The sequence below is a fragment of the Petromyzon marinus genome, chromosome 9 (genome assembly GCF_048934315.1).
Source record: "Petromyzon marinus isolate PM22_M1 ecotype Great Lakes invasive population chromosome 9, UKy_Petmar_22M1.pri1.0, whole genome shotgun sequence".
NCBI classification, from domain to species: domain Eukaryota; kingdom Metazoa; phylum Chordata; class Hyperoartia; order Petromyzontiformes; family Petromyzontidae; genus Petromyzon; species Petromyzon marinus.
The window spans coordinates 4,876,422-4,948,510 of NC_133675.1; the positions used below are offsets into that span (position 1 = coordinate 4,876,422).

Here is a 72,089-nt window from a genome sequence, read left to right on the forward strand (position 1 = left end):
CAAAGTCGCACTGCACCCGCCTCGCTGGAACGCTGAGGTTGTAAGGGGGTTCCGTGAAAAGCTGGATTGTGTGTACGTCGGTAGTACATCACAGAAAGACGAAGCCGCGCTGGCCACGTGTTAACTACTTCGCCTGGTATGAAGGAGATCGTGGGTTCAATCGCGTCCCTGAAGCCTGCATATTTGGAATTTGAATGTTTTCCCCGTGGCCGCGCGGATTTTTCCCCTGGGTCCTCGGGTTTCCCCCTCCACATTTAGAATCGCTCGTGAGTTTGGAGCATTTGGCTGCTGTACATTTCCACGTGAAAGCTGCTTCCCTGACCTATCATTTGTGGCCAGGTCGCTTCTGAAAAAGAGCTATACAGCTCAGTGGGCCTTACCTGGTAACATTAAAATGTGGAAAAATGGACGATAGAGGTGAGATTAGCAATACCATTTCCCAATGTGGGAAGGTCAGATTTGTGAACATTCGTAGAAAATGATAGTCACGCCATCGTATACAAATACTGCACTGGGTGTGGGCGGTTAATTGGTCAAGGCTGATATGTGACGGTTGGATCTGCAATGCCGTACTAGGGGTTCGTGTCATGAACATTATTTGAAGAATTCACCAACCCTTTTCTCTCGTGATTACAACATACAAGTAGCTTTACCAACACCGCCCAATGTCTACTGTACATGGATTTTCGAAATGCTGTATCCCTACTCGGTCGTTCTAAGTTCATAGTTTTTTTTAACCATACTTCACCACTCTTGGTCAGAAGTGAGACCTTTGTCCAGCGGTGGATTCATAAAGGGCTGTCACCATCATCAACACCAATCAGTCGTAGTGTGTCCCGTGCCCGTTTAAGGCTTCCCCACATCTGCAACTTATTATTTTCATGTTTAAGTAAAAAGTTCTTCGGTGCAGAACGGCCGGCGCAGCAAACAAGACTGCCACATATTGCAAAACTAGACACGCTTTGCCTTGATATTAAAACGTGGCTTCATATGCTGTGCAGTGGCGTACCTATATGCTGCAAACTCCTACGCAATTAATATATTTTTTTCTAAATTGAATAACCTAAGGGCACGTACGAATATTGTTTATTTGAGGTTAATAGTTGTTGCTCGTATAAAGGCTTTTCTCTTACAAGTTGCGGTATTTGTTTTGGGTTGTCGTTCCTAGGAAACATTTCTTTGGAAGAGATTTCAAAGTCGCGCACGGCAATCTCTCGTGCCGGTGACATTTGCAACAAAAACATTAAAAAAACCATTATATATTTGTGCAACATTTTTCGGCCTCCGCGATTATTTCCCGTTACTGCCGCTTGTAATGCATCTTTCCGTGAAATTACGCGTCGACCTGGCAGGTCAAAACGGCGACGTTCAGACGGCTCGGTGCCACGCTTGGCCCTCTCCAAGTGCTCGCAGTTTTCCCTCTAAGGAGCTTTGATGCCTCGTCGCACACCGTGATTTGTTTTAATTTAAAACTTTTATTAAAATGTTTGTTTTTACCAGGCAATGCTCACTGAGAGCTATGTCACTGTTTTTTTTTTAATTATATCAGAAGCCACCTGGCCACAAGTGATAGCTCGACAAAGTGGCTCATCATGTTAACATTTATAGCAGCCAAATACTCTCAAGGCGTGTTTCTAAAATGCGGAGGGGAAACCCGAAAGATCCAGAGACAATTCTACGCAACCACGGCGAGAGAGACATGCAAACTCCAAATATACAGGCGTCAGGGTCGGGTTCCACCACCTCCTTTATACCGAGAGGCCGAACTTTTATAGGAATGGAGTTTTAGCCACGTCGCCTCGCATCTTATGCCTGGCGGTCGCCCATCAAAAACACAATCCAGCCTCGGCACTACTTAGTTTCCCGAGACCTGACGAGAATGGACGCCTTTCAAGCGATGTGCTCGTAGGCCGCATGATGAATGTAGCTTAATTTCTTTAACGCCATATGTCGCCAGTCGTGCTAATCGCGGGTGCTCGTGATAACGCGACGGACACCTCACATCCGCCAACGGTGAGCCCACGCATACAATTGTTCTAAACCTGTTCATACGCGTAAACGAATATAAATTGCAATAATATAACGTAGGCTTATTTAGGTTAGGCGTGCCTTGCACTGTAGGTGGCGGTGCCTCACGCCGATAATCCCTCACTCCAAGCCAGCCTAGCAGCGTTTCTGGAAAACACCGAGCGAGAAAATTAATCTCCGGGATGGAATAAAAAACACCGCAGTGTAGTGAAGAGCAAAGAGTTGGCGCCCACTTAACGTTGTGTATCGTGCGGATGGGGGTGGGGTGGGGGGAGAAGGACGCCACTTGATTTTGCTGGTTGTATTGACGTGCGAGCTTTAAAGGACGCACAGTTATTTGGCGATGTTGACGCATGTGTTGAATTTTGTGTGAAAGGAGGAAGCAGGTTCCGTCTTTCAGGATGTCACAAAGAGATCTTTGCTCGAGAGTATCCAAGTTGCATTCGACCAGACGAATTTCCAGAACTCTGCGATATCCAAGCGTCAGTGTGAAATGTGCTATGCAAAAGGGCCACCGATTGTATACGTACATTTGTTGCATGTGAGGCCACGTTGTTATGACATGATAATGCGTTTGCTCAGCAGACACTGAAATAAATGCTTCTTGCATCAGGTTCTAGAAAACCAGTGACAGAGTAAGGCAGTGGCATGAGCAGGCGAACGTCGGGATATACCGATATCGGCTAACCTTGGATCTTTTCAACTGGGACCCAAATCTGATGGCCCACGCTTCTTTCTATCCATCGAGCACAGCCCAGCAGCAAGGGTTGGTGGATCATCGCACAAATGTTGTAGATGTATGTATGCACGTTGAACTTTTTTCGTGCAGTACGTAGCCAACCGTGCCAATCGAAGGTGCAACCTCCTTCCCGTGTCTTCCGAGGTGCCATAATATGGTCGAGCAAAAAAATGTGGTTCTCTCACCTGTTCCATCTGTACGGGATAAAAGGGTCGCCCTCTCCTCGCACGCTGTGAGTCTTCTTCCAGGCGCTCCGGTTTCCCTCCCACACGTGAACACCCCCATCAATTGGCGGATGGCACCTTTAGATGTAGAGGACCGCAGAACTTGGGTAATTTTTGGCGATGGCTCACCGTCTGGCTGCCGCCGCCTTCCCGCCTGTGTGTGGGGGCACCGTGGTGCCGAGATGTTAACTATCTCGCCTGGCATACAGGAGGTCCTGGGTTCGATCCCAACCCTCACGCCTGCTGTATATTTAGAGTTTGCATCTCTCTCTCCCCGTGGTCGCATGGATTTTTCTCTGGGTCCTCCGGGTTTTCCCTCCAAATTTAGAATCAACATCACGCGTTTAGAGTGTTTGGCTGCGATGCATTTCCACGTGATAAGCCACTTCGTTGAGCTATCATTTGTGGTCAGGTCTCTTCTGAAAAAGAGCAATATAGCTCAGTGGGATTTACCTGGTGAAATAAAAAAAAATAGTTTAGTTTCGTGTGCTTCTTCCCCATGCCTCTGAGCCGTTCTCTCTTTCTCTTTGAGTACCGTGCGGCGGCGACGGCGGTGGTGGTGGCGTGGGGTTAGAGGTCGAGATGATTATTACCCTTGTCGTTGTTATTATTCAAAGCGTTGTGGTGGTTTTTGTCGGCAAATGTCAGAGGGGTGAGTTTGTGACCTGCGTGCTGAAGGCGGAGTGCGTGACTCACCTCCTGACATCACCGGCAATGGAAAAAATGTAGGGGGGGGGGGGATGAAGATCAAAATTTATTTTAAAGTATGATAAATACACACGGAGCATGTGTATAGAAGAAAAAAAAGAGAATATATACACATACACAGAAATAAAATATTCCAAGCCGTGCAATTAAATGCCAATGTGCCGCATGCGATAGCCGTACGTGGAGCATTTGCAATATGAAACGAGACAAACAGCTCTTTATATCATCTTCCATCAGGGACTAAGAGCTGTTATTTGACCATCACCATGGCGATTGTGAGCGACAATGCACGCAGGGAGGGGGGTTGGCTCCGGCACGGTCCATCGTTTACAAGCGCAGATTCCGCATCAACAAAATTATTGACGGTTATTTTTTTGTGGCAGGGCCAAATTTTTTTCTTCCCCGAATGCAATTTTCATTTTAAACAGATTACTGTACTTCACTCCACCCGCAACTCTGCGCCCCCCCCCACCCTCCCCGGCAAGATAATTGACAAATGCATCATGTGCATGAGGACCCATGATTTATTGGGGGGGGGGGGGGGAATTAAAAACCAATAACCATGTCGTCGTTCAACCTGGGCTTATGCCCATCGGCGTCAAGAGCTGTGCTCTTCACCGCACACTCTTCAATCCCCAGTCTGTCGCAGACAACGACGGCTCTGTGACCAGCTATGGTGCCGGCGGACTTGGTCTGCCCACGTGAAATCACGTGGATGCGGCAGAGGTCACGTGAATTGCAGGACCCGCAGACGCAACGACAGCCACAGCTGCCGAACCCCCCACGAAGTGACTGTGACGTCGCCACAGCGGTTATGCCAGGCTCGGCGCGCCGTGAGGCCACGTGTCGTGGGCGTCGTAAGCCTCGCTGGCAGGAGGTCACTGGACAGACCCAGGTGTGATGTGTTAACTGACTGATGTGACTGGTAGCTTGCACCACCTGTGCCGCCCCCCCCCCCCAACTGTGCCAACTGTCAATGCACAGGCACATACATGCACACACACAAAAGATTGCCTGTTTAGCCTTATAGACTATGGGATGCAATTGGCCAGCATCATGTCTAGCTGCCGTTGTCTATCCCAGGGATCGGAAACCTACGGATCCGGAGCCACATGTGGATCTTTAAGGACTGCTTCGTGACATTATTTATTAAGGTCCGCCGTCTCGTATTCACGTGCATTGCAGCTCTTGGAATATTGAGGGTTTTTTTTTACCGATTTCGAAAAACAATTCTCTTTTTGATTTAAAGCTTTCGTGACTGCAGGGATTCATATTCTTGGTTCTTTCGGTAAAGTCACGATATTGTTTTATATTTGTATTATTTTATTGTTTCCCTTCTACGTGAGTTTACCGAAAGAACCAGGAATATAATGCTCTTTTTGTTATTTTGGTTGCCGAATTCTGACCATGGAAGTCCAGTTCACCATGGGAATTCAGTTCATGATGAAAGTGCAGTTTACCGTGGAAGTCCAGTTCACAATGGAAGTCCAGTTGACGATGGAAGTTATGTTTACCATAGAAATCCAAGTTTTTACAGATTCAAATACAACTTGCCATGGCCAGAGATCGGTCAGGTCATCGGGTCTGCAGTGCAGTTGCTAAAACAAAGTTGCCACCACTCCTCACGACCACGCTTACACATTAACAATGATGCCCGTGTCGCCTCTACTCGGCTCTTAAGGAAAGTGTTTTTAGCGAGCAACTATTCAGGACAGCATGGCACCACGAGAGGGTGTTGGGGCCAGCAACACGCCTGTCCACCTTTGTCTCCCGAGAGGCGATGATTACACACCGCACCAGGTACTCATTCGAGGCTGAGTCGACCTAGGGAGAGGCCCTGGACCGTTTCAGATAATCGTCACTGGGGTTGGCCGTGAGCGGGAATCAAACTCGAGTCGCCGGGTTCGTAGCACAGCGCGCTAACCGCTACACTGCCACCCATACGACCACGTGACCACACACGCACACACTTGCACATATGGATGGTATACCTACCAAGCCAACCCACGTTCAATCAGGTGCGTCACACGAGCAGAGAACACAGTCGCCCATGAACACACCGGCTGAGCTCTGGAAAAATACTTTCCTGGAGTTCGGGGGTTGCGTTACTCCTGGGGAAATATTCCACGAGGAATTAAGCCCTGATTGTGATTACTTACATGTCCACTACTTGTCTTTAAGACAATCAATTAGCGGCTTATTAACAATACGTATCATGGCGGAGACGTTGGCTTCTCTATCGCATCGCTCCGTAATTCGTGCAGTTGTCCGTCATCGCATTTCTCCTCCGTTCGCTTCAAGTCCCAGCTCCGGTCTATGAGCAGAATTACGTTTGCGTTTGTTCACGTATCGATTTGATGTGCTTTGAACCCGGCTTGATTCACAATGCACGCTACGACATTTTGCGTTTTAATCCTGATGATTAATTTCAACGTTTGCATTGCCCGCTCTGTCACTTGCTCTGTGTTACTGCCGCGTTTAAACCGTGGCCACCGCTTGCAATAGAGACGGGATTGGTTCAATCAAGCACCTATTGTGGACAACCAAAACGGTCCGTTGTGTTTAGCCAACTTTTGTCAGTGTTGATGTCGTGTGTATATATATTAACCAACTTCGTGACTGTTTGTTTGTTTTCAGTCGGAACAGTCCAGAACGCCACTCCGGGGAATTATTTTGGCAACCAGCCAAATCTTTCGCGCCGTATTTTTCCTTCGAATATTTTACTAACCTGATCACATTAGTATAGGAATATAGAGTACAATCATATTGGATTATTCTGGATAGGTCTACCTTGTGATGCTAGTGGTAGTGCCTTACTCCGATAAACGCTCCTCTCAGCCAGCCAGCCTGCCAGCCAATCAGTGTTCCAGAAAATGCCAAGTGAGAAATTGAGCCCTGATTGTAGCTGTTTATCTTTCTCTCCGTAACGCTCTTACATAAATGCACAAGAGAGCACTGGCAATTTTTTTTACATTTCTTTAAAATAGGCCCTAATTTCAATGGGTTTTCAGTTGGTAAAATAAAGTCTATATGACGACAATTATATGATTTAATTTCCTTCACTGCATGCACCACACGAAGTATAAATGTAATAATGACCTAATTGTCGTATTATCTTACGTAGCGTGTAAACTAGCGCAGGTGCGATCGTCCATTCGTAACAAAACGAAAACGTAATCGTGGGTATTTTTTTGTAAAATCACGACCAGTTTCGAGAAGTTTTTGGTCGCGTCTCACACACACTCTTATTAACCCGGTCGAGGAAAACATTTAAACATCATCCCGCAGGCACACGCCTGATGGCAAAAACACGAAACATTATAGGAATATAGCGTACAATAATATAGAATTCTTCTGGATAGGTCTACCTTGTATCTGAGTGGTAGTGCCTTACGCCGATAAATGCTCCTCTCAGCCAGCCAGCCAGCCACACAAACAAATTAGACGACGACAATCCTAGGGTGCGATCATTCCGTAAACACACAAAAAAACCCAAAGGGGCGACTTCTGGCAACCGTCAGGAGCAAGTCACGGCGGTCATGAAGCATCTCGCTCAAGAGCGGCTAGTGGAATGGAGAAGGGGGGGGGGGGGGTAAGGGAGCTGCCTTTCTCCTCCTGTTCGGAACTCGGATCACCGGTTCCGCAGCACAACGCGATAACCGTTGCACTACCGCACTACAAGCGCGCGCGCACACACAAGACAAAGATCCCCCCGTGTAGCCTGTAACAGTTCTGTTGGGGGCAAGTGCTGTTAGAGAGCACTTAAACACACACACACAAGACAAAGATCCCCCCGTGTAGCCTGTAACAGACTGTTGGGGGCAAGTGCTGTTAGAGAGCATCTAAACACACACACACACACACAAGATAAAGGTCCCCCCGTGTAGCCTGTAACAGTTCTGTTGGGGGCAAGTGCTGTTAGAGAGCACCTAAACACACACAAGATAAAGGTCCCCCCGTGTAGCCTTTAACAGACTGTTGGGGGCAAGTGCTGTTAGAGAGCACCTAAACACACACAAGATAAAGGTCCCCCCGTGTAGCCTTTAACAGACTGTTGGGGGCAAGTGCTGTTAGAGAGCATCTAAACACACACACACAAGATAAAGGTCCACCCGTGTAGCCTGTAACAGACTGTTGGGGGCAAGTGCTGTTAGAGAGCACTTAAACACACACACACAAGACAAAGATCCCCCCGTGTAGCCTGTAACAGACTGTTGGGGGCAAGTGCTGTTAGAGTGCATCTAAACACACACACACAAGATGAAGGTCCCCCCGTGTAGCCTGTAACAGTTCTGTTGGGGGCAAGTGCTGTTAGAGAGCACCTAAACACACACAAGATAAAGGTCCCCCCGTGTAGCCTTTAACAGACTGTTTGGGGCAAGTGCTGTTAGAGAGCACTTTAACACACACACGACAAAGATCCCCCCGTGTAGCCTGTAACAGACTGTTGGGGGCAAGTGCTGTTAGAGAGCATCTAAACACACACACACACACAAGATAAAGGTCCCCCCGTGTAGCCTGTAACAGTTCTGTTGGGGGCAAGTGCTGTTAGAGAGCACCTAAACACACACAAGATAAAGGTCCCCCCGTGTAGCCTTTAACAGACTGTTGGGGGCAAGTGCTGTTAGAGAGCACCTAAACACACACAAGATAAAGGTCCCCCCGTGTAGCCTTTAACAGACTGTTGGGGGCAAGTGCTGTTAGAGAGCATCTAAACACACACACACAAGATAAAGGTCCACCCGTGTAGCCTGTAACAGACTGTTGGGGGCAAGTGCTGTTAGAGAGCATCTAAACACACACACACACAAGATAAAGGTCCCCCCGTGTAGCCTGTAACAGACTGTTGGGGGCAAGTGCTGTTAGAGAGCATCTAAACACACACACAAGATAAAGGTCCCCCCGTGTAGCCTGTAACAGACTGTTGGGGGCAAGTGCTGTTAGAGAGCATCTAAACACACACACAAGATAAATGTCCCCCCGTGTAGCCTGTAACAGACTGTTGGGGGCAAGTGCTGTTAGAGAGCATCTAAACACACACACACAAGATAAAGGTCCCCCCCGTGTAGCCTGTAACAGACTGTTGGGGGCAAGTGCTGTTAGAGAGCATCTAAACACACACACAAGATAAAGGTCCCCCCCGTGTAGCCTGTAACAGACTGTTGGAGGCAAGTGCTGTTAGAGAGCATCTAAACACACACACAAGATAAATGTCCCCCCGTGTAGCCTGTAACAGACTGTTGGGGGCAAGTGCTGTTAGAGAGCATCTAAACACACACACAAGATAAAGGTCCCCCCGTGTAGCCTGTAACAGACTGTTGGGGGCAAGTGCTGTTAGAGAGCATCTAAACACACACACAAGATAAAGGTCCCCCCGTGTAGCCTGTAACAGACTGTTGGGGGCAAGTGCTGCTTCGCGGCTCTTGATCCGACCCGCCTCGCCTCTCGGGCCTCGATCGACCCAAAAGCCGAGTGCGTCGTACAATGTGACACTCGTGCTCCACTCGCGCGTGCCAGGTGTGTGTGTGTGTACATATATATGCACAAAGATACAAAGATCCCCCGTGTAGCCTTAACAGGCTGTCGGGGTAGAGTTGTCCTGAGCGAGCACCTATGAAGACCGGCACGGTACACGAGGGTGTTGGGTGGCCAGCACCACGCTCGACCGCCTTTGTCTCCCCAGTGGCGATGTTTCTACACACCGCACCAGGTACTCATTTGAGGCTGATTCGACCTCTGGGCGGCCTAGGACTGGTTCAGATAATTGTCACTGGTGTTGGCCGTGAGCGGGAATCAAACTCGGGCCGCCAGATTCGTAGCGCAGTGTAGCGCTAACCGCTACACTCCCGTTCCCCACTACACAAACACGCAGACACACGTACAGACAAGCAGGCACATATTACAGGATGTATGTCACCAGAATATGTTGATTTCATTGATCTAGAATCTTCCCAAGGCACATTCTGCTCACAAAGCCCCTTGTTGGTAAATTATTTATGAATACAGTAATGCCACAGTTCAGAAATTGGGCTGTGCGATCCCTTCGATGGGAACAGAAAAAAAAATGCACAATGTACGGTCTGTAATGCTCGTTTCATTAACAGATTCCGGTGTTTAAGGAAGGAAAACATTTAATATTTTGCTTTGCGGGAGAGTCGGGGGTTGGTGGTGGATGGAGGTGGGGGTTGGAGCAGCAACGTTAGAAAAATAACGAAAGGGGTCGGCGTTTTGTTGTCATTGAAAACCAAATGCAATTAATCAACGGATGAGGTTAACTGTGGAGGGGGGTTGGAGAGGGGGGGGATAATTAAAATCCAACTTCCAAAACCATTTGTCTTGTGGCAACGTGGAATGATGTAACTCCTGGAAACGCCACGTAAATCTCCGTCTCGTCGAGTGATCCGGTCGGATTTTTGAAGCCACTTAGGCTGCGGTGCATCCACGGTGGCTAGGAGATGTTAACTACCTCGCCTGGTATACAGGAGGTCGTGGGTTCGATCCCAAACCCTGACGCCTGCTGCTGTATATTTGGAGTTTGCGTGTCTCTCTCTCCCCGTGGTGGCGTGGACATTTAGAAGCGTGCTTTGAGAGTATTTGGCTCCTGTAAAATTCCACACGATAAGCCACTTCGTTAATTTATCATTCGTGGTCAGGTCAGTTGTAAAAAAAGAGCTGAATAGCTCCCTTTCTAGGGTGCTATGTATAAATCCCATTTCCAGGGCGATAAATAAGACAAAAGTCTTCATTCACAGACACGCCACAATTCAAAGCACGGGCTTTGTTGATTTCATTTAATGTATCGCCAACACGGAGCGGGGCTGATCCACATTTGTTTTGTTGAGTTCGGCCACGTCTTTCACCACCCGACAAAATTTTGACATTTACAACGACGTTGTTGCTGATATTATTCATTTGTGAAATTGTGACCAAGAAAGCTCCCTTCTCAGTAGTGTGGCTCAAGACTTCTCAGCACTGAAGCTCGCGTTCGACACACCGCGACGTTTCGCTCCAACTCGTCTGAGCATCTCACGGGAAGTGCAAAACCGGAAACCTGAGTGTGGCTGCACCAGCTGACTGCGGGAATTAGAGCAGCGTGCCCGTGTGTGATGCACGTTGAGAGAGAGAGAGTGACGAGGTTCAAACTCAGCTGCACGAGTTTTCTTCATTTGTCCTGCTCTTAGCTCACCGAGGTGTTCTAGGGTCGTTCAGTGAGTTTCTTTGGCACGATGTCCGACGTTTTTGGGCCACGTGCTTGTGGGGGCCTCGTCAGGAAAATTCCAGTTAGCTCCCATCGCGTGGAGCTGAAACGTCAGACATCGTGCCGGAGCAACGCGCCCGGTACAAGCCGCCTGGAAAACGAATCTGAGAGCTAAATAAATCAATAACCCCCCTCTGGAAAGCCGCGATGCCACTGTGGTCCATTGGATCGAGCCCAGAATTAAACGGGAGTATCCGATCACTCCCCCACCCCCCGTGCCGGATTCTCCCAGCAGCACAAGCAGCTACATATGTAGTAGCTACTACATATACATATGTAGTGGCTACTACATATACATATATAGTAGCTACGGGCCCCGCACTTTCAAGGGCCCCGCGCTAAGTGCTTTCAAGCTATCAATTCCGGTTCAGTGACTCTGCACTTGCTCTATTACTATAGTACTATACCGCCTTCAACTTTTACGAACGACTGGGCGTTTAAGGTTAGCGATTTGTCGTATTATCTGGCTGTATAGCAAGCGCAAAAAAAAACAAAGAACAATTATTATGCGAGTTTAAAATTAGTGTTTTAATATGTATGTTTTTTTTTAATTTAGGGCCGCTTTATAACATATGCTACATCCCCCGCACTCGCTACATCCGGCACTGCCCCCTCCCTCTCAACATTGCGAATTCGCCGGCGCGCGGCCTCTTCGTAGGAGGTTGACGTTCGTGTTCCGCTCCTTGTTGTTGCAGCTTGTTTCTATATTTCAGCACCTACGTCGCGTTAATTAAGCTCCCCCTTTTACGCCCAACCCACACACTCACTCACCCATCCACAAACTCGTGCGCCCGGCCACCCGTCCAACTGGTAGTTGACCGAGCGAGCCCACCACGCGTACCGCTCGGCGTTGCAGGGGCTCGCCGTGACAAAGCCCTTCTTAGCGTCGGGTTGGTCTAAGTTGTCAACAGAACCCGCTAGTGGGGGGGGGGGGGGCAGGGGGGGGGGTCGTGATCGACACAATTCTAATGGCGCGCTATAAACAAAAATGTTGTGCAGAGCGACGGATTTTCTTCGCTTTTTTTGTGCGTTATGCGGAGTGGGTGGCGTGCGCGTGAACATCCTAGCGACTTCCCACCCCCCCTGCTCTCTCAGCCCAGCCCACGTGGTACCACCACTTGCAATAACATTCCGTGTTAATGTGTGTTTGAGCCTGGCCTCGATTTGCCAAAATGTCAGCGGGGGGGGGGGGGGAGGAGGTTTCAATATGGGCTTTGCCCGTGGCGCTCGGACGTGTAATGGTACACAGATTTTGTGTAAGTACGAGGTCCTGCCTCCGCCGCGCCCCGGATTAAAAACAAAAGGAGAGCAGAGCATTGTGGTGGTGTTCGTGCTCGCGGTGGCTGCGATGCAGCAACGCCGTGGACGTGGTGTTAGGGCTCTTCGCTGCGAGCTCCGGATTGTAGGACCCACTTGACTCCCACGCCTCCCTCCGTATGTTAAAGCAAACGCTAAGGGGTGCATTGCAATACGGTTAGGTGTGTGTGTGTGAGAGAGATAGAGAGAAGAGTTGTGTAAACTATAGACATCGGGCATACGTTTGAGGGTACATCTTCCTTTCCGGAGTGTCTCGTCATCTCAAGCATTCGGTACATTAGACAATGGCTGCATACGTGCGCGTGTGCTTGTGTATTCGAACCGGGCCCGTGCCTCCGCTAAGTAGACTCAGCCTTAAATGAATACCTGGTGCGATGTGTAAACATCACCACTGGGGAAACAAAGGCGGGCGGGCGGGCGGGCGGGCGTGGTGCTGGCCACCCAAACTCCTCGTGTGCCGTGCAGGCCGTCATAGATGTTTACCAAGGGCACGTGCCCCAACAGTCTGTTGAAGGCAATTACGGGGGATCTTTGCGTTGGCGGATATGCACGGATTTCTGTGGCTTCTACGGTGGTGGGAGTTTGTGAATCGCGACGATGCTATGTTTACGAGACACCAACTTTTTAAAGGACGGTGTCTGTGGGAGGAAGTGGGGCAAGTAGGTTGCTTGCTCAGCTGTCTGCTTGGCGAGGCTGTCTCGTCTGCGTGGGTTCTCAGCGCAATCTGGTTTCCTCCAACACGCCGAGTGACGCAATGAAAATAATTGGCAACAAAAACAAATTTATCAAGCCAAGACCCTCCTGAAAGGAAAAATCTTTGGACTCAGCGAGGCTTTGACGGGTAAAATAATTAGAACACTGTTTCGCTACGAAAGCCGATGACCGAATCACGGGAAATGCATCAGATCTCGATAGCGAAGCAGGATTTTAAACCTGGACATCACTTTGATACGTGACCGCCGTACCCAAAAGGATTGTTGGGATATGCTTTTTTTTTTGGGGGGGGGGGGGGTGGGGATCAGAGAGTAGTGCAGCAATATCCATTGTTGTACTGTACTTCTACGCTCTCACGTCTATGCGTCCCTGCCATTACCCACCCCACACTGGCCAGCAGAGTGAAGCGAATGGTCCAATAACCCCCACGACCTGCGTGGGATGGAAATGACCTCGTCCATCGGTTAACCTACACGGGAGCTTTGATAAACATAGGGCTCCCATCAAAGCCGGGTGGCTGTGGTGGCTAAGCTGCACGTGACCTGTACTCCGGCACCGTGGGGTGCTTGTACACTGGCTCGCCGGGAGAAGGCAGTGCTGCATGTGGACTCATCGCCATCTGTTTCTATCTGTGTGGGGATAGAGCGTTGCCCCCTTGCGCGAGGCGTCGGTTTTCTCCAGGTGCTCCGGTTTCCTCCCCACGGTGTACAAAAAGAAGACTTATTACTCAAATTAGCACGGTGAACTATGTAAGGTGCTAAAGAAGTTCAACATACATTAACAAAACTCAGTGTGGCAGGACCCTCCTGAAATGAGTCATCTAACTCAGTGTTGCTCCCCTTGACAATTAATTAATTAATTGAACAATAATAAACAATTTAACGTTTAAAAAATATTCACAGACACGTGTCAATCCACTGCTGGATGAATGCCTCCCCAAGCCAAACGGGCGGTGATGGTTATTTGACCATACTTCCGCCACAATGGGCAGTGTATTGTGGCTAAATTGGGGGTGGCGATGGGGGGTGGGAGCACCAAGGCTGGTTTAGATTCCACTCGCAATGGCGGACGAGAATCGAACTTGGGCTCATAGCGCCACACGACAATCACTGCGCTACGGCTCTCCCTGGGAAACACTTTGCGAACGCAGTGCTACATTTAAATGTGGCGATACTGAGGCCCCGACCTCCCCACCCCACCCCACCCACCCACAAAGGCAGCGGCTCACAACACGCGGCTGGGTTTTTAAGAAGAGTCCCCATGTGCACACGTGCAGGGAGGTGCGGACAGAATGACATCGTACAGAGCCCTCCTTATTAAATGGGGTGTTTGTAGGAATTTTACCGTCCAGGACTTCTGGGAGTGAGCAAAACTCGAACAAGAGCCTCCCTTCATTTGTACACGCGCGCACACACACACACACGCGCGCGCACACACACACGCGCACACATACACTCACAGCAGATTGAGAGAGTTTGACTGTGCGTCAGATTCATAGGATGTTGGGGACAGTGCGAAGAGCCGTAAGAGCGCGTGTTGTGCCAGATGAACGTGCGTGCGCGCTCTCACTCGCGCGCGCGTGTGTGTCCGTGTGAAGGCTGTACAGGGGGATCTGTGTCATTGTCTGTATGTGTGCGGGAGTGCAGCGGTTAGCGCCCTGCGTCCGAACCCGGTCACCCGAGTTCGATTCCCGCACACGGCCAACATCGGTGTCGATGATCTGAACCGGCCCTGAGCCTCCCTTCGGTCGACTTAGCCTCAAATGAGCACCCTGGTGCGGTGTGTAAACATCGCCACTGGGGAGACAAAGGCGGCCGGGCGTGGTGCTGGTCACCCGCTCCCTCGTGTGCCGTGTCGGCCTTCGCAGTTGCTACTCGCTAACAGCACTTGCCCCAACAGTCTGTCAAGGCTACACGGGGGGACCTTTTCCAGCAACGTAACCCCGCGGTCGATAACACCTCTTATGCATTAGGGGGTCACCCGTACAAGCACCAGCCAGGCTCAAACATGCTGGGCTTGGCTTCTGAAATCTGGAAAGATCGGGCGAATTGTGGGCCACTTGGGTCATGGGCAGAGTCTGCAGTCGGCTCGGTTATACGCCTCTGTACGGGAAGATTTAATCTCCGCAAACATGTTCCTACTGCCAGTTTGACTCAGCGTTAGCCCCGTCGTAATCGTCTTTGTGTTACACGCATGCACCATAATCTGAGCCATGGAATTTTAACCTCCTGTTGCAGGATTCCACTCAGAATTAAGAGGAAATTACATGAATGCACGTGGTAGCTGGTAATTCGTACATACACACACACTCGGTTCCAGCCAACCCGGCCAGCACACGCGGTGTTGGGTTTGTGCGCCACGTGTTTGTGTACACGTGGCCACAACTTCTCTAGGTCTGTCTTTGTGTCTCTTAAGTGTGTGTGTAGCTGCGCCATGAACCCGGCAACCCGAGTTCGATTTCCGCTCACGGCCAATACCAGTGGCGATTATCTGAATCGGTCCTGGGTCTCCCCTAGGTCGACTCAGCCTCAAATGAGTATCTGATGCGGTGTGTAAACATCACCACTGGGAAGACAAAGGCGGCCGGGCGTGGTTCTGGCCACCCACCCCCCTCGTGTGCCGGCCGTTACTGGCTTTCATAGGTGCTCGCTAACAGCACTTGCTCCAACAGTCTGTGAAGGCTATACGGGGGATCTTTTTCTTTGTTTCTGTATCTCCCTCTGTGTCTCGGTGCGTCTCTTTACGTGTCTCTCTCGATGTGTCTGGGTCTGGTGACTGCCTCTCCATGTCTCCCTCTTTCTGTGTGTCTCGATATATCTGAATCTCTTTTTATCGGCGTGTCTCCTCGTCTTACTCCGTGACATCGCAGTCTCTTTCCGTACTCCTCTGTATCTCTCCTGGTGTCTCACCTTGTTGCCCTGTGTGTCTCTGTGTCTGTCTCCGTGTGTCTGTTTTATGTCCGTGTATCTCTGGGGTTTTCCCGATGTCTATCTCTAGGGACCTTTTCTCCCCCGTCGAAAAGGGGTTCGGCATGCAGAGTCTTGGTGTTCACTCGAGACGCACGCATGTCCAAGCGCATGCAGCAAAAATTTAAATGCGGCCACACATGATGACAAAGACCCCCCCGTATAGCCTTAACAGACTGTTGGGGCAAGTGCTGTCAGTGAGTACCTATGAAGGCGGGCACGGGACACGAGGCAGTGGGTGACCAGCACCACGCCCGGCCGCCTTTGTCTTCCCAGTGGTGATGTTTACACACCGTACCAGGTTACTCATTTGAGGCTTAGTCGACCTAGGGGAGGCCCAGGACCGGTCCAGGTGATCGATCCCAAGTCGGAGCGCAGTGCGCTAACCGCTACACCACCACTCCCCACAAATACACGCACACAGTACACACAGCACACACACTCACACAGCACACACACAGCACACACACTCACATCACACACACTCACACAGCACACACACAGCACACACACAGCACATACACACAGCACACACACAGTACACACACAGCACACACACAGCACACACTCACACAGCACACACACAGCACACACTCACACAGCACACACACAGCACACACACTCACACAGCACACACACTCACACAGCACACACACAGCACTCACACATACTCACACAGCACACACACACACTTCACACACACTCACACAGCACACACACTCACACAGCACACACACTCACACAGCACACACACTCACACACACTCATACATCACACACACACAGCACACACACAGCACACACACTCACACAGTACACACAGAGCACACACACTCACACAGCACACACACAGCACACAGACTCACACAGCACACACACAGCACACATACACAGCACACACACTCACACAGCACTCACACATCACATACACTCACACAGCACACACACAGCACACACTCACACAGCACACACTATGCACACACACACACAGCACACACACTCACACAGCACGCACACACACTGACACAGCACACACACTGACACAGCACACACACAGCACACACACAACACATACACACAGCACACACACAGTATACACACACAGCACACACACAGCACACACTCACACAGCACACACACATCACACACACTCACACAGCACACACACAGCACACACACTCACACAGCACACAAACAGCACATACATACACAGCACACACACAGCACCCACACTCACACAGCACACACACACATACAGCACACACACAGCACACACTCACACAGCACACACACAGCACACACACTCACACAGCACACACTCAGACAGCACACACACAGCACACACACTCATACAGCACGCACACAGCACACACACTCACACAGCACACACACTCACACAACACTCATACTCACACAGCACACACACAGCACACACACTCACACAGCACACACACACATACAGCACACACACAGCACACACACACTCACACAGCACACACACACACAGCACACACAGCACACACACAGCACACAGCACACACACTCACACAGCACACACACAGCACACACTCTCACAGCACACACACTCACACAGCACACACACTCACACAGCACACTCACTCGCGCAGCACACTCACACAGCACACACACTCACACAGCACACACACACTCACACAGCACACACACACAGCAAACACACTCACACAGCACACAAGACAGCTGGGAGCCATTCTTTATTGGTGCTCTGCCAAGTTGGCACGGATTCTCGCGAGCAGTAACAACAACAACAACGATCATCATCATCATCAGCCGCTGCTGCTGCTGCATGGGCGGCCACAGAGTAGGACCCTCGCTGCTGCACGCGAGTTGGGTACAGGCGACGGGTCAAACCCACCATAACGGAGAGCTCTTTATTGCTCGTATTGTTACTACTCAACAACAACAACACACCACAGGGCATTGCAGGAATGGTGAAGGCACGCAATGATAACGGGGGCTAAGTGGAAGGAGAAAAAAATGCCTGCGCTGCACTGCACTTTAATTGCAAACAAATATGTATTTATCAAGGCCGTGCGTCTGGCCCCTCCTGTAATTGTGTTATAGTGTATATATTTCGTTTTGTAAACAACGTTTGAACCTCCCCTACCACCCCCGCTGTAATTACTGGGCTATTTATAACGAGGAACGCAGGTCGTGTGTTTTTTTTTCTTGTCCCTGCCCTCTCCGTCCGTTTGGAAGTAAAAGTTTGGAACTCTGTTCTCCAAGTCTCGTGTTGTGTTCGAACCCACCACCAAAGACAAAGATCCCGCCGCCCCCGTATAGCCTGTGACAGACTGTAGGGGCAAGTGCTGTTAGCGAGTAGCACCTCTATGAAGGCCGGCACGGCGCACGAGGGGGTGGGTGGCCAGCACCACGCTCGGCCGCCTTTGTCTCCCCAGTGCTAGCGATGTTTACACACCGCACCAGCTGCTCATTTGAAGCTGAGTCGACCTAAGGCAGACCCGGGACCCTTGCAGATAATCGTCACTGCGTGTTGGCCGTGAGTGGGGAATCGAACTCAGGTGGCCAGACAGCGACCACCACCACCACGAGACAATTGAGTTATGGCTACAGATGTCCTCCCTGGCCCCCCCCCCCTCTCTCTTACCTATACAGCCTCTTGATACAGCACCTCTGTTGCCCACTTCAGCAATTGTTTCTTGCTGTGCTTGTCCTACCTGATGACGGACGCTTGTGTTGCGCCCGAAACGTCGTGATTTAATTAATTTTCTACCTACTACGTGACTTTACCGAAAGAACCAAAGAGTACGGATCCCTGCAGTCACGAAAACTTCAAATCGATATTGTTGTACAACTTTTTAGGTTCGTCGCGGTTGTGCTGCTGCTGCTGTGTGTGTGCCCTTCGACGTGATTCGGGGTCGTGACCGCGTGTTTGCTCGGCTCGACGTTCCGAGGTTCCGCACCTCCTGCAGGTGGACTTCTTCAGAAAGCCGAAGGGGAAAATCTCCCAGCTCGTGGAGCCAAACGTCGGACGTGCAGCCAAGACAACACACATTCCAACCAGAGAGCATATGCTTCTATACAGTGCTTACATTATGGAGCCGAAGGAACTTGATAGAAGAAGCTCCCGGCATGCGGAGCGAAACGTCGGACACGAGGGCCCGACAAACGCGCGGTAGCGCTGAACCCGACAGCACGTACATTTTCGGAGACATCGCTGCAGTGCAACGATCCGTGCAAGACGACGCCACGAAAGTCGTCGACACAGAGAGTGCGCGCGCGCGCGCGCCCTCTCTGTGTTGTGTTGAGCGCCGAGCTTTTATTTCAGCGGGGCGCAGGCCGCGAGGAGACCCCGCCCGCCCGCCCTCGCCACGGTCCGTGCAAACCTCCCCCCCTCCCCCCCCCCCCATGTGGCACGTGCGCTGGAACAGCTTGAAAGAGAAAGGCTCGTGGGCAGCTCACACGAGCCCTGGGGGTCTCTCCCCACCCTCACCTCTACCACCCCCCCCCCTCCCTCCCCCTTCCTCCTGTTGGCCAAGAAGCGAACCCCTGGGCAAGAGAGATGAGCCCCGTCTTCACTGCCCTGCCCAACCACTTCTCCCAAGCTTGGCGCGGGTTTTAAGGGCAATGGTCGTTCTCGGAAATGTGAAGGGTCTTTACCTGCTGGCTTGAGTCAATCTGCATGGAATTAACACTTTCATTCTGTGTTATCCCCCCGCGGCATTTCCCGCTGTATACACGACCGCCATCCCTTGTTTTCCAGTGGAGGCTATGGTGGTGGTGGTGTGTGCTGCTCTTAGTGTCTTCCAGATGTTCTGATTTTATATATTATTTTGGCGTGTGTGGGGTGTGTTATGGGAGGTGGGGGGGGGGTCTACATATCTTAGTGGTTGCATACAGCTTGTTGTTTTACAAGACTGAGGGCCAATCTTGAAATCTCTAAGTGGCGAGAAAACCCCCAAATCAGAACCGAATAATAGTGATGGCAGTATTTTACAAGGCTGCTAAAGGCTTAAATCCCGCCCATATTTAATATATATTTGAAGCCCCATCTTACAAATATTGTTTACGGGAAGTTAAGTAACTGGACACAATATAGAATATGTATGTTTTACTGGAGGAATCCGATGAGCTATAAAGCTCTTTTTCACAGATGTCCAGTAGGTCGAAAGGTCAAAGTAGTCACAATTAATTTATGTTGGTCGCCCCTGAGCCCGTGGTGCTAAATCCGAGCCACGCAGACACGCCGTACAAAATCCACACGGCCGAGTTGCGTATGCAAAAACTACGACCAGCAAATATTCAGGGAATGCGGATGGTAACTTGGCCTCGTCTTCCACGTTTCTTCTTGCTGATTGGCAATGTTTTTATTTAAAGCTTTCGTGACTGCAGGGATTCATATTCTTGGTTATTTCGGTAAAGTCACGTAGAAGGAAAACAATCAAATCATAAAAATATAAAACAATAACATTCTCACGACGTTTCGACTGCAACACAAGCAATCATCAGGTGTGAAACCCACAGTAAGAATTTTTTCTTTGCACGAAAATTTTCTTGATGTGGTTTTCACACCTGATGATGATTGCTTGTGTTGCAGTCGAAACGTCGTGAGAATTGTATTGTTTTTTGATATTTTTATTATTTTATTGTTTCCCTTCTTCGTGACTTTACCGAAAGAACCAAGAATATGATTGGCAATGTGTTCCGGAGCAAAATGCCCACCTCGTTCCCAGGTCTGCTGGCCACGAAAGGGCTTCCAAAGCAGAGAGTCCGTGTCGTTGTCGCTCCTCCTCCGTTGAAGTGACGCAGACTACGGCGCTTTGCTCTGTGGTCCATCGTTCGAGTTGTTGCATGGCCACGGTCTTCTTCCACACTGCCCAAATGTCTTGAAAGAGGTCGCGAGCACGTACGTGTATGTGTGTATATGTATGCTGGATTTCTTTCGCGCCGTACGTGGCCCACCGTGCTAATCGGCGGTTTCGGGGGAAGGACAACAAACTAAGCACAGAAAGCAGCTCTGAACAAATTAGTTTTCAATCTAGATGATTTAAACGTGCGTAGCTCCCGTGGTTTCGTAATGTCGGAAGGAAGAGCGCTCCCAACGGCCGCAGAAGCGCATTTGATAGCGCGCGGTGCAGTGGCCGTTTACGTTCGATGGCAGCAGCCAACAGCCGCTGCCGCTGCGAGGATGACGACCCCTCGGAGTTCGCGTGATGGTTCATGCTCCTTGACGAGATCAACAAGAGGGTATTGTGCTTCATTTGTGGCAAGCACTTTGTGTGTAATGAGCGTGACCTTATCATGTTTTCGTTCAGCATCCCCCAGACACGTAATTCCACCGCGCACATCCATCAGTACCGCTTCGGGGGGAGCTGCTGATGGAGTTTTTGGCATAGCGCACAATGGCCGTCTGCTTTTCTAGACCGTGTTTGTGTCTAGTTTGAAACTTAAGGCTGAGGACAACAAAAACAACAAAATACACTTTTGTTGGGGTGGGAGGGGGTGGTGTAAGCAAGGCGCACGCGCTTGCGTGTGAGTCTACAATGGAGCACGCGAAGAAAGGAAACGGCAGAGCGTCATCACACCACGGTGGCTCTCCGCTCGCCAGCGTCCGTGGCCACGATAAACAATTGTTCCGTGAAACAATTGTCTGTGAGTGCGCCCGTTTAAAATGAGAGTGCCAGACGACGACGCATATTCAATGAGGTCCCAGAGGTGCGAACACTGACATCGCTTGCTCAGGCCACTGCTGGCATTGGCACCTCCTCTGGAATGTATTTGGCCTACTCTTCCACGCTGGCCAGGTGTCCCCACATTGTACCCCACCCACCACACGCAGGTGGACAGAGAGAGTGGGGTGGATTGCAACTGCCGCACCGGGAGATCGAATCGCACCGGCGACCCGTGCGCTACAAGTTCCGTGGGCTGATCATTTCACCAGTGTCCTGACTGAAAGTGTATAGGTTTTAGTGAGTGCGCCAGTACAACTGTGCATTAACCGTGCTGCCAACGCTCACACTTTACCTGGGGTAACGTTAAGCAGACCCATTTTACTTTAGGTTTGTCCCAACAGCTGCCAAATTCAAATCCGCGGGAGTCACGGTCGGTAGCTTTTTTGGACGATTTGTCTTCTTTCTTTCTTTCTCCCTCCCCCCCCCCTCTCTCTCCCTCGTGCAAATGGAGCAAAATTGCTAAGTTCAATAAATCACAGGACCACCCCCCCCCCCCCCGCCTACAATTACAACAGACGAACGGAATGGCAATAGGAGGCAGATCAAATGTCAACGAGCAATGCCTGCATGCGCCATCCACAGCGAGCCTTTAGTAACACATCAAGGCAAGAGAATGTATTTATTGAAGTTGTACACTTGACTACTGGATAGCTCGGCGGTGTAGCGGTGCGTTCGTCTTGAGTCACGGGGGAGCGGTTGGTGGGGTGGGGGGAGCGGTTCGTGGGGAGTGGAAGGGGGGGGGGGGTGCTGGAGGATAATTCCTCGTCAGGTCGTCGAATCTCCCACGACGCCGCACGTAACACAATGGGCCTCCTTCTTGGCAGGGCAGCCGTGACCTCACATCGTCCGCGGGCAGATGGTTTCGGCGTCGGCTCAAGACGTCCCACGTGGAAGGTCGAGACGGACATTCTTCTTCACGCTTGCGGTCGCAAAGCGTCGGAGGCAAGGCGCCGAGGGCGGGTTCATGAATCAGTGTCGAAGGCGCTGAGCGCGAATTGCGCTCAGCGCCCACCGGGACGACGGACTCCTCTTTGATCCTTTCTACAGAACGCAAAATGAAACAATTTAATTTTGGGTTGGGGTTTTTTTTTTGTGGTGTCCGTTCCACTTGGTAGGGCGGGGCTATACGGACCAGGGAGGTGGGGGGGGTGTGCAGTGGGAGGAGCGGAGCCATAGAGGGGTGGGGGGCTAGGAGTTGGGGGAAGTTTTGTGTTGAAGTGCCAGTCACCGGCTACCCTTAGCGCACGACTATGCCGTGTTGTATCGCACAGGGGTGGGCAAACCTCAGGCGTCGGAGCCGCATGCGGCTCATTGAGGACTGCTTCGTGACGTCTTGTAATAAGGACTCACCGTCTCGTGTTCACTACCAGGGTGCATTGCGCCTCTTGAAATATTGAAGGGGATTTTTTTTCTTCCGAATTCGAATTTTTTTAAAAGAATATTCTCGTTCTTTTTATTTGCAGGCCCCTGGTACAGTAAAATCATCTCACACGTAGACATGAAGCCCAAAAGTTACTCTTATTTTGTCACTTTCATACCAAGGCCACGGGTCCTGCTCTGTCTTGACACACATTAGCAGCTTCCCGTATTGATCACGTTTGCTGCGACAGGGTGTTCGAGTTAAATCATCGAGCGGTGGCGCAGTGGTTAGCACAATGCACTCCGATCGCTGGGCATGGCTAACATCAGTTGCGGGTGACACACAGTATGAACCGATTCTGAGTCTCTTCTTCACCAAATCGCATTGACTAGTGTGGCGAAGTATGGCCAAAGAACACCCCGTAACTGCCAAGGCTCATAACATATCCCTGCAGCAGCCAAGGTCATGCATGGTCAGGGGTCGGCAACCAAAGTAATAAGAATTCGGTAAAACAAAAACAAAAAACCCTTCAATATATCAAGGGCCGCAATGTACTGTTGTGGTGAATACGAAACGGCGAGTCAATAGGGGCCATCCATTTAGTAGGTACGCAAACATCTATCAAAACTTGACCCCTCCCCCCCCACCTGCGTACGTACGTACGTTTGACGCACCCCCCCCCCGAATCCTATAGTACGGCCGATATTTAATCCACGCAGAAACGATCAAGGAATAATAATATTAACGGACTATCTAACTCATTTGAAGGCCAATGTAGACAAATTACTATCGAGGCTTCACCACCCCCCCCCCCAGTTTCCTATGCGTACGCACATTGTCAGTAGACCCCACCCCCATTCGCAAGCGTACGCGTTTGGGTTAACCCCCCACCTCCTCCCTCCATGCGTACGTACTAAGTGGATGGCCCCTTAACGAATAGCGGTCACGAAGCAGTCCCTTGAAGAGTCGCGTGCGGCTCCGCAGACACGCACGATCCAGGCTTCGTCCGGCTAAGCTGTCGAGAAGCGAGCAGTTCGGCACGAATTTGTGATCGCGACGCGCTACCCGCGTTAGCTTCACGTCTATAGCCGTTCGTCCACCGACCGCGCCAAATGGATGTTCACACCGATGAATGAGCACAGAGGCTCTTCACATTCACGTCCGGTGACCTCCCCGGTCACGGCAACGACACGCACGTATATATGTGTATATATTATGCTGACCTTCTGTCGCACCGTACGCAGCCATCGGTGCTAATTGGAGGTGCGGGGGGGGGAAGGACAACAGCAAACTAACACACACTAAAGCAATTCAAAGCTTTCGTGACTGCAGGGATTCATATTCTTGGTTCTTTCACTTTTTTCAAATTTTCTTGTTGTGGTTTTCACACCTGATGATGATTGCTTGTGTTGCAGTCGAAACGTCGTGAGAATTGTATTGTTTTATATATTTTTTATTTTATTGTTTTCTTTCTACGTGACTTTACCGAAAGAACCAAGAATATATATACACGCTAAAGCGGTTTTAAATAAATTAATTTTCAATCCAGATCATTTAAAAGTGCACAGCTCCAGTGGCTGCCGAGTATCGGAAGGAAGAGCGTTCCAGACGGCCGCAGAAGCGCATCCCAAAATGCGCGCGACGCAAGGGCCGTCTTTGTTGTGCAGTGACGAGCCTCGCAACCTGTGCACCGCACCACGACCCCGTGAGCTCGGCTCGTGTTGGGTGCCCTGTCAGTGGAGCCTCAACCGTGCCACGCAGCAAGCGAGCACCTCCGCGCAGGATACACCTGCGCGGCACCTGCCGCTCGATGACCTCGCGGGAGCAGCAGACTCGGGGCATTTATTTGCGTGAAATTGACATCACCTGCTTTCTCGCCTCGGAACGCTTCCCAACGGATCGAGAAGGCGGCCGCGGCGTTTTTTTCTTCATCTTCCTCTACTGGCACGGGTAACGGCGCGTCGATTCAGAGACCACGCTCGAATGGTGACACTAGTCATCGTTCTCATCGTGACCGTCGGAAGCCACGGTCAAGCACCTGCCGGCGGATTAAGGCTTCTCCAAGCCGTCGCCACCTCTCACATAATCCTGCGATGTAATAATGAATCGAGCACAGGAAAAGTGTGTATTACGGAGGCCGCGGTCGTGAGATGTTAGCTGCCTCGCGGCGTGGTATACGCGAGGTGGTGGGTTCGATCCCCGACCCTGGAGCCTGCATATAATGGAATTTGCATGTTCTCCCTGTGGTCGTGTGGATTTTTCTCTGGGATCTTCGGTTTCCCCCTCCACATTTCGAAACATGCGTTGAGATGATCTGGCTGCCATAAATGTCCACATGATAAGCCACTTAGACGAGTTATCATTTGTGGCCAGGTCGCTTCTGAAAAGGAGCAATGCAGCTCAGTGGGACTTATCTGGTAAAATTATTTATTTTCGTTTTAGTTTAGAGCCCTCTATGTTGTAAGACGGGGGGGGGGGGGGGGTGGCACAGTTGTTAGCGCACTGCACGATGAGCATGGCGAGTTGAGATTGATAATTACCAGCCCTGGCGGACATTCATGGCGAGTGATATCTGGACCGATCTCAGCAATCCCCTTCATCAAACCGGTGCGGTGCGGCGTGGCCAAACAACCACCACTGGCATGGCATGGGAGGCCTCCATCAAGCCATAGATAAAGCGGCGAATTGTTAGTCATTGTTTACTTGATGTACGTAATGGGTTCACGTGACCCTCGGAGCCGCTGGAGGCATTGCATTCGCCACGATACGACGAGAAGAAAAACAGACCCTCGGATCGAGTCGCGACAACGAATCGTAACGACCCACGGGATCGTCGCACCAGTCGGTGCTCTTCGTCAGCCCATGCATGATGTTGGGAGGAAGCAGTGCCGGATTAAGCTACACATTTGTTTTACTTGCACAGTAAAGTAATTGTATTTTTTCATTTGCTATGAAGCCTTAAACACCCAGTCGTTCGTAAAAGTTGAAGGCAGTATAGTACTATAGTAATAGAGCAAGTGCAGAATCACTGAACCGGAATCGATAGCTTGAAAGCGTTTAGCGCGGAGCCCTTGAAAGTGCGAGGCCCGTAGCATGTGTAGCTACTACATGTGCTACTTGGATAATCCGGCACTGGGAGGGAGGCGATGGCTCAGTGGCCCGGGCCATCGGTTCAGTGACATCAATCCCCGCCGCCCCCCTCCGCCCCCCGCCTTTAAACCCAGCAGCATCATCATCATCAACGTCGCGGCGTTAATGGCTCTTAACGAGTGAGAGCGCGGGCGTCAGGAGTAGAACGCGCACAATTCTCACAATTCTCACCAATCAGCAATTGTTTCTTGCTGTGGTTGTCCCGCCTGATGATGGACGCTTGTGTTGCGCCCGAAACGTCGTGATTTATTTTACTTTATGCCAACGTGACTTTACCGAAAGAACCAAAGAGTATAATTCTCACCAATTGCCGTAAATTGCCGCTCCAAAAGGCCTGCTGGAGGTTGTGAGCCTGCGCCCACCGGCAGAGGGGACGGTCGTTGGTTGTGAAGCACAAGGGCACGCAGTGTGATCGCGGCCCGAATTGGGCCCATTTCCGTTGCACGCGGCTCTCGCCTTCATTACACACAGGGCCGTGAACCTGAACGTAGCCCTAATCCTGGCCCTTAATATGCAACAAAAATGCGAAAGAGCGGCTAAAGCTTGGCAGTCGCATTGCATCGCGCTTTGAGAGAGGGGGAGAGAGAGGGAGAGAGAAAGAGAGAGAAAGAGAGGGAAAGAGAGAGAAAGAGAGAGAAAGAGAGAGAGAGAGAGACTCGCGTCTCCAAAACCACCACGCACCCAGGGCCCTCCATGCTCAACTCTTGCAAGAGGGAAGGAGGAAGTTTTAATTTGGCAGCAAAAAAAATGTTTTCCCACCAACTCAAGGCCGGCCGGCCGGCCTCTGCTTGCCGGGTATCTAAAAAGGAATCTAAAGAAATGTTACCCCCCTTCTGCGAATGTGAATTTGCAGCACATGCCGCGCGGGTGCGTGCGCGCGTGTGTTTATTTGGTGCTCGCCAACAGCACTTGCCCCAACAGTCTGTTAAGGCTATATGGGGGATCTTTGTTTTTGTGGTGGTCGCTAATAGCCCTTGCCCCAACAGTCTGTTAAGGCTAAACGGGGGATCTTTGCCTTTGTGGTGCTCGCTAATAGCCCATGCCCCAGCAGTATGTTAAGGCTATACGGGGGATCTTTGCCTTTGGGCTCCTTGTTCGAGCCACACATTTCGCTGGCTTTATTTTCTCTCTTGTTTAACAACAACAATCTATGTCGTTTCACACACCTCTCGGTCACGCACGCACGAACAGTTTCTGGGGTGAAGATGTGAAGCCAGTGAGGAGGTGGGGGAGGGTGGTGGTGGTGAGGAGGAGTGGAGGAAGAGACTGAAGAGAGAGTCTAGGGAGGGGTAGGGGGGTGTGTGTGGAGGTGGTTGAAGGGGGAAGGGGGGGCAGGGGGTGAGGGGGTAGTCACAGCAGTAGTAGTGGTGGGGGTGGTGGAGACAGGGGGTGGACAGGGATAAGCCGCAGGGGACCCAGAACCTTCGCACGGCTCGCTCCCGCCACAATCAGCGCGTCAGTCACGAGGGGAGCGCGCGGGAGGGAACGGAGGGAGGGGAGATTGCACAGACCTCAGGGACGCAGCGCTGGGAGTTTAAATGTTTGACAAGTGGGAAGCTACAGTTAGAGTGTGGCGGCTGGGGTACGGGGCTGTGCGCGGTGGTGGTGGGGGAGGGGGGGGGGTTAGCGGTACAGGGTGGTGGGGTGGGGTTCAAACAGATTGGATCCAGATGGAGAGGGTGGCTCCAATCACTCTCGCAAAGAATCTCTCCCTCCCGCCTCGCTCACATTCAGCGGCGCACGGCTCATTCCGCGGCGTTCACATCTCCCCCCACACCGCCAGCGGCCGGTGGACGCTCGACCACATTACATCACCCGCCGCCGTGCGTTCGCCATCGCGTTAACCAACGGAGCCCTCGCTCGCTCGTGCCCGGGGCTGATCTCGCCCACCTCCTAATTGATACCTGCCAGGACTCGCCGGAGGCACGCGAAGCCACGCGCTAATACGTTAAAGGCGATGCCTAATTAGGTTAATTAGGTCTGGGGGATTAGTATCACCAGCTATTAATTGCCACGCCAATTTGAACGTCAAGAAGGAAACCCAAGCACATTATTCAGGCGGTTTTTTGTTGTCTTCATCCCCTGCTCTTTGCCGCCACGGATCGACTTACAGAAACGTCCGACTCACACCCCAGCCAGAAAAAAAACAATCGCCGAGTCATAAAGACACGTTGACAGCTTCCTCTATGGGAAGATAATTGCTCGAGTGAAAAATCAAGCCGGAGTAAGTTAATGCAAATAATGTGACTGCTCAGTTATTTGAGAAGCGGCAGTGATACACCACCACCACCACCACACACACAAAAAACGTACAATTCGCGCGGCTCAGCGTATCCAGAGAAACGCCGGCGAGTTTAAAAGGAAAGAAACCACCGCGAGAACTGGAGTCCACGTCGCACCGCGGCTCTCCACCACTTGCATCAACAACCGCGCGAGATAGAAGCGCAGCCAGAACAAACATGGCTTTCCGCTGCTCTGATTTTTGGCCCGTAAAAAAGAAACAGGAGAAAAACATTTGTCAAGGCCCTACGCTGAAATGTGACATGGTCAAGACTTCGCACTAAATTTTTTGTTTTCTGCCCGATCGGAAGCCACCTCTGAAATCAAACTAGAGTTACGCGTTACGTTGCACCTGTGGCAACATTAATTAGATTGCAATTGACACCTGAATTGGAGAAAATTTTGTGTTGCGGGAAGGCTGACCCACGGATGTGATGGCGTGATGAGTGCTTTAACATCGCAGCATTGTCACCCCGATCTTGCAAATGTCCCTTTGCCAAGAGCCTCGCGCCAAAAGCCACGATGGTCGAGAGGCGGAGAGGCGTGGCATGTGCCGGCACAGTGCCAAGGTGGCACAACCAGAGCGCGGACGCGCTGGAAGTATCTGGCACCAGCACCACCGCACACGCATTCACTCGTGCGATCACGCACACACTCACGCACGTACGCACAAGGACCAAGATACCACCGTATAGCCTTCAGAGATTGTTGGGGCAAGTGCTGTTAACGGGCACCTATGAAAGCTGGCGCGGCACACGGCGGGGTGGGTGGCCAGCACCACGCCCGGTCGCCTTTGTCTCCCTAGTGCCAATGTTTTACACACCGCACCAGGTACTAAATTGAGGCTGAGTTTGCCTAGGGGAGGCCCGGGACCGATTCAGATAATCGTCGTGAGCGTGATTCATATTCGGGTCGCCAAGCACGTAGCGCAGCGCGCTCACCACACCTCCGATTGGCGCGGTTGACTACGTACGGTGCGAAAGAAGCTCGGCATACAGTACATACATAACCCCTACGCCACGGCTTCCACGCACATGCACGCACGCACGAGTTCCATTTTACCCAGGGTCCAGAGAGAGAGAGAGTGGCGCCATCGAAGGCGCAATTAGCACGTTTATTTTTCCAGCTGCAGCGGAAAGCTGTTCGGAAATGACAAGGGAACAAACCCCCGGCAACATTTACTTCGCTACAGTGGCGACTCCTGAGTCTGAAAACCTCCGTGCGCCGATTGAACGACCCAGCGCGGCCCCACGACCACCCCCGCCACCACCACCACCACGACACGGGATAATTTGTTGACATTTACGGGGAAGTCGCGGGCGCACGACCACAAACAACAGTCACTTGCTGCACGGAGCCACGAGGAGGACTCCTCTCGTCGAACTTATACTCATCGGGTTTTCAATCCTCTACATTTAAGTGGGGCGCAATTGAACACACAGAGAGAGAGAGAGAGAAAAAAAACGTTATTCGGATGATTTTTCGGGGAGTCGTAGGCTGCGGGACTTGTCATCGGCAGCATAGGGCGGTGCGTACAACATCCACTGTTGCGCTGTGACTGTGGCGAGAGAGCGCGGTAGGTTTGGGCAAATAACGCCAATGACCTGCGGTGTTGTTGGGGAAGGCCTTTATCTCTTAAAGAGATTTTAAAAAAATATCTGAAAGGTATTTATTCATCGATTGATCAAAGGGCCGTGCGTGAACACAGTGGTTGAATAGGACGGATTCAAAGTTATCCTACTCGCGAATCAGATGTCTTCTTCACATGATTTATATCCGGTGGATCAAATGTATTTTCGGACACTTGGGTTCGAATCGAGAATTCGCTGCACGTGGTAGATTCTATCCCATCACAGTTTACAAGAAGTGGTTGTTACTGTAAAATAAATAAATATCGCGTTAAATCACGGCACAAAGGCGATGCCCGTGGCGGCCCTTCGAGAGAGTTCCGTTGTGGAAGGCGGCTAAACCACGCAACACATTTGAATAAAAAGACAGGGCCCATGTTTTATTTGACCAATTTTGGCTATTCCTCCAACGTATTTATGAAAATCCCAGTTCATCGTTGATGTACAGGCCACACAATAGATACTTGTTGCGACAAATGATAACGACATACGATGCATTATGTTGATGTGTTGCTACCTAACCCAAGCGACTTATATCATGAAATAATTTAGTTTATTTATATTTAGTGGCTTGCTTACCTTTAGCTCTATTTTGCATTCCTAGCGGTTTTTTGTTGCTTTGGTTGCTGTTGTAACTTGCTGACCACGTGCCACTACTGGACATCTGTGAACAAGAAGAGCTTCATAGATCATCGTATTCCTCCTGCATTCTCAATAAACGTTCTGATAAATTAAGATTATGATTTGCATAGTCAGCAATACAATTAATTCACGCTCGTAACTTTACACCCAAACATTTTTTAGAGGCATTACCGGCACATAAAAAAAAATCTATTTGTCAATATAATATAAAGCATGCCCCCCCGCTCCCACCACCAACCCTGCTCCCCCACAAGTCCGTGGCTTTATGCATCTGCTTATTCTGGAGGTAACTAAGTGGCCGCCTGTGCTGAAAAAAAATCACTCAAGCAGTTCAAGGGTCAATTAGCATTCCAGAGCTCATGGAAAATAAAAAAAGAGATGTGGCCCCAAGTCATTGCTAAATCTTCCAAGCTTTTGGCAGTGGTCTCCTTGTACACGTACAAACAACAGCACGGTTCTGCAACGACAACAACAACAAAATTTAAACGGTTCCAAGGGATCACCTAAGACCAAATCGGTTGAATGTATTCGCGTTGTGGCATTGTGTGCTTTGCTTCTCCGACTTTGGGCATCAATCACATTGTGCTAGAAAAAAAAAGCATTTCACTCTCGGTACAAAGTGAGATCAGGAGCAACCTGCATGACACTATGTGCAGTGTAATGTTTTTTTTTTAAATTTCTTTTTAACCTCACCATTTCTAATGGAAAATCCTGAGCATGTAATTCACTATGAAACAACATTGACCGGTATTTTCCCCTTCTTAACATATATAAACTGAAACACCATTCACGTGAAGTGTCTGCAAGCTTCAGTGCAAAAGAGAAAATAGTTTCCAGACACCCGGCGCCTCTGGGATTGCGATGAGTCAAAATCTCTCCCGTGGTTTTCTTCTTCGTTTGGCCTTCGTTTGCAAGAAAGAAAGAAAAAAATATATAAAGTTGAGATTCTCCAAAGTAACGACCTTTGGCTTTTCAAATTTGTCTTCAAATTACTTTGCCTTCCTGCAGTCGAAGGGATGGGCCCGCACGGGGAGTTTGGACATTTTGCAGAGGGAGATTCTAGAGGCACCCTGAAGGTAAAGGTTCAGCCCCCTTCGATTGTGAGTTTCAAATAAGACGCAACAACGCCAACAAAGCCACGTCCTCTCCAAGACGTTGCCAATCGCGGCCTTCCTTCCATTTAGCTCCTGTCCCTGATATTAATTCCACAACCTTGCATCGGACAACTCCCATTTGCATGCAATTGTTCAAAGTGCTTCTGTAACCCAAGTCGCTGTCTTCCCCAGCTTCTTGTATCTCAAACTTTCCCAGTCAAAACATGTATAATCAGTTTATTGTTTTCTGATTAAATGTCCAAGAAATCCAACTTGTAACATTTTATCGCAGTTTAGCCTGTTCTTTGTAACACATTTACCACCCATCTTGTTTTTGCCGTGAAATGATTAACATCCTCCTTAAAACACACAAGTCTGTTGCTTCTAGTTTGCTCTGTAGGGTCTGTGCAATTTTCCAACTTTCACATCCATACAGGAGAATAACTCTGCATATGTAACACTGCCAGTGTTATACTTTTAACACAGCCATTGTGCGTATGTAAAAAAAAAGATCCAGCAGCATTTATTGAAGAAGTGCATTGTGGTATTTCCGTCTACTGAAAACTTTTGGGTTTCCAGGTGCCTGCATTGTTATTTCGAGATGATGGGTGTCTATCGCCATTGACAGACTTGATGATTGATGTGCCCCGTAATCGCTCACGCCATTGCTGGCGGACATCGCCTCCACTAGACGGAGCTCTCTATTCGAGACGCTTCTCTCGATGATTTAATAGCTCAGCACACCACATCCATCCAGTATACCTCTCGTTACGGCTGTGGCTACCAATCATCACCAGCCACCTACTCTAGGCTACCAGCGACCCTGAGAAACATCTGCAGCGAGCCGAAAGTAACAAAAAAACTGCAGTGAGGTTTCTGCAATGTGGCAAGCAGAGAAACAGGAGAGAGGAGGGCTGCCCGAACGGGAACGCCACTCAGCCATCAACAGCGCGAGAGCGTCGGAAAGGACAAGCGCAGAGCAAAAACAACATCCCCGACAGTTCTTAAACTGGAAAGTGGGTGGCTGATGTGGGCGAGTGGGTGTTGTGTGTTGTATGCGTGTACTTTTGTTTTAAAATTGTATTTGGAATGAAATAATCCGCGGCAGCTTACGCGCTTGCATTCTGGACACTGCTGTGGCACACGGGACCCTGTGCACCACAGCAGCATTTCAACTTAGATCAGATCGGGCTTACTGCTCTCCCCCAGAGTAGCCGAATGTTTGGACTACCCTAATGAAAGCCAACGGTGCAGACGTGCACGACAGTATTTTGCTTTAATTCCACCCTTTTCGTGGATGCGTATGTTTATTTATATAATGTTCATTATTATTTATACATGTGTATTTTTTTTGGGGTGGGGGGGGAGTAGAGCCAAAAATTAGAGTCAATTGAATCAGCTCAAATTGTTCCGCTGGCTCATTTCCAGACGCCCAAGTCTCCGCTTAGTTTCGCGTGTCCCGCAATTTGAGCGTTCGAGAGTTTGAAAGGACGCCATCCGAGTGTTGTGGCCTGCGCCTGGGGTGATGGTGCCCCCTGGTGGCCACCTTTAGTTACTGCCACGGAGCCCTCCATAAGAGGTTTTTTTGTTTGTGTTTTGGGGTTATATCGCGTAAACACAAATGCGTCGCTAAAACCCGCCACCACCCGACACAGCCAATTAGCAAGGGTTGTCACGTTAATAAAACATGACAATTCGTTTCGAGTTCAGCACACCGGTTGTGTGTTAGAGTAAACCCACAACATTCGAGTACGACGTTTCGCCGGTAATCACTCGACGATGAAAAGCCACGCACTCAAGTTCACATTTTTTATTACGATTACACTTCTTTACAGAAGAAAGCCTCTGCATTGCGATGTTTAGTGTCGGTGACACCTGATAGTATAGTTCACATTTCACGGGAAACAGAAGTGATGTTTATGAATACTGCACCAGTCACACCCCGATTTGCTTTTCCTCCTGTTTCGCAAACACGCCGTCGCTTCATGAACACCGCGACCCGACTCGCGTCGCCTCGACCCCCACACTTACGTCGCTGCCAGCATCGCGCGTCCATTCTCGTTATGCGTCGCCTCTCAGCCTTCGCCTCCACACCACCCACACTGCACGTCGCTTTGATTGACCGACGTTTCCATACAAATTCGTCGTCGCACATTTCGGGAACGCATCACCCGACGTAAAACCCGGGGTATCGCTGGAATTTCAACGCCATCTCTGAGACCCTGTGGTCGAGAATGGCTCATTGGCAAAAACTGACGGAGATGGGGTCATGAAAACTAAAATAAAATCACTTTCGCGTGCAAGTGCCGGGCGCGCCGTGACAATGCAGGGCCGTGAGCAGGCGCGTTTCGTCCCCTAGGGGCGTCGCCCCACCGAGCAGTTGGAGATGATGTTTTTTTTTTCTAGTAAAAAACATACTTTTCTGTAAATTGTTCTGTTTGTGTTTAAAAGAAAATAAAACGTGATGGTTTTTTTTTTAAGTTGTTCATATTAGCAACCGCTGCCACACCGCAGTCTTGATTTTTTGCCTCGGGGAGGTCTCGGGGCGGCTATGAAGGCGTCCGAGCGAGACAATTCTCTTTCATCGCGACGAGCTTCTCACACTGCAGCCACGCCGCTTGAGACCCAATTCAGGGCGGTGAGAACGGCGGCCGTGGCTGTGATGAGAGACGATGTCACGGCGCGAGGTTGCACTGCGAAGATGTAGCAGCTCACGACGACACGTGACTGTTGTTGCACAGTGTGCGGTGTCTTGGTTGCTTTGGCTAATTTGTTGAGTCGTGTCAGCTGATCTTTAATTGTTTTTTTAGGCTTTTAGCAGTGTCAAATGGGTTGTGTAGTGTGGACTTGAGGGTCATTGGGACAGCATTTGAGTGCTTTGTTTTGCTTCGTGTTGTTGATAAATGCCTCACTGCTGGTAGAAAACACAGTTATATCACTTTCACGAGCAGGCCAATAACATGACGAGGTTCTTCTTAATCAGAACACCGTCAGTTCAGAGGTCACTCACAACAGCCCCACCTAGTGGAGATGCCACGAGCCTCCACTGACCGTCAGAGATGGCAATGGCTTGGGGACGCCTTCATCCAGCAGTGGATTGATCACTGCTTCTGCTGATGACTGCTCGATGGACAAATCCGGGCACTGGTTTTCGAACGATGTTTCCACACGTCCGATTAGCACGGTTGGCCACGTGCGCTGCGAAGCTCAACGTACGTACGTACAAGCCACAAACGAAACCCGTCTCTCGAACGATTATTCCCCCTCTCTCTCTCTTTCATCGGTCTGACTCTACACCACAATGCTTATTTTCAACAATCCGGCAATTAACCCCAAATGACCTCATACACGAAGAGCAGATGTAAGGGCGATCGCAGGCTCACCACTGACGTTAATGACACCATGCCTGGCATTGTTCGTCCTGTAGAGGGGCCCCCCTTCATTCGCATTCTGACTCCCGGGGTTAATTGGACGACAAACCGACGACCAATCAGTGCTGGAGGTCAGGGATCTCGGGAAGGCGCTGGCTGAGCTGTCCGAGCGATTCATGCGGAGTTCATCACCAAAATATTCCCACCTCCGATTAGCACGGCTTGGTTACGTACGGCGCGATACAAGTTCAACACACGCACTTAACGATCGTCATCTAATCCAGCTCGCGCTTTGCGAACGAGCGACCACAAAAAAAACAAAAAATTACGCTTTGGATGCTAGAGTTGACGGATCACGTAAAGAACATTTGTTAAGCTGCCCGAACTCCGCTGGGCCGCAAGGTGACCAGGCGTGGCAGCACGGCAAGTGGGTTTTGTGAGCGCAGTTCGTCCGTGTAACTGCATGGCCCTCTGCGCGTGCTATCCCCTCGTGTTCTGCCCGGTTTCCTCCAACACGCGAGATGGGCGGCGTGCTGGACCCGCGTGTGGTCAGTCGTAGGACGCCATGGTGGTAAGGAGATGTTAACTACCTCGCCAGGTGTACAGGAGGTCGTGGGGTTGGGTCCCGACCCTGACACCTGTATATGTGGAGTCTACATGTTCGCTCTCTTCCGTGGTCGTGTGGATTTTCCATCGGGGTCCTCCGGCTTTCCCCTCCACATTTATAATCGACATCACGCGCTTAGAGTATGTTTGGCTGCAATAAATGTCCCATGTGACAAAGCCACATCGTTGAGCAAACATTATTGGGGCCTGGTCGCTTCTGAAGAATAGCTGCATAGCTCAGTGGGCCTTACCTGGTCAAATGAACATAGTTTAGTTTGCAAGGAGCAGCAGCAGCATTGGCATCGTCAATACCTGTCACGTACACATGCACGACTCAAACGCTCCCCGACGCCAATCAAAACCTCGGCAAACCAGTAGGACAACTCGGAGCGTGCGACGACTTCTTGTCTCCAGCACGGGTTTGCGGGCAAGGATATTTTTTGTTCTTTCTACGTGATGGAGAAAAAAAAAATAAACATCTGTGTGGGGGTTTTCTTTGCATTGAAGGGTTCGCAAAATCCGCTGGGACGATTGATGAATAACCGTGGCCGCGTGAGTCGTCAAATCAGACGTTGGCAAAAAACATGACTGAGTCAGCCATTGATAGATACCCCCACTGAAGTAATCGGGATTCAATCAGCCTACAGAGAAGACATTTAATCTCAAAGCCTTCGAGACGTCTTCCGCCAATCTCATTACACTATTTCACAATATTCAATCGGCAGTTTAGAAGACTAGGCGACATCAGAAATAGGCGGGGTGTCTATAAATGGATCTGCCCTGTATTACAACACAATCTGGATATGAGAGTACAGATGTTTTCTCGATACCTCCGATCAATCCTCGCGGCGATTCACCACGGTCCGCCTTTTGCATGTTTACCACGTAACATGTTCGTTTAAAAATACGAGTTGTCACGCGCTGCCCGCCCTTGATGTGCAACGGATACTTTCCACGTGACACTTAAGGAAGTGCTGATTCATACTTGGTCATCATGTAAGCCACACACACGTGACGAGCACTGATGCAACTTACGTGTGTGGGTGTGCCACGGTGTGGGGAGCGGTAGTGTAGTGGTTAGTGCGCCCGCGCTACGAACCTGGCAACCCGAGTTCGATTTCCGCTCACGGGCTACACCAGCGACGATTATCTGAACCGGTCCTGGCGCTCCCCTAGGTCGACTCAGCCTCAAATGAATACCTATCGCAGTGTGTAAACATCGCCAGGGAGACAAAGGTGGCCGGGCGTGGTGCTGCCCACTTGTGCGCCGTGTCTTAATAGGTGCTCGCTAACAGCACTTGCCCCAACAGTCTGTTCTTTGTATGTTTGTGTACCGCGTGACGTAAAGAGCGCTGGTACAAATTTAAGAGGTAACATTATTCACCAATCATTGGGCGCGTGCAGCGTGTAGTGACTTTGAATCGTATTTGAAGGGCACACATTTGGCAACCACGCAAACGTAGGCCCGTGATGGGTGACAAGGACTGAGGTCGAGAGGTCATCAGTGGCAGTAGCTATCATGACCTATTGACCTATTCCCTTGACCTAATTTCAAGGGTGGGGTAACTGACAGTATGACTTAACGTCCAGCCTGCACATCTCAATGTAATATTCATAAATTAATTCACGTATGTACAAATAAATATATGCCTTACATAAGTTACGTGTGTGATCTAAATAAATAATGTGTGGGATTGTAATTCATATTCATACTGCAACATATATGTAAAAAATCACATCGCATTATAGATTTTTCCAGTGCATACTGAACAGAACAAATCACGCAAAAGTTACAATTAATATTAATATTGAGAATAAATAAGGCTTTCCAAACGATAGCGATGGAAGCAGGGCTTAATTTCAGCCAGAGCAGTCTGGAACGCTGTTCCAGTATTTACTTTGGCACGTCACACATCAGTTTGGCCCTGTGTTGTCCTCACGAGACTGTGACAGAGTAGGAATCATTAAGGGTACAACATTATAGATATCTTGATTTAAAGCTTTCGTGACTGCAGGGATTCATATTCTCGGTTCTTTCGGTAAAGTCACGTAGAAGGGAAACAATAAAATAATAAAAATATAAAACAATACAATTCTCACGACGTTTCTTTGCAAGCCATCTGGCTACCATGAGAGATTCGTTCATGAGGCTATCCACATATACAAACACAGAGACAATATCAACCGAAAAGATGGATTCTGGCTTAGCAATCATTGGAAGGATTTGATAAACCATTTCGGGTCTTGATTGATTGTTCACGCTTACGGTGGCTTTCAGACCGCATCCATTATTGTCGTCTCCCCCCTCCTCTTTTCCGAACATTGATGGCCTCGTCCATCGGAACAAACTGCCAAATCGGTCTCCGTGGTGCTAACGTTAAAAAAACCGCCACTTTTTTCAAATTTGCTTGCTGTGGTTTTCACACCTGATGATGATTGCTTGTGTTGCAGTCGAAACGTCGTGAGAATTGTATTGTTTTATATTTTTATTATTGTATTGTTTCCCTTCTACGTGACTTTACCGAAAGAACCAAGAATATTATAGATATCATTAAATACAGACGTACCTTGCACTCTCGTGATAGTGCCTTATTCCATGCCGGCCTAGCATGCAGTGGTGAGATATCCAATGAGAGATTAAGCCCGATATGGAAGCATGCACTTGATAATGGCCACTCTTAATCGATGATGGTCATAATTAGGGTGATTGTACAAAATTATACCTGGTCAAAGACAAGGAAAATAATGATAATAACACTATGTAACACAATTTTTGTTCCTGGGTTTTTTTCCTAATTGCTTATGTCTAAAAAGTATAGAAAATTGCTATTATTCCACACAAACTTTGCTTTTGTGACCAGGACAGTGATATTTTTAAATGTACCTATTTTCAATGAGAAAGCTGGCAAATTTGAGTCTTTTCGTTCACGTAAAGTAAAAAAAAATGAATAAAAAATAACATGTATTTATACTAAAGTAATAAAAAAATTACGACAAAAGATTTATAAGTGAGTAGTTTTTTGAGATTTACTATCATACTGTAAATCACTTTCACAAATCAGCCCCCAAATGTAGTCTCCCATTATGCCCTCGTTATACTGTCCTTGGTAGCGGCGTTCAAAGTCCAGTATATCCTGGTGGAAGCGCTCACCTTGCTCCTCTGAGTACGCTCCCATGTTCTTGAATTTATCAAGATGAGCATCAAGGATATGGACTTTGAGAGACATCCTACAGCCCATTGTGCCGTAGGTCTTTACCAGTCTCAACCAGCTCCACGTAGTTTTCGACCTTGTGATTGCCCAGGAAGCCACGAATCACTGCGACAAAGCTGTTCCAAGCCGCTTTCTCCTTACTAGTGAGCTTTTTGGGAAATTAATTGCACTCCAGGATCTTCTTTATCTGTGGTTCGACGAAGACGCCGGCTTTGACCTTTTCCTCAGATAGCTTAGGGAAGAAGTATTAAAGGTACCTGAAGGCTGCCGACTCCTTATCTACAGCTCTGACAAATTGTTTAATAAGGCCCAATTTGATGTGCAGTGGTGGCATCAGCACCTTCCGGGGGTCCACCAGTGGCTCCCACTTGACGTTGTTCCTCCCCACAGAGAACTCGTTCGCTGTGGCCAGTCCCGCCTGTGGTAGTGCGCCTTGGTGTCCCTGCTGTCCCAAAGGCAAAGATAGCAGGGAAACTTGGTAAAACCGCCTTGGAGACCCATCAGGAATGCCACCATTTTGAAGTCTCCGATGACCTCTCAGCCGTACTCATCATACTTCAAGGCGTCCAACAATGTCTTGATGCTGTTGTAATCCTCTTTGAGGTGCACTGAGTGAACCAGGGAAAGAGACGGGTACTTGTTACCATTATGGAGCAGCACGGCTTTGAGGCTCCTGGATGAGCTGTCAATGAAGAGGCGCCACTCATTCTGGTTACAGGGGATTCCGATTGCCTCGAACAGACTGGTCAAATTGTGGCAGAAGCAAAGCCCATCTAGGACGGGTGAAGAAGCTGCAAAAAGGTTGGTGACGCTTCCTCTGACCTGCGACTTGCACACTTTTATCCAACAAGTTCCACTGTTTCAGCCTAGACGTCAAAAGCTCGGCATTGGACTGGGTGAGACCAAGATCTCTGATCAAGTCGTTGAGTTATTTTTGGTTGGGGTAGTATGGGTTTCTCTCCTCAGCTCTACCCCTGAAATTGTCATCTGGATCTACAATGTCTTCCTCGCTCTCTGACTTGCTGCTCTCTTCTAAAGACGGCTGCTCTCTCTCTCTCTGGAGGAGTGGGTACGGGGAGCTCATGGCAGTGTGGCACCGGGGCGATGGATGAAGGAAGGTCCGGATTCGTGATATCAGGTGCATTCTTGCCAGTCCGACGTTTGGAAGGGTCCACCATGCAGAAGCAGCAGTTGCTTGAGTGGTCAGTGGGTTCCTGCCAAATTCTTGGGATAGCGAACTTCATGGCTCTCTTTTCCCCTCTGTACCATCCTACAAAAATACATTTATTTCACCCATGACTAATGTGTAAGAGATTCTCGCAACATTTTTCATATATTTTTTGTTCAATAACATTAAAAATTGTAAAACATAAAAAAAAACATTTTAACACATTTTATAACCTAAAATTCCGAGCAACAATTGTCCATCTTACCTTCCCGAGTGTTTATGCATTGCTTGGAGGTGAAATGAGGTGCCCAGCGTTTGTCTTGATCCCTGACAGGCATGCCGAAATATGCTTTGTAGGCCTCACACATCTTATCAGACGCTTCCATAAAGTACTTTTTCGCTCTTGTCTTGATAAATTGGCCCCAGAAATAGCAAAATGCGTCTGCCGGATGCTTGCAGCCTCTTGATGCCATCTCAGAAAAATGTAGATATGTATCCACTTAGGCAGCTGGAACTAAACTGAACCGGTGGGCTTAAGGCACCTGTCGTTATACTACTATTTATATTACTGGAAAGTTCGAGAATTTTCTAGAAGTTACTCCAAGTTTACTCAGCACTGAATCTATCTGGAATGTTCTGGAAAATAGGTAAATTTCAAAATATCACTGTCCTGGTCACAAAAGCAAAGTTTGTGGGGAAAAGCCATTTTCTGTACTTTTGAGGCATACGCAATTAGGAAATACCACTTACTACCCAGGGATACAAAAAACATTGTTACACAGTGTAATTGTAAACAATGGCAATCGCTTATCGTTACAACTGTGTACAACAATACGCACAACTTCCTAGATCGGTATAAACACCATTACCCTGTTGTGCCAGATGCCCTGAACCTAATTGTGCTCAGCATATCACGACACTTCTGTAATCGCTAGTTGGTTCAGGTTGGGTTAGTGGGAGGACTGGTAGCCGTGTCTGGTTGGCAAGTTGGTTCAGGTTCAGGTCAGTGGGAGGACTGGTAGCTGTGTCTGGTTGGCAAGTTGGTTCAGGTTAATGGGAGGACTGGTAGCCGTGTGTGATTGGCTAGATGGTTCAGGTTAGTGGGAGGGCTAGTAGCCGTGTGTGATTGGATAGTTGGTTCAGGTCAGGTTAGTGGGAGGGCTAGTACCCGTGTGTGATTGGCGAGTTGGTTCAGGTCAGGTTAGTGGGAGGGCTAGTAGCCGTGTGTGATTGGCTAGTTGGTTCAGGTTAGGGTTAGTGGGAGGGCTCGTAGCCGTGTGTGATTGGCGAGTTGGTTCAGGTTAGTGGGAGGGCTAGTAGCCGTGTGTGATTGGCTAGTTGGTTCAGGTCAGTGGGAGGGCTAGTAGCCGTGTGTGATTGGCGAGTTGGTTCAGGTCAGGTTAGTGGGAGGGCTAGTAGCCGTGTGTGATTGGCTAGTTGATTCAGGTTAGGGTTAGTGGGAGGGCTAGTAGCCGTGTGTGATTGGCGAGTTGGTTCAGGTTCAGGTTAGTGGGAGGGCTAGTAGCCGTGTGTGATTGGCGAGTTACTGAGAGTCAGGCGTAGTAGGGCTAGCGCTAGTTTAGAATATTCTACCCCGAAGCTGCTCGCTCCCCTCCCTCCCTCCCACTGCGATGTGTGTGTGTCTGTGAATGCGCTGTTCACCGTATTTTGTGTTCGCTTCTGATGCTCACTCCGCCCGCGACCTCTTTTTGCTCTCTGAAATAAAGCGTCCCGCATCCCTGGGCGGTGGTGCGGGCCGGCCGGCCGCTCGCGAATGGCCCCGTGTGCGAAATTCGGCCACGCCGGAGGGAAGGCCCCTTCCCTCCACGAGGACGGGGAGGATGAGAAATCAGACGAACAAGTAGTAGCACCAGTAGAGGAGGTTGACGAGTACAAACAGGAGGGGGAAGGCCGTCCTGGAGTAGTTGTCGATGTGTTGAGGGTTCCGGACGGTGCAGATCCCGCCGGCTCGGCGACTCGCAGCGCGGGTCGCGGGCCACACAGCCCGGAGGGGCACCGAGACGACCCCGGGGGGCGGTCGGCTCCCGTCCGTCGGCAGTGGGGGCGCGTCCCGGGCGGACGCGGCTCTGGAGGAGGCGGAGCGGCGTGCGGGTCGCTCCGCGTCGGCGTCCGCGCGCGAGATGGAGGAGACGCTGCCGTTCCTGTCGCGGCCACCGTCGTCGTGGGAGAGGTCGTCCTGGATGGAGGCATGCACACAGATCCCACGTATAGCCCTTAACAGACTCTTTGGGACAAGTGCTGTGAGCAAGGACCGATGAAGGTGTAAACACTGGGGGGGGGGGGGGGGGATAAAGGAACACACACACAACAACAACAACAACCACCATTCGCCACTGAGTGGCAGTGACATCATTGCGGAGCTTGTGTCAGGCTATGTGAACTTTAAGGCCACGTGCAGTGTCGAAGGCTCGCTGGCAGGAGGGATAGACCTAGGTGCCATGGGCTGACTGATTGAGATGACTGGCAGATGCACCACCCACACACTCACACAAACACAAACACAAAAATCCGCCGTATACTGTAGCCTGAGTGATGTTAGCGAGCACCTATGAGGGGCACAACGGTACACGATGGGGTGGGTAGCCAGCAACACGCCCGGCCGCTTTTGTCTCTCCAGTGGCGATATTTTTACACACGGTACTAGGTACTCATTTGAGGCTGAGTCGACTTAGGGGAGGCCCAGGGACGATTCAGATAATCGTCACTTGGTGTTGGCCGTGAGCGGGAATGGAATTCGGGTCGCCGGGTTCGTAGGGCGGCGCGCTCGCCGCTACGCTACCGCACGCACACACACTCATAGACCCAACACAAAAAGACGAAGTTAGAATCGGCGCACACACACACACACAGAGAGGCGCGTGCGTCTCATCTCACCGGCGTCGCCGCATCGCGGTGGTGCAGCGTGCAGAAGTGAGCCACCGCGTACTCGAGCAGCGCTCCGAAGATGAAGCTGAAGCAGATGCCCAGGTAGACGTCGATGGCCTTGATGAAGCAGTTGGCGTTGGGCAGCGACGCGCGGGCACCCATCATCAGCGTGGTCATGGTGAGCACCGTGGTGACGCCTGCGCGCGACGGCGGCGGACACAGAAGAGCCCGGAGAAATTGACTTACTGACGGGTGGCGGGTGGGAAACGATGGGGGCCCGCCTGTAAAAAAAAAAAATTCTGCGCGAAGCAGCCAGGAGATGGCGATGAGCCGTTCAATCCATCCGCGTGGAATTTTGGATGTTAGCCACTCGCATTCGTGGTGGGCTTTTTGAGGACGGGGCCACCCATTGGTGCTTAAAACGTCGAAAGAAATTTGCACCTGGAAAGGAATAGGTGGCCAGGATCAGATGGCTCTGATGGGTAACCACACCCTCGCGCGATTGGTGGGTTCTTTTCCCAGCGAATTTGCGTCCCTCCCACGCATGAAGCCAGTCGCTCATTGATAGCGTGGGACAGTGGTTCTAAACCTTTTTTTGGCTACTCTACCCCTTGTTGGCTTTTGTTTCAACCGAGTGCCCCCCCCCCCCCTTGCCTGACCCATCATGATTCTGAGAAATAAATAAATGTACGAATAACGAACATCGATAATGTAAAGCATATTGAGCACTGCCATTACCACTAGCGGTCCATGTACTCCCGGTTGTGAACTACTGGCAGAGGACAGGGCGGGGTGCGTGGGGTGGCCTTCAAAAATAATTTCTGTCGCGGGCCCTCAATGGGGCCGGCACCACCACAGAACGCGCCCCCCACCCCCCCCGCCCCCCTCCACCGCTCACCGATGCAGATGCGAGCTGGCACGGAGGACTGGCTGATCCAGAAGGAGACCCAGGAGAGGACGACTAGGAGGATGGAGGGCACGTACGTCTCCAGGATGAAGTATAGGATGTTCCTCCGCAGCACGAAATGGAAGACGAGCTTCGGGTAGCGCCCTGCGTGCGCCGGGCACCAAACGCCGAGACGGGACAACATCGCGGGGTGGCGACATCACGGCCCAGTAGCACCTTCTGTCGCTGTGCGTTCGCGGTTCAAATCCAGCGGCTTGCCCTGGATATTGCCAGGGCAAGCCGCAGTGGTGAGATGGGAATTGCATTGCCAGGTATACCCGAGGTCGTGGGTTCGATTCCAACCATGACGCACGCTAAATATGTGGAGTCTGCGTGTCTCTCTCCCCGCGGTCGCGTGGATTTTTTCTCCGGGTCCTCTGGTTTTTCCCTCCACATTTAGAATCAACATGCGTTTAGAGCGTTTGGCTGCTATACATTTCCACGTGATGATAAGAAGCCATTCCGTTGAGATATCATTTGTGATGGCCAGGTCGCTTCTGAAAAAGTGCAATGAAGCTCTGCGGGCCTTACCTGGCAACATGCAATTGTAGTAGTAGTTTTACCACAGTTGCAATAACCGTTATAAACAAGCAACTACTACTACTCGCCGCCTGCTTAACTCACAGCAGACGTTAAAGATCCCCTGGCGTCAGCGTCCAAATTTGCCAAATTCGAAAATGACCGAGCAGATGACTCATTACGGATTACACGAACACAGCGGCAATCATCGCCTCCACACCCCCCCCCCCCCTATTGGCAGACCCATGCCCGCAGGTCACCCTCGCAAATGAGACTGTGATGGTCTCTTGAGTTCTCACCGCGTTAAAAATACAAACTTACCGTCACACGCCGTTTCATAGTTTTAATGGGCTTCAGATGTGATTGCAACTCGTGTGGGCCAAAAAAAGATCAACGGATCAAAGGGAAGATTGTAAACAAACGAAACGTTCGCTCCCCGTTTTGTTTCTCACGCGAAATGCGTCTCGTAGCCCAATCGTGTCAAGTATCTCCGGGCAGTCCCCCATCCAGGCACAACAACGCGGACGGTTCGACTCTCGCGAGACGATTTGACCATGTCCGCGTGCCCGTCCCCATCTTGCCTGTCTCGTACACGGCCTCAGACACGGATGTGAACTGCTCCTCCACCGTGTACTGGGCCAGGCGGAGGTTCTCCAGACCACGCACGGAGTCGTTGCCTCGCGTCCAGTAGAAGACCATGTCGTCCGTGTTGTAGCCCCCTGCGGCACACGCACACAAAGACAAGCGTGCCCCGTATAGCCCGAAACAGTGTCGGGGCAAGTGCCATTTGTAAGTAGCGCCTATGAAGGGCGATATGGCACGCGAGGGGGTGGGTGGTCAGCACCATGCCCGGCCACCTTAGTTTCCCGAGTGGCGATGTTTACACATCATACCAGGTAGTCATTTGAGGAGGCCCAGGACCGGTTCGGATAATCGTCACCGGCGTTGGCCGTGAGAGGGAATCGAAAATTGGGTTGCCGGGTTCGCAGCGCGCTGACCGCTACGCCACCGCTCACACGCGCGAGGCGATAGCGCAGCACGCAGCCGCATGAGCGAGTGCCGGACTCACAGCTCTCCAGCTGCAGGGTGCACGACTGCTTGTCCATCGGGTACTTGGTGAGGTCCATGTTGCACGCCACCGTCGCAGTTATTCTGCGTGGGGGTGCGGAAGGAGCAATGTACACAACGCGATCAACATTTACTCCTGGCGGCCGAAAGGCTGCGACCGGAGTCTACAGACAGACGCCGCACGGTTTAGCTGAGTGCTTTTCGTGCGTTTATTTTTTGTGTCGAGGCACTGTGTAGCGGGCCCGTTACATCACGTTATGACGCACACGCAACCGTCAACCGTCAACACAATCCAACCCGATTTTGACAGGCACGGGGATAGAAAGATGGGCAACGGGCTATCTGCGCCGTAGCCGCCGAGTTTACTTTGATTCGTTCTACACGGCCGGCCGGCCCCGTTTTAGCCGGCTGCAACGGGATATTTTGCCAGGGAGATCTGTCTGTGGTGCACGAGTACAGCAGCGCCAGGACTGACAAGCGAGGTATTTAACTGCTGTACATGAAACACGCGCACGCGGGAGGACAAACAAATTAAAAACACCGGTGCAAATATAAGAGCAAGCGGACCCGGAGAAAGTTAGGTACGTGTGAAAGTAAGCTGTGTCAGGAAGCGTAAAGCCATATAAATAGCACATTTCAGCCATATATGCACATGAAAACAAATGGATCTCAAAGCTTGGTTGAACAAGATCAGAGTCTAAAGGCAGCGATTTGAGACCTCGCAGTCACTGTGGCAAAGCACGAGGTTGCCTAGGAGCGGCGTGAGACAGGGAGCACAGTGAGCATTACGCAAGATCGCAAATGAGGACCCTTCCTCATTTTAACACGAGTTTTCAATGGTTCTAAGCGTGTCATTTGTATTGTTTCCCCCGGTTCATTCTGTCTTGTATTGGGAGGACTGGGGAGATAGACATTGATTTGTAAAATAAAAATTGTCAGTAACTTCAATGATTTATCATCAGACGGTTCGTGGCATCATGAATCGACGATTCTCTTCGTCTAATTTTGACTGCCTCGTTCGTTCTCTCTCCTTTTTGCAGTCGTGTTCACTCCATTGGCCAGGACGTGACTCTACGTCTACGCCATCTGCTTCACAGCGAACATCAAAGATCCCGTGACGTAATTCGCAAGAGTAGACCGTTGTGCGTTGGCATCATGGTACAAATTTGGCAAATTTGAGAAATGACCCTCGAACATGCACATTGCACACTTAACTGGGTGTGTGTCCCCGTGGCATGGAATCGATTTGTACCGATATTTGGTCGTGGAATTTCACTAAACATTGCGGTGGCGAGATGGGCACCAGGGTGGCGGGATGTTAACAACCTCGCCTGGTATACAGGAGGTTGTGGGTTCGATCCCAACCCAGACACCTGTATATTTGAAGTTTGCATGTTATCCCTGTGGTCGTGTGGATTTTTATCCAGGTCTTCCGGTTTTTCCCTCCACATTTAGAAACATGCGTTTAGAGTAGTCTGCAATCAATTTCCACATGACAAGCCAGCCACTTCGTTGAGCTATCATTTGTGGCCAGGTCGCTTCTGAAAAATAACTTTATATTCTGTGGGTCTTACCTGATAAAATAAAAAAAAACGTTTAGTTTAGTTACTGACAGATATCACTGGCTGAGAAAAGTGGTGCGAGTTTGGTCAACAGTGGCCTAGGTGGCATCCTGAGTAGCCGCCCTGCCGTGGTGAGTTTGGCCTACAGTGAACAAGGTGGCATCCTGAGTGGCCACCCTGCCGTAGCGAGTTTGGCCTACAGTGAACAAGGTGGCATCCTGAGTGGCCACCCTGCCGTGGTGAATTTGGCCTACAGTGAACAAGGTGGCATCCTGAGTGGCCACCCTGCCGTGGTGAGTTTGGCCTACAGTGAACAAGGTGGCACCCTGAGTGGCCGCCCTGCCGTAGCGAGTTTGGCCTACAGTGAACAAGGTGGCATCCTGAGTGGCCGCCCTGCCGTGGTGAGTTTGGCCTACAGTGAACAAGGTGGTATCCTGAGTGGCCACCCTGCCGTGGTGAGTTTGGCCTACAGTGAACAAGGTGGCATCCTGAGTGGCCGCCCTGCCGTAGCGAGTTTGGCCTACAGTGAACAAGGTGGCATCCTGAGTGGCCACCCTGCCGTGGTGAGTTTGGCCTACAGTGAACAAGGTGGCATCCTGAGTGGCCGCCCTGCCGTAGCGAGTTTGGCCTACAGTGAACAAGGTGGCATCCTGAGTGGCCACCCTGCCGTGGTGAGTTTGGCCTACAGTGAACAAGGTGGCATCCTGAGTGGCCACCCTGCCGTGGTGAGTTTGGCCTACAGTGAACAAGGTGGCATCCTGAGTGGCCACCCTGCCGTGGTGAGTTTGGCCCCCATTCTCCATGCCCGCGCCCGGCGGCGGCAGTTGCTTCGGACCTGAGCGCATACAGCACGGTGCCGTTGGGGAAGATGCGGATGAGGCGGTTCTCCACGGTCACGGCGTGCAGGAAGGAGCGCTTCGAGTCCACGATGAACGTGTCGGGCACCCAGAGCAGCTCGACGAGCCGCCCGTCCAGGCTCAGGCTCTTGTTGGCATCGAAGCAGAGCCGCTCGTCCACCCAGCGCTGTCGCAGGAAGATGGTGGCCGTGTAGTCCTGCCCCGCCAGAAAGAGAAGCGTCAATGTGGCGAGGCACGGTCGGGGTGGCGTGGGGGGTGGTGACAATGTGCCGGCACGCGAGGGCACGCCATCACGTGTGTACGTTGAGCTTCTTTGGCACCGTACGAGGCCAACCGTGATAATGGGAGGTGTGGGAAGGTAAACACGCCACGTTGGAGATCCAAATTGATACCTATATCTCGAATGACATAATACCCAAAGAGCAATTAGGGCAAAATTGTGGATAAAGATGACCCCCCCCCCCCCCAATATATTGTATAATGAATGGTAACAGCAGCGCTAATCGGCATTGGAGACGCGGGATAGGCCACCGCACAATCACGATGCTGCCGCCCGTTCACAGCCGCGCCTGCATCCATTAAATCTCGCTCAGTGGAAGTGAACACCACCGCTTGTGACCCCCCCCCCCCCCCCCCCAATCAGCACCCGCGCCTCCATCACCCCGGTGATCACCCCCCTCCCCCACCGCCACCCACTCCATTGGATGCGTCTATCAAGACGAGCGCTCACCCAAAGCTCCCGGTGGTGACGCCGCGGTTCCTCGATCGGCGTCGTTCCGGATATGGAGGCGTCGCGCAACGACGGTGGATTGACGGCGCCGCGGAGCGTCGGGGCTTTTTGGTTTGCCAGGTGGCAATCGATCGTCGTTTTGTAAATTGCAGTGGCAATATTTAACGCGCGGGCGGCCGGCGCGTTAATGCTCGGCGAGTGGGAGACACGGCGGAGAGGAGGTGCCTTAGTTACAACGATCGCGACGACCTCCGATAAGCACGGTTAGCTACGTACGGTGCGAAAGAAGTTCAACGTGCGTGCATACAGCAAAGTCCGTGCGCTCGTCGCCGAGTTGGTTTTCTCGAGGCGGCTGTTGTTGTTGTGTTTAAACACGGTTGCTGACCACAGGCCCAGGGGTTCAATATCTCAAGCGGCCAGCAAAAATCAGTTGAAGATTGAACATTAAGGGAATTGAATGGTAAAATTGCGTAACGTTATATATGCACATGTGTGTGTATATATATGCTCGTACCATGTTGATTTCCGAGATGCTGTCGATGCTGGCGATGTCCAGACTCATGCCGACCACCACGGATCCCTCTGCACAGGGTCCCCGCGCACGCGCGGGCAAAAGCTCCGTTAACTGCGAGTCCCTGAAGCCACGCGGTGTCACAGTTAGAGCTTCGGGTGGGCGGTACCTCAAACCAGAGAACGATTGACGGACACAAGCATGGTGGGGCGGTAGGGTGACTCGGGGTCAGAGCCGCGGGGTCAGAGCCACAGGGTCAAAGCCACGGGGTCAAAGCCACGGGGTCAGAGCCACGTGGTCAGAGCCACGGGGTCAGAGCCAGGGGGTCAGAGCCAGGGGGTCAGAGCCACGTGGTTAGAGCCACGGGGTCAGAGCCACGGGTCGGCAACAACGCCGGAATCCTGGGTTCAGATCTGTGTTTCAGCCACCCATGATTAAGTCGGCTTCTCGCGTGCGATGAGTTCGTGGTCTCAGCTCAGTTATCAATATCTACACGACAAACGTCGTATTACGTTTGTTTTGATTGAGCTAAATGTAAACGTATCGGCGTGAATACCCTGTGATGAACGTTTCCCTCCAGCAGAGGGTGTGGGAAAGCGTGGGTAGGAGAAAAAAGGTCACTCGGGTGGATCTCAGAAGCAATTTGGCGATGTCCGCCCCCTCCCCGCCCGCCACAAATCGTTCTCCAATACACGGAGTGAGCGACTGTTAACCGAGAGTTGCAAACGGAACCTTTGTCTCGGCACAATGGGAGCAACATTTGGAAAAATATTTTTGTGTTCGTGCAGAGAAGGCGCGCTTTGTGAACTGTTTTTTTGCGTGTTTGTTTGTCCTTCACCCCTGCACCTCCGATGAGCACGGTCGGCTACGTACGGTGCGAAGGAAGTCCAACATACATACGTACATCATCGTAATAACACACGAGTGATCTGTTGCGTGGCAGTGAAATGCTCCGTGAGTTTGCGATGTCGATCAGTGTGTGAACTGAGGTGAGATTTCACTTGGCAGATTGTACGCAGCTGGCCGCAGGTGTTGTTACTAACATCTGCCCGTGACACTCGTTTCAAGGCTGAGCGAACCTAGGAGAGGCTCCACGCCGCATCGGATGTTCGTTTGGCTGGGCGCGGAACCAATTTATAACCAACGGGGTCGTCATGAGTGTTCCCACTCCTGGGTGCGAGGCGCCGCGGCGGACGGAATTGAACTGCCACAAGGTCATAAACAGAGCAGAGGTCACGTAAAGAAATTCAAGTTCAATTACGAAACCTTCAGCGTTCCCCTGCCCCCACTGCCCCACATTTCTGCGCCGGGGAGAGAGAGTTCTATTGAGGCGGCGTGATTGAAGCTCCGTCAAACGGCTTCGTTTGTCAGAGGTCACGGACCTCGTGTGAGATAGGAACGAGGGTGGGGGGGGGGCAGCGCTCCCTCTTCGCACTGGGAGACGCGGGTTTTCTGGCCCAGGGTCAGGGTCAGCGGGGAGTCGAGAACTAAGGAGGGAGCTGTTCGCTCTCCATGGGTCGGTGGAGTAGGAGTTGGCGCAGCGAAGCAATCGAACTCTGGCTGCGCGAAACCTTTCGGCTCCGAGCGCGCGGGGAATCCGCAAAGCCACGCTCAGTCGAACACGGCGATCGCTGCGCTTTGCTTCGAAATTTCTAGGTTCTGAACGACAACCCCCCTCCGTCAATGCGCGCACGCGGGATCCATTGTGAGATGCATCACCGACTTGTGGGCGAGATCGCACGAGCACAGTGCCAGAATGTGTGTCGTGCGATCCTCATCCACCCGACGCAGCCAAATAAATGACGAAAGTCACGCGACAGTTGTATATCTGCTTGGCTGTGTCGGGTGGGCGGAGGAGGCTATCCGACGCACGTTGGCAGTGTTCCCACGCGGCGATCTGACCCACAAATCAATTACGAATCATATTATCGGTCGCGAAAGCCCCTGCCATCACAATGATCTGTTTGCTTAAAAACGTATATTTGTATTATTATTATTTCAAGCGCATTGATTAAAGGCGCTGAATCACAGAACAATCGAGAATCCATCACTGCGTCATCACTGTATCGTTTCGTCGAGGGTTAATCGAGGGTTCCTCGCTGCCTCTATTCATTGGCAAACGATCCGTGGATCGCGTAATCCCATTGTTTAGTGTCTCGTCGTGTGAACCGCCTGCTCTTTTGTGATTGGCTAATACCTGCACGATCGGTGGTGATTCGGTCGCAATCCATTCCTATCGCGCACAACAGCGCGCCCTATAAATATAAAATAAGATAAGGAGACGGAGCGATGGGATCAGCTCGACGCGTGAAGGTGCACGTGGTTTGCCCTGACTTGAGTTTTTTTTCTGGGGACAGGGTTGCGTCTCAGAATCTGAATTTTTATTTCGACTGGAGGAGGAGGAACAGGAGGAGGATTCCGGTGAGCTATGAAGCTCTTTTTCACAGATATCCAGCAGGGGCGGGTCAGCAAGTTACAACAACAAACCAAACAAACACAAAAACCCATAGGAGTGCAGAATAGAGAAAAGGTAAGCAAGTCACTAAAAGTAATTGAATATAAATAAATTATATGATTACGAATTGAATAAGTTAATAAATCCCTGACGATTTTCCTAACACTAAATGCAAGCTTTGGGAAAAACAAAACAGCAAGAAAACCAGTCCCAGAGCACACCAAGACAACGACACAGTAAGCCCCTCAATAACATCGCACATTCAAACTGAACTGTCGATGCCACACGTCGCAAGGATCAGAGTTGCACACCCGCAAATGTCCCTTCGAGCGATCCGAGTTCGCGCGGAGAGACACAAATCACACGCGCGTGGATGCTCTTACCTTCGAACGAAGGCCTCAGGTAGCGGTTGTAGCCCTTCATGAGCTTCTGCACGGTCGGTGGGAGGGTCTCGGCGTGCCTCGGGCTGGGCTCGCTCTGGCCGCTGCAATTTGCGTCAGAGTTGCGTCCGTGATGTCGCGCGAGCTCCGGTAATCATCACAGCAGCGGCGGCATTTTGGCTTGGCTTGGCCATCGAACAAAGACGGTCACCGCGGCCGTCTGGAACGCTCTCCTTTTTGATGTTAGGAAGCCACCGGAGCTGTACACTTTTTTTTAAAATCGTATAGATTGAAAGCTCATTTCTTTAGAACTGCTTCTTGTATTTAGTTTGTTGTCCGTCCCCTGCACTGCCGATTAGCACGGTTGGCTACGTACCGTGCGTAAATAAATTCAACATGCATATACATTATAGCATTACTACAGCCCTTTTGTGAATCCACTGCTGGATGGAGGCGTCTCCCCGACGTGTCGGTGAGGAGAGACGGTAGAGGGGGGGGGGGGGTAGTGGTTTGTTTGGCCATACTTTCACTCGTATGTCACCGTGCAGCTTTGTGAAGCAGGAGATGAGGTTGGGCTGAGACGTGTGGTGCGTGGCTGGGTGGAACGAGCATCATTCGCGTGCTACCGCATGACTCTGTAGTCTATGGGCAACGTGACAGGTTTTACTTTTTTTTATTAATCTGGCCACATCTTCCTTGAAGCAAAAATGTCATGCTCGATTGCTGACAGTGGGATCTGGGTTGCCTGTTATGAAATCTGGGGCTCTCTTACATGTAGTGGGTTGATGGTCTCAGCCCAGTGATTGCGCACAAATGAAAAAGCCATAGCATTAAGTTTGGTTCTGCACTTAATTTTCGGCTTAAATTCCACCTCTGAGAATAAAAAAAAAATTCGTTTTGACTGTCACGTGACGAACATTGCTCACACAATGACGGAAAGCGGGTGCGAAAGTGCTTCCCCCTACTGTGTGCACCAGACATACCTTGAAGATAATCTCAGAGGTAGTTCTGTAACATCCACTTCCGTGGGCCGTCATTTCAAAATTGAAGGTTGCACTGACATAACGCCGATAGCACAAGGGGAATAGAACAATACTAATTGGGAAATAGATACCTGTAAAATAAAATTGATATAAATCGTAATGTACGTACGTATGTTGAACTTCTTTCGCACCGTACGTAGCCAGCCGTACTTAATCGGAGGTACGTAAGAATGCGTTCCATACTTCACGGGACTCACCTGAACATCAGGAGTAACGGCAGCAGTAACGGCGCACGCACCACGGCATCCCACATCGCGAGAGAGGCCCAGGAGATGCTGGGGAGGCTTGGAGCAGGTGAATAATACATCCGGAGAGATATATACACACATACATGAGTGAATGATGAAATCAAAGAGAAATAGTGATTCAGCCGCTTTGTGCCATATTTGGCTGTAATCGATTGCGATCCAGCTCTGGAGAACACGATCCCGACCCTAGCCATAGGGGTCGTCCATAAATGACGTCACGCGATTTTGGACGATTTTTGCCACCCCCCCCTCCCTCGTCACACGGCGTCACAAAAAGTCAGACCCCCCCTCAAATATGACAAAGCTCTGCCCCCCTCTCCAAAAAAATATAAAACATGCTTCAAATCGCTTTAAACTATTGTCATTGTAGTGCGTATTCAATGTGCCGCTGCACTCTGATGTTGTAGGAGAAAACATTTATTAAAAAGTCTATTTAATTAAGTAGAACGTGTTGGCTATATTTATTTAACGTTGCGCATTTTGATGTGACGTCACATTTCTCAACCCCCCCCCCCTCGTCACACATCGTCACAAATGTCTGACCCCCCCCCCCGGTGCGTGACGACATTTATGGTCGGCCCCATAGCCCCTGGAGATGAGCGATTGATGCCAAATCAACTTCTCTATAACCTCTCATCCTAACCCCGGTTAGGAAACGCTTATTATGCGTCCACTGATCGGACGACACACGGACGACTAGGGTTAAGTTCGGGGGTCAGGGTTAACGGTTCGGGTCAAATGTGCGACTCATTCTGTTTATGCCAGGTCTCTGGCTCAAACTAAAAACCCCTCCATCCTTGTCTGATCTATGGAGCTTTTCTCTGGAATGGACAGCGATGATACGACACAATCACCCGGCGCAGCGGAACATAATTTGCAGAGTTAGTTTTGCGTTGATACTTGCGAAATGTTGAATATAAAATAATGATGATGGTACATCTATATAAATACACATAAATACACACCACTTTTCACCAGTATAAATATACCTTAATGTATATTCTTGGTTCTTTCGGTAAAGTCACGTTGAAAGAACCAATAATATGAATCACTGTAGTCACGAAAGCTTTAAATCAAAATATACCTTAATGTATTTACACAATGCATTTTTCACTGCAGTGGTGTATTGTGGTTATTAAATAGGCAAATGAATTGGGTGTTCTGCTTTAGCAAATGTTCCTGGAAAACTAACTGAAGTTGAATTGCTTTATATATTTTTGTATGCAGTGGACAACATTTTATTTGTCTGCTTATTTATTTAAACATAAGTGTTTAAATGTTTTTGCTCCTCAATCAACCGCTCCTTGCACGCTTTCAAATAGCTCTGTGAATGACGCAAGCGACACTCGCGTTTAAGAAAATGTCCAGAGCAATGTGAGCCGATCAATCAACGACCTTCAATCGGTAGCAGGTGAGCGAGTCCTCTGAGACCGGAGATCCTCCGTGTTGTACTCTGGCGACCTGACCTTGATAGCGTTATGCTACTCTCGTGTTGCACCAAACAATAACCCTGCGATCCACATCAATTCAATATTCGGGTTAGTGCCACAACAATAAGAATATTAACGAAAATGTACAGTCCTCTGTCAATCCACTGCTGGCTGAAGGCCAGCAGTGTCGGTCGTTATCGGTTGTTTGACCATACTTCACTATTCTGGACAATGCAGAGAGAGAGGGGGGGGGGCACAGCCGGTACAGATATCACTCGCCACTGATGTTAGCCGTGACTATGTTTCCACGCACGGCGGCCGTTCTATCACCAGTCTTGTCCATCAGCCATCGCAGCGGCTTTCGGCCCTCCTACAAAGACGGTCACCGCATCGCGCGCTTTCAGATGCGCTTCTGCGGCCATCTGCAACGCTCTTCCTTCCAATATTAGGATGCCACTGGAGCTATGCACTTTTAAATGATCGAGATTGAAATCCCATTTCTTGAGAACAGCTTTCTGTGTTTAGGTTGTTGTCCTTCCCTCGCCCCTCCGATTAGTGTGGTTGGCTACGTATGGTGCAGAAGAAATCCCACATACATACATCTCAAATTCACAATTAGCCCACTGTATGTGTGTCTGTCGGCCTCTCGCTCAGTATGTCGCTCTCATGTCTCTCTCCGTGTGTGCGTCTCTCTCTCTCTTTCCGTGCTCTCTGCGTGTCTCTCGCCACCTTCCGTCTCTCTGTTGCTGTCCATTTCTCCGTGTGTCTTTCTCTGTGTGTCTCTCTGTGTCTATCTCCTAAATGCCTCTAAACCTCTCTGTACAGGACGCGACGCAGCGCATCACCTCTGCTCGTAGTTCCGTAACCATACGAAGTGCTCCTGACAAACGAGACGATGGCGACGATGATGATTAGAATGAGGATGAGATGGTGATTGAGAGATGATGATGATCATCATGATGAACATGACCATGATGGCATGGCGATACTTATTAAGTTGATGATAACATGACGATTTTTTGTTTGCATCGCACGCGCTCGTCTTTGCCGAGCCAAGCGATAGCCACTTCATGAGCAGCGTGGGAGGAAGGGCTCTGGGACCATCGCCGGGACCGGACGCGGGATCCATTCTTGGGCCACGTGCGATGACACCCGTACACCACCTCTATGCTAAGTCGGCCAATCAAATGCTAATTTTTATGCTAATTCCTTTGTCAAGGCACCTTGTTTCCTCGCACACAGCTTAAGGGTCGCGGTCTGAGCGTGGCTGTGTTTCACTCCAGCGCTGTCCTCGAGACAGCCTGATCCCTTCACCTGATGAAGGCCGCTTGTGTTGTGGCCGAAACGTCGTGATTTTTGTTGTTTTATTTTTTACCTACGTGACTTTACCGAATAGAACCAAAGAGTATGCGATGACACCGTCCGTTTGTCTGTCTGTCGCTGACCACATCCACAGTGGGTTGTGGTCAGCGACGGCCCCGGGTGGAGGCGGTCCGTAGAGGCTGGCCGGCATGGAACCTTTTTTTCAGCGGGGACGAGTGACCGACCTTGGCATCATCACAAACTATGCAACTAAATTTCGATTTAAAGCTTTCGTGACTGCAGGGATTAATCTTCTGGGTTCTTTCGGTAAAGTCACGTAGAATGGAGATAAAATAATGAAAATAATAACAGAATAATTTTTTTTATATTTTGTTATTATTTTACATGCAACTAAACTTGTATTTTTATTTTATTAGGTAAGGCTATATCGCTATTTATTTTCAGACTCCACCTGGCTAACAAATGGTAGCTCAACGGAGTGGCGCATCATGTGGAGATGTACGGCAGCCAAATACTCCGAACGCGTGATGTTGATTCTAAATGTGGAGGGAGAAACCGGAGGACCCGGAGAAGAAACCACGTGATCACGGAGAGAAACACCGCAAAGTACAAATATACAGCAGCAGCAGGCGTCACGGTCGGGATCGAACCCACGATGTAGTTAACATGTCGCCACAGCGGCGCCCTCTAATGATCATAATCATCATCAACCCTAAGTTTGATCATGATGAGGTGACATAGTGGTGATGATCACTATGATATGAGGGTTAAATGATAAGGATGGAGACGCTTCACAATATGTTGGTTACTGAGCTCGCCGACCGCGAAATCCCGATCCACTTGAGACTCAACACGATAATTTCTCAGGACACAAACCAAGACAAAGACATCAGCTGCTCAACCCCCCCCCCCCCCCTCCAGCCCCCCCCCCACCCCCCATTAACACCGGCAGTTGCGTTTGATACGGGAATCGCTCTTAATTATAACCAGAACCTTCAATTCCAAACTCCCTCCCGTATCCACGGTCTGATTGCATTTTCTGTTTTTTTTTTGCTTTTTGCAAGAGAAGACAATTTAGAATGCACGCGGCCGCACTGATGGATGGTTGCACACTGCACTCATTCGCGATGGACAGCTGGGGTTTAATTGAATTAGAGGATCACACATTAATGTGCGCAGCAGACGGCACGTGCGTCAAGATGTCGTGTGACCCCCCAATTAATTCACCCCTAAACATTTTTTTAATCCTCTTTACACATTCATAAACCTTACTTAAAAAAAAAACTTTAAGTTTCAGAGAATCAAATATGGGTCACAAGACATCTGGACCACCCAGGACAATTACGCAATCGTATTTAAACAACAACAACAACCGCCATTCGCCACTAAGTGGCGGTGACGTCACCACGACGCTTGTGCCAGGCTATGTGCACCCTGAGGCCACGTGAAGTGTCGAACGCCCGCTGGCAGGAGGTCACGGGGCAGACCCAGGTGCCACGGGTCGACTGACTGAGATGACTGGCTGATGCACCACCTGTGCCCCCTACTGTGCCAACCTGCTGTGCTTTAGCCACCCGGCGCTCCGCTCGCTGTTGTGAGCGTCGCTCCTCCGCCCTCCGTTGTTGTAGGAGGGCGACTGCCTCCAACTGCCCAGTAGCATCCTTCACGAGCCTCCTCCACAGAGGCCGATCTTGACACCGCTGGTACCAGTCATCGGCAAGTCCACTCAGCTCCACGTCCTCCTGTACCACATCACTCCATCTCTTCTCTAGCCCGTGCCGCGCCCGCTTAGCCCCCTCAATCCGGCCAAACAAAAGCTGTTTCGGCATGCGGTGGCTGGGCATGCGGGCTACATGACCCAGCCATCGCAGCCTTGCCTGCCGGAGGAGCTCACCGATGGGACCCTGCCCAGATCTTTCAAGGATTTGTGAGCTCCTCACACAATCCAGTCTGGTTAAACCCAGGATGGATCGTAGGCAGGTCAGCCTAAATGTTTCTAACCGGCGAAGATGTTCCATTAGGGGGGTCCACGTTTCGCAAGCGTAGAGAAGGGAGGGAATGATCGTGGCCGAGAAGACCTGAAGCTTAGTGCGGAGCGACAGACCAGGTAGCTTCCACACAGCGTTACGCAACCGATGAAAAGATATTGCCGCTCGACTGATTCGGAGTGAGACCTCTGCTGTTAAACTGGAGCCAGTCATAAGCACACTGCCCAGGTATGGGAAACTCTCCACTCTCTCCACAACTGCCCCATCACCGATTGGGAGTTGTGGGGGTGGAGTGTCCGATGGTACAAAATACCCAGGCAGGTGCTTAGTTTTGGTGGGGCTGATGGTAAGGCCCCACCTCTTAGTGGCACGCTCCAGTCTCAGCAGCAGCGTCTCCAACTCCTCCTCTGACTGAGCAGCTATTACCAAGTCATCAGCATACATAACGTGGTTGAGCAATAGGGAGCCATCCCTTGACCGCACCCACACACACACACAAGACAAAGGTGCGCCCTGTCCCCCGCCCGTATAGCCTACACAGAATGTTCGGGCAAGTTCTGTTAGCGAGCACCTATTAAGGTCGACACGACACTTGCATGAAGGGGGTGGATGGTATGACCAGAACCACGTCCAGCGGCAACCTCTCTCTCCCTGCTGCTGAGGTATATACAATGCGTCCGGTATACTAATTTGAGGCTGAGTCGATCTAGGGAATGACCAAGACCGGTTCATACATCGCTCGCCATTGATGTTCACCGTGGCATGGGAATCGATCTCAGGTTGCATGCCCGGTTCGTAGCGCAGTCCGCCACAATACGAGCTCTTCAGACAAAAGACAAAGATCCCCCGTTTAACCTTAACAGACTGTAGGGGCAAGTGCTGTTAGCGAGCACCTATGAAGGCCGGCACGGCACACGAATTGGTGGGTGGCCAACACCACGCCCACCCTCCTTTGTCTCCCTCGTGGCAAAGTTAACACATCGCTCCAGGTACTTATTTTGAGACTGAGTCGACCTATGGGAGGACCGGTTCAGATAATCCTCACTGGTGTTGGCCGTGAGCGTATTGCGCTCATCGCTACACTACCGCTCCCCACTTAGACAAACACACACAACCACCCACGCTCACCCTCACAGACACACTCAATCACTCACCTGCGCAAAGACACCCACATGCGCACACTCGCGTGCGCAGCTTTTCAACGCACGTCCGAACCGACTCGCGCGGAGCGCAGAGCGGTCCACCACCTGCGGGCAGCGGTCGAAGCTTTCGAGATGCGTGTGCGAGGCAGGCGAGCGAGGGCGAATCTCTCTCGGCTCGGGGTGTCTTCACAGGGGGGTTGCCTGGACGCCCCCCCCCCCACCCTTCCCCCCTAGGATCCCGGTTCGGGGTTTAAACCCCCACCCCCGGAGCGTCGTGCGCTCTGTTTGCCTCGTGTCCGCTCCGAGCGGCGGCGGCGGCGGCGGCGGCGCGGGAGAGAGACCACGAAAGGAGAGCTGAGGGCGAGCAGGAGAGGTCTCGTGAGGAAAGGAGCCGCCGTGGAGTGTACTGTGAGGTGGAGAGAGGGTGGGGGGGGGGGGGAGATGGGAAGGGAGGGAAAGCAGACGGGAGGAGAGGGGAACACGAGGGAGGAGCGAAATGGATAGGCAAAAAAACCCAAAGCATTATTCAATAACACTGTGGCATGAAAATGTAAATTATTCAAAAGGCGACGTTTCTGGAAAGACATTTTTGATAGCACATAAAACAATCGCGAGAAGATAACAGTACAGCATTGAGTTCTTGAATCTATCTGTGCGGAGCTTTCAGTTTCATGAATTTGGTATAGCCCTGTGAGCCACGAGGCTCTTGACTTGGATGCAACCTCAACAAACCAAAACATGAACAAGCAACATCTTGAAGTGACTACGTGCATGCGTGGGTATATCTCCAGGTTCTCCGATTTTCTCGCACCTGTTTGGAAATTGCCAAACATTCCACTGCAACGAGGCTTTCCTTCGTTAAATAAAGGACATGACTATGATTAGCACTACGGATACAATTACTATATCCACGCACAATGTTTACATTATAAATTGGGCAAATATCACCAGCAGGACACTACGAACACAAAACATTGAGACACGGTAAAGCTTTCACGGATAAATCCTATTACTCATCTTTGACTTACATATAATACGGCACCTTTTGTAAATCCACTGCTGAACAGTGCCCCCCCCCCCCTTCACCCCACACCGTGCCGGTCATGGGATTTTTGACCATACTTCACCACGCTACTCAGTGTAGCGCAAGACCGGTCCAGACGTCACTCACCACTGATGTTAGCCGTGCCTAGGCGTCGAGCTCAGGCTGCGGGTGCGGGGGCTCATAGCGCAGTGCGCTAACCACTGCGCCACCGCTCCACCACTGTGATAAAGTATTGTTTTAATTGATGCGACTATGAGAAGGTACATTTGAATTCAGGTTAAACACGCACGCGTAACGGCACCTCGATGTCCGTAACCTCACGAACGCACAGCGAAAGATCCTCGCTTAGACATATAGAATGTGGGGGCAAGTGCTGTTACCTATTAAAGGCCGTAAGTACGGTGCACAAGAAGTTGATGTAGCCAGCGCCACGCTCGACCGCCCAATTTAAGGCTAAATCGATCAAGTGCAAGCCGAGGGCACGATCAGATGCCATTTGCTACTGATGTTATCCGTGGCAGGGAATCGAACCCAGGTCGCTGGGTCGCGGCTCATAGCATTCACCACTCACGACACCACATCCCCCCTCCTCCCACACGTGTATACACATATATACACACAAACAACACAGATCACCCGTATAGCCTTAACAGACGGTAAGGAGCAAGTGCTGTTCGCGAGCACCTATGAAGGTCAGCACGGCACATAGGAGGGTGGTGTGGTCACAACCACACCTGGCCGTCTTTGTCTTCCTAGTGCCGATGTTTACACAGCGTATCGAGTACTCATGAGGCCCAGGACCTGTTCCGATGATCACCGCCGTGGCTGGGAATGGAACTCGAGTTACCGGGTTCGTAGCGCAGCGCCGTTAACCACTGCACATACACCCGCGTGACCCGGCAAGTGACACGGGTCACGTGGCGTGCTGCTGCTATTGATTGTTCCTGTCCTGCTAATTGCCAGCTGAGCACAATGCATTTAAATATCTGCCAGACCGAATGGCAGCATTCACCGTGTCGGCCTATCCGCTGATTGTCTGCTATTATATAGCGCGCGTACAGACAACGCGAAGCGATCACTTGGAATAGACTTTTGTATATAGCTCTTCTTCAGAAGCGACCTGGTCACAAATGATAGCTCAACGAGGTGGCATGTCATGTTGGAATTTATCGCAGCCAAATACTCTAAAACACATGTTGATTCTAAATGTGGAGGGAACAACCAGCAGACGTCAGGGTCAGAATTGAACCCACGACCTCGTGTATACCAGGCGAGGTAGTTAACATCCCCTAGCCACCGTGATGATGATGAGAGAGAGACACGCAAATTCCAAATATACAGCAGCAGGCGTCAGGGTCGGGATTGAATCCACGACCTCCTGTATACCAGGCGAGGTAGTTAACATCTCCTAGCCACCGTGATGATGATGAGAGAGAGACACGCAAACTCCAAATATACAGCAGCAGGCGTCAGGGTCGGGATTGAACCCACGACCTCCTGTACACCAGGCGAGGTAGTTAACATCTCCTAGCCACCGTGATGATGATGAGAGAGAGACACGCAAACTCCAAATATACAGCAGCAGGCGTCAGGGTCGGGATTGAACCCACGAACTCCTGTATACCAGGCGAGGTAGTTAACATCTCCTAGCCACCGTGATGATGATGAGAGAGAGACACGCAAACTCCAAATATACAGCAGCAGGCGTCAGGGTCGGGATTGAATCCACGACCTCCTGTATACCAGGCGAGGTAGTTAACATCTCCTAGCCACCGTGATGATGATGAGAGAGAGACACGCAAACTCCAAATATACAGCAGCAGGCGTCAGGGTCGGGATTGAACCCACGACCTCCTGTACACCAGGCGAGGTAGTTAACATCTCCTAGCCACCGTGATGATGATGAGAGAGAGACACGCAAACTCCAAATATACAGCAGCAGGCGTCAGGGTCGGGATTGAACCCACGAACTCCTGTATACCAGGCGAGGTAGTTAACATCTCCTAGCCACCGTGATGATGAGAGAGAGACACGCAAACTCCAAATATACAGCAGCAGGAGTCAGGGTCGGGATTGAACCCACGACCTCCTGTATACCAGGCGAGGTAGTTAACATCTCCTAGCCACCGTGATGATGATGAGAGAGAGACACGCAAACTCCAAATATACAGCAGCAGGCGTCAGGGTCGGGATTGAACCCACGACCTCCTGTATACCAGGCGAGGTAGTTAACATCTCCAAGCCACCGTGATGAAGATGAGAGAGAGAGAGACACGCAAATTCCAAATATACAGCAGGCGTCAGGGTCGAGATGGAACCCACGACCTCCTGTATACCAGGCGAGGTAGTTAACATCTCCTAGCCACCGTGGTGTACATATATCGGGCGTCCCCCCGCCTCCCACCCCCCATTCATAGTCCGGCGACTGTGTTCCTCGCGCCCTTGAACCATGGTGCAGTTCCACCGCCCGTACACTCGACAGCTTAAACTATATCGTAGTTTATTACCGACTACGCGTTTACGGCGGTCACATGACCTAGCGGTAACGCGTTCGCTCCTGGTTGCAGAGTATCGTGGTTCGAATCCGTCAGGCCGACCTGGTTAATACTTTACCATAAAAAAACGCGGATTCCGCTTAAAAATGGACGTTAAAGGCCCCGTGACATCACGTGTCAGCATCACGATCTCCAAATTTGCCAAGTTTGAGAAACTTACCCGCAAATCGCACCCAGCTGTGAAAACTTAAACAGAAACCCACTTCAGAACGAGTCTCTCGAGACTCAGTGAGGTTTTTATGGATAAACAAGCAGAATCAAAGTACTACGTATTCACAATAATCTATGCCTCAAATTTCCTGGCTGGCTGCTGGCTGGGCTCCTTTCTACCCCCAACAATAACTCTGTTATATTCTTAGTTTTTTCGGTAAAGTCACGTTGAAGAGAAACAACAAAATAACAAAATATATATATAAAACAATAAAAAATTCTCACGACGTTTCGACCATAACTCAAACGGTCATCATCAGGTGTGTTGGTTTGCATAAATTTATTTTTAAAACGGCACATTTATTTATTTATAAAAAAAAACGTTGGCGTCACGCGCAGCGATTGGCAGTTTGCCCAGGACTAGTCCATCTATTTTTTTTTTTAAAAGAGGAGGGGGGAGACGAAATTTTTTATAATGTATGCTGTCTGAAAGCCACTGTAAGTGTGAACAATCAATCAAGAACTGAAATGATTTATCAAATCTTTCCAATGATTGCTAAGATAGAATCCATCTTCTCGGTTGAAATTGTCTCTGTGCTTGTATATGTGGATAGCCTCATGAACGAATCTCTCATGGAAGCCAGATGGCTTACAAAGAACCTCCGTCTTGGAAAAGTCAATGGCATGTGAGCCTACTGAATTAGAACAATGATCTGCTACGGCCGAGGTGTTGGTCCTACCGTGTTTAAGGTCTGCTTTATGTTCACGAATGCGGTCCGAGACATGGCGTTTGGTTTCTCCAATGTAACTACTACCACAGAGGCAACTTAGTTTGTAGACACCAGGGTATTGTATGTCCGGAATCACATCTTTTACAGACAGAACCAGATCACGGATTTTATGTAATGTGTTGAAACGGACCTGGATCTTGTGTTTATTCAAGATTTTGGAGATCTTTTTTGTGATCCCAGCAATGTAGGGTAAAGTGATGGTTTTGAAAGGCTCCTCAAGAGGGTTCTTCTTCATGGTTTGAGTGATAGCTTTGCGGATTGTATAGTCGGAGTAACCATTAGCCCTAAGAGCTTGGTGTACGTGCTTGAGTTCACTGTTTATGTGTTCCTGGTCGGATATGCATTGGGCTCTATGATACAGAGTCTTGATGAGAGAATTCTTCTGTCATGGATGGTGGTGGGAATCCGGTTTCACCAAGGTTCCTGTACCTGACACCATTGCAATCATTGAAGACTTGGTTCATCAAGGACTAAACACTGAGGTATCCCCCCTGGTGAGACACTGTTTAACCAATACATACTTCACTTGGAATGGAACTTTCTACAAACAAACTGAGGGCACCCCAATGGGCTCCCCCCTTTCTCCAGTTATAGCTAACATTTTCATGGAGAAATTTGAGACTGACGCCATCCAGACTGCCACTCTGCGCCCAACCTTATGGAAGAGGTACGTGGATGACACTTTTGTCATCTGGCCACATGGCCGGCCTGCTCTAGACCAATTCTTCGACCACATCAATTCCATACACCCAGCCATCAGATTTACCATGGAAGTCGAAATAGATGGCAAGATACCTTTTTTGGATGTCCTAATTAAAAAGAGACCTGATGGTTCAATGAGCCACTCTGTCTACAGGAAAGCTACCCATACGGATGCTTATCTGAAACCGGATTCCCACCACCATCCATCACAGAAGAATGCTCTCATCAAGACTCTGTATCATAGAGCCCAATGCATATCCGACCAGGAACACATAAACAGTGAACTCAAGCACGTACACCAAGCTCTTAGGGCTAATGGTTACTCCGACTATACAATCCGCAAAGCTATCACTCAAACCATGAAGAAGAACCCTCTTGAGGAGCCTTTCAAAACCATCACTTTACCCTACATTGCTGGGATCACAAAAAAGATCTCCAAAATCTTGAATAAACACAAGATCCAGGTCCGTTTCAACACATTACATAAAATCCGTGATCTGGTTCCGTCTGTAAAAGATGTGATTCCGGACATACAATACCCTGGTGTCTACAAACTAAGTTGCCTCTGTGGTAGTAGTTACATTGGAGAAACCAAACGCCATGTCTCGGACCGCATTCGTGAACATAAAGCAGACCTTAAACACGGTAGGACCAACACCTCGGCCGTAGCAGATCATTGTTCTAATTCAGTAGGCTCACATGCCATTGACTTTTCCAAGACGGAGGTTCTTTGTAAGCCATTTGGCTTCCATGAGAGATTCGTTCATGAGGCTATCCACATATACAAGCACAGAGACAATTTCAACCGAGAAGATGGATTCTATCTTAGCAATCATTGGAAAGATTTGATAAATCATTTCAGTTCTTGATTGATTGTTCACGCTTACAGTGGCTTTCAGACAGCATACATTATAAAAAAATTTCGTCTCCCCCCTCCTCTTTTCAAAAAAATAGATGGACTAGTCCTGGGCAAACTGCCAATCGCTGCGCGTGACGCCAACGTTTTTTTATAAATAAATAAATGTGCCGTTTAAAAATAAATTTATGCAAACCAACACACCTGATGATGACCGTTTGAGTTATGGTCGAAACGTCGTGAGAATTTTTTATTGTTTTATATATATATATTTTGTTATTTTGTTGTTTCTCTTCAACGTGACTTTACCGAAAAAACTAAGAATATGAATTACTGCAGTCACGAAAGCTTTAAATCAAAATAACTCTGTTGTTAGTGGCTGCTGTGGGGCGTTGCCACTAAAGCTAGCTGGGTAACTGACTGCACGGGATTTTCCGTGTATAAACAACTGAATTGAATAGAAACAGCTCAATAAGTTCGGAAACATTCAAGAACAGATAGAAATACCGACGATGTGGGAGCAACGAACACAGAAGACTAACCACGGTTCACTTAAAGTCGGTCTAACTGTTAAATGTGTGCTCCCATTGATGTAATCTCTTTCGCCGGAATATCCTTTAAATCCTCAAGAATATAAAATACATATAATCTTGGCATTTTATGATTACACAAAAGACCAGATTACGTTGAGCGCTCCGAGTAGACGACGACGAGAAGAGTATGAAAATGACAGCTGAACAATGGGTTCTCTACTCGTAGTACTACTCACGATGCGCTGGCAACAATCGCAACTCAAAAACATGCGCGAGTGATGTGCAGCGGTGCTCAGCGGTGCGAAGTTGCCATGACTGTGGCTGGGATTTCATGGCGCCCTCTCTCGTGCCGGCTGCCCTCTGTGCACAGGCGTCACGGCGGAAATGCCAAAGCATCTCCTGCATCGCAACGCGACGAGCGCATTGCCCTTCACTGATCACGAACGCCGCGCGAAACTGGATCCACGCGGTGGCACTGTGTGTAACGTCACTCTGTGGCACCACGCTGTGGCACCACGCGGTGGCACTGTGTGTAACGTCACTCTGTGGCACCACGCTGTGGCACCACGCGGTGGCACTGTGTGTAACGTCACTCTGTGGCACCACGCTGTGGCACCACGCGGTGGCACTGTGTGTAACGTCACGTGTGGCACCACGCTGTGGCACCACGCAGTGGTACTGTGTGTAACGTCACTCTGTGGCACCACGCTGTGGCACCACGCGGTGGTACTGTGTGTAACGTCACGTGTGGCACCACGCTGTGGCACCACGCGGTGGCACTGTGTGTAACGTCACGTGTGGCACCACGCTGTATATTATTAGTAACATATTATTAGTAACATATTAACGTGGATAATTTCTTGAGATGTAACATTTCGTTTGCATGGGTGTTCTAGGTGCCGAGCGTCAGACATAGAATGGCAAACCCGTAACGACACGTGTACACATATTTTTAAATCTACAACGTATGCAATGTCAAAAACATTGAATGCAGCGTCAAGAACAGGAACATATTCTTGGTTCTTTCGGTAAAGTCACGTAGAAGGGAAACAATATTATTTTGTTTCCCTTCTACGTAACTTTACCGAAAGAACCAAGAATATGAATCCCTGCAGTCGCGAAAGCTTTCAATCAAAATTTAACAGGAACATAGTTTCCTTTGTTGTTCCTGCCCAGCGGTAGCATCCTGAGTCTGTGATTTCGTCTCAGTGCCACCTCTTCTGCCGTCTCTCCTTCACTTTCTTTGCCTCCGCTGAGTGTTGGGTCAACGCGTGTCAAACTAACAAGGGCTTGTTAGTGACTTGGCTTTGATTTTCCTGTAACGTTGTCAGTAAGGTCGTGTGATATATGAGGTGGATTCACGCACATTTGTTTGCACTTCATCACATCCCATGGTCCCACAATAGTATATATAAGGGAGGAGGTTTATTTGTCGTGATGGAAAGGTTGGCAATCACCTGACATATGCAGTATAGGTTCCACTTCTTTCTGACAAAGTTACAGGGAAATGGAAAACATTATAAGTGAAATTACCTGCAGAGTAAATACTGAAAAAATTGAAACTATTCTACAGTATAACGCCAAGTTGGGATATTGGATTTGTATTTTTACTAATTAAAGGGGGGGGGGGGAACGAATTGTTTCTATTGTGCAAATTATCATATGATTTCAACGATTCATTACACACGTTTCAGCTGATGTTATAAAACACTTTTACGAGAACTATTTCCATAAAGCCACAGCTGAGGTTATTACCCTACTGTTAGTGTGAATATTTTCAGGCACACTTTCAACTTTTTTGAGGTAATCATTAATATCTGAAAAAAACCCCACTGAACCATTTTAACTGACTTGTTTTTTGTTTGTTGGAGGCTTGTTCATTTAATGGTATAAAGATCTTAGATATTCTCGCCGTGCTAAGGTGAATATTTTTCACAGCGGAGGGAACTTGAAAGTAATTCACCAGAGCGTTTGGAAACATCGTCAAATACCAGGGTGAAGGTTAAGAGATGTGTTTGTCAGTCGCGATTAAGATCACGTCACACAAAAGGAAACGTTTGATAACAGTCCGGTCAGTTCGGCACTGTGTCTTAAGACAAGACACTTAGAAAAAATATCATCATCATCATCATTTTTGTGATCAGCCTTCATCTATCCAGTGCTGGATTAAGGCCTCCTCAAGCCGTCACCAATTCATCTCGCTCCTGCACAATGAGCCGACGTCGTTGCTTCATCTCCACGGTGGTCGTCCTCTTGAGTGTACTCCCTCCTTTGGCTGCCGCTCTGCCACTCGTCCTGACCACCGGCCATCGATTCTAACGACGCATCCTGGCCACGCCCACCGACGTTATTCATCAGTCACCACGGTGTTTTTGATTTACATTCCTCCCCGATCCGTGTGCTCCTCTCCCTTGTCTCTCCGTGTAATTGCAAGCACGTCGTTCTCCGTGCTTCTGAACGGCACGTTTCAGCGGATGTTTAAAATCATGAAATGGGGGCCAGCGAGAGCAGATTGCAGTGCTGTCGGAAAAGCAAGCAGCCGATGAGACTTTCGAATAACCTTTTCAGTCACGGCGTATTCACCGCGATGGCATACGAACAAGAACACATGTTGTCATCGCAGCAGGTGCTACTGCATGGCTGTCGAAGCTCGTTAGATCCAACTTGTGCAACACCATGTCTTCACCAACTCACTAGCATTGTTCCAAATTAATAACTAGCGGTAGAATTATATTAATAAAAGTAACTCGCAAAGACCTCGTGAAAGACCCAACGCAGAAGATCCCTGGGTTTGATATTCCGCGAAGCTCATGGTCCACCTTTAATCGCATCTGCATAAACCACGGTGCACAAATGGAAAATGCAAAACTCTGCAGTGTGCGACTGTGATCATCCAGAACAGACCATACAATATATAACGACGCATTGGTCCAATCCACAAATACAAAGGAGACATCAGAGCGATACACTCCGGTGCTCCTGTCGCGTTTGTCTGGATTGACCACGTAAATGTGAAGTTGTAGTCATTGCTTTGCATCTGTATCAGCCATACGAAATAAGAATAATTAAATAGTGTGGTTATATCAATAATCTAATCTACTGGCCCGCAATGTATTCAAACTATGCTACTGACACCCCGAGAGAATAGAAAATCCATTTCAAAATCTCATAGAGCGATTCACCGCGTGTCAGAGATTGGCCCACGGAAGCAATATTACATAGGATTTCTGAAAAATCCATCAAGTGGGCCTTTAAAAGAAATATTACACAGCAGAGGCGCACTTTCCCATGCACTCTGCAATGACATCATCTATCGCACGACAGTGAAACCAATATGATTAATTATCAGTTGGAATTTATCCAACTCAAGTGCAAAAATCTAAGTTGTATATGACCCCTTAGTCTGTTTTGGTGTGCAGTCATTGATGACCAGGCTGAGACAATCAAACGACTACACCTGAGAACTCAACTTTCATCAAAGGTAGCCACACAGATTTGAACCCAGGATCTTAGTCGTGCCAGCTCAGCATTTTGACCCCTGAGCTACCAGACCACTTCACCGTTACTGCTGTGGAATGAAACGTTTGAATGTAACGTTTGCATCGCTGACTCATCGTCTCACCGGTGAGCGTGTCTGTGTACCTCCACAGACCATGGCTTCATGGAAGTGACATCGGCACACTGCGTGGGAGACCTTGACACGGCGTGGTGGGGCGTGGGGGGGGGGTTACAGACTACTTACACGGGGAGGGGAGGGGTGCATGTGGAGAGGAGACCCGGGGGGATTAAGGGGGAAGAAGGGGGTGGTTAAGGTTAGGGGGTTAAGGGGGGGGAGAGCACATGTGCAGGCACGAGGCTGATGTTGTTGATGGTGATGTCGATGGTGTTGATGCTGATAGTGCTGATGTGAAAAGACGATGTCAGGGTCGCAACGCGGAGTGCTCATGTGTGGAAGGTCGTCATCACTCACCTGCAGGACCCAAACTCCGACCCTAGCTCATATTGAACGCGAACGTTTCTGCAGCCGCCTTGTAATCCAAGTGTGCCAGAATCGGACTGCGTGTTGAGCACCGATCCTCTCTCGATAATTCGAAGCACAGCAGTGTTGTCGATATCTATCCATGCACTGGTGGCTACGCACGTCACCTGTAATCCAGCACTGCGGAGACGAAGGTTGGTGGATCGCAGAAATGTTGTGAAATTCACTGATCGTGGGTATCAAGGAGGTGCCATACTCTGGCTAGCCAGAAGGCGATGCAGCAAATGTGGGCTCCATCTATTCCGTCTGTACGGGATAGAGTGTTGCCCCCTCGCACACGTGGGGTTTCTCCGAGTGCTCGGGTTTCCTCTGACATGTAAACAGTCATTAATTGGCTGAATACATATCGGGGACCACAAAAGCTTGGGCAGTTATTGGCGCTAGTTCACCGCCTGGCTGCTGCCTGCCCGCTTGTGATTCCTCACGCCTCCGAGTGATTCTCTTTTTCTTGAGAGTGAGTGAATACGGTGCGGCGGGGGGCGCGTTACGAGTTGAAATCATTCAGAGATTACAATTGCAAAGATAGGCGAGGCGAAATCTTGAGAGAAGAAATGCTCAACACGTCGCCCAACTTGAAAAAAAACCCGACGGCTGAAGCCCAGCCTCATAAGAGCAAGATGCGAGGGGGCTGCAGAAGGTGACGATTGGATCAAAAGGGCCATCGGCGAAGGTGGACTGCGACATCAACATCGCGGCTACATCACAGCACACACATCCAGGTGGCCATCACTTCCAGCGGGTGCAATCGTGCAATCGCAAATTGCCCGCACGGCTTGCGAGCAAGTTAATCATCCGTAAAAAAAAAATATATACAAAATCACATCGTGAACACGCACGCAAGAATTACGTAACGCATTAAAACAATACGACAAACGTACAGCCCTTTTATCAATCCACTGCCGGATGGAGGGCTCTCCACACTGTGTGGGTTATGGGGGTTGTTTGGCCATACCCTACCATGCAGGTTTGTGAAATCTGCAGTGTGGGGCGAGGCGGTATTGGTATCACCACTGATGTCAGCCGTGGCCGGGGATTAAACCCAGGTCACCAGGTTCAGAGCACGTTACACGGACCATGGCAACTGCCATACCTCCCCCCACCTCTTCCCCCATAATGCAATGCAATCATCATAATGCTGACACCTCGTTAACCACAATCCTTTAATGATCAGAAGCTATCGTTGTCAGACACAATCTGCCAAAGGGTCACCTTCTTGAGCATTAGGCAATCTCAGGAATACATTTTTGACCAATAAAGGGGTAGCTATGGCTCCCATTCGCAGGTATAAAGATATTGAATCATATATATAACATTGCTTACCTTTTCTGAGGTAAATACAGGTGTTAAGATGTTCAGACATCAAATAGTCGCTCATTTCAAGGCATTGTGTCTGCATAAACCCTATGCAGCAGCCACGATCCCTTCCAATTGGTGGCAGAAAGGGTAAAGCGTTTTTGTTAAATTATTCAATGCAAGGACATTTTGTGAATCTTAACCAAAATAATTGTTCTCAAGAGGAATAAAAGGAATTGCTCCGTGGGAGGGAGCACATGCAAGTGCACGTCGAGAAATGCCATAATCTGACCCGTGTGTCACCACTGTCTTTTGCAAATTACAATAGTCTCAAAACGTCTTCTAAACAATGTTTTTTTTAAATTTATTATTGCCCCGCCAATATCTGTGATGTCTCTAAAGCAAGCACGTTAATACCACATTAAAGCTTTCGAAACGTATGTTATTTTAAAAAAAAGTAAATATATCCGGAGACATTGAACATTAAAACGGTTGTAAAAGATTATATATTTACCGTATTAATATCGACTTTGTGTACACGGCTGACGTCGTGACAGGCCTCCGCGAAGAGCTGTCACCTGTGGCATTTGAATGAGATGGGAAATATATTAATGGTCAAAATAATATTAGATTTACATACATCATCCATACACAACGATTAGGAGCTAGCCAGTATGAAGGACAGACATCTGGATGAAACGCCCTTTTCAAAAGCAAACGGTAATTCATATTTGCACAGCCAAAACATAACAAAACCAACGGCGTTTATCCTTAATTTAACCTCTGATAACTTTCCATTATACACTTAGAAATTATCTGCTACTCTCCTCCAGAAACAAAC

General features: G+C 49.8%; 1 protein-coding gene across 1 annotated transcript; it reads right to left on the minus strand.

Moving 5' to 3' along the window:
• Positions 1-33,634: 33,634 nt before the first annotated feature.
• LOC116940663 (gamma-aminobutyric acid receptor subunit pi-like) lies at positions 33,635-57,042 on the minus strand. The gene is made up of 9 exons (XM_032950788.2): positions 53,351-57,042; positions 52,114-52,214; positions 49,279-49,346; positions 48,013-48,230; positions 45,617-45,699; positions 45,129-45,266; positions 43,981-44,133; positions 43,092-43,279; positions 33,635-42,393 (listed from the first exon to the last, which is right to left on the minus strand). The coding sequence occupies exons 1-9, from the start codon at positions 53,593-53,595 to the stop codon at positions 42,046-42,048; spliced, it is 1,542 nt and encodes a 513-aa protein (XP_032806679.2). The 5' UTR covers positions 53,596-57,042; the 3' UTR covers positions 33,635-42,045.
• Between the last annotated feature and the right edge of the window lie 15,047 nt (positions 57,043-72,089).

Coding starts and splice junctions, on each gene's coding strand:
- LOC116940663 (XM_032950788.2), bottom strand. CDS start 53,595: ATGGCTAGGGTCGGGATCGTGTTCTCCAGAGCTGGATCGCAATCGATT. Junction 52,215..53,350: donor CCGTTACTCCTGATGTTCAG/GTGAGTCCCGTG, acceptor CGCAAATTGCAG/CGGCCAGAGCGAGCCCAGCC. Junction 48,231..49,278: donor GCATCTCGGAAATCAACATG/GTACGAGCATAT, acceptor CTGGCGGGGCAG/GACTACACGGCCACCATCTT.